The 70,186-nt window shown below is 40.2% G+C and overlaps 1 protein-coding gene and 2 long non-coding RNA genes across 4 annotated transcripts; 2 read left to right on the top strand and 1 right to left on the bottom strand.

Moving 5' to 3' along the window:
* The first annotated feature begins 15,506 nt into the window (after nt 1-15,506).
* Nucleotides 15,507-38,148, top strand: LOC116157446 (uncharacterized). Of its 2 annotated transcripts, none has more exons than XR_010384224.1 (4): nt 15,507-15,703; nt 31,846-32,000; nt 36,299-36,479; nt 38,017-38,148. It is a non-coding gene; the product is annotated as an uncharacterized LOC116157446 (long non-coding RNA). The 2 variants fall into 2 exon arrangements; XR_010384223.1 differs by lacking the exon at nt 15,507-15,703 and adding an exon at nt 27,065-27,151.
* Nucleotides 26,476-51,434, bottom strand: QPCT (glutaminyl-peptide cyclotransferase). The gene is made up of 7 exons (XM_010997249.3): nt 51,222-51,434; nt 44,242-44,388; nt 38,042-38,320; nt 32,818-32,994; nt 30,696-30,795; nt 28,337-28,453; nt 26,476-27,110 (listed from the first exon to the last, which is right to left on the bottom strand). The coding sequence occupies exons 1-7, from the start codon at nt 51,339-51,341 to the stop codon at nt 26,965-26,967; spliced, it is 1,086 nt and encodes a 361-aa protein (XP_010995551.1). The 5' UTR covers nt 51,342-51,434; the 3' UTR covers nt 26,476-26,964.
* Nucleotide 51,435: 1 nt separating this feature from the next.
* Nucleotides 51,436-54,188, top strand: LOC135323077 (uncharacterized). Its single transcript, XR_010384225.1, has 3 exons — nt 51,436-51,838; nt 52,269-52,388; nt 53,215-54,188. It is a non-coding gene; the product is annotated as an uncharacterized LOC135323077 (long non-coding RNA).
* The last annotated feature ends 15,998 nt before the right edge of the window (nt 54,189-70,186 follow it).

Here is a 70,186-nt window from a genome sequence, read left to right on the forward strand (position 1 = left end):
TTAACTCTTCTGAGCCATAAACAGATTTTCTTTCCATTTATTTGTATCTTCATCAATTTCTTTCACCAATCCAAGACACTTCTCTGTTAAATGGACAGATAGTAAGTCTAGCTTCTCTGTAAAGAGACATCAAGGAAATTGTGGGCCAGTGAAATCTCACCTCCAGCCTTCTGAGTACAAGAACCACAAGACACAGTGTTTTGTGTGACCCCCAAACGAATCTGTAAGAAAATGTTGTTGACTAGCGAACAGTCTCTAGTGCCCCTTTGCTGTCTCCTACCCTAACCCATCCCCACATCCCTTCCTAGGCACAATCAGAGCCCCATGAGACATTAACTCTGCAAGGACTGAGGAACTAGCCTTCACACGTGGGCTCCACATCGAAGTTGCTGTATCCCTTAAAGGATATTGCCTCTCAACACAGATGTATATATTGCCATCAAGTTCTCCAACTATTCAGTCTACACTGCACAAGGGTGTCCTTGGCAGTGTCCTCAATTTTGTTAGATGGCAAAAATAGTTGAGTGGTTATATAAGCAACCATGCACTCACATGATGGAATATTATGCAACCACTAGAATGTTTATAAAGAACTTGCTAAAAAATGGGAAGTGTTTATGCTATAACAAAGTTTATAAGGCAGGAAAAAAATTGTGTATGTAGTATAATCACAACTATATTAACAATTCAAAGAAAGGAGTCTGGCATAAATATACCAAGCTATTAACTATTTTTTTATGAATGGTAATACTTGGAGTAATTTCTTTCCATTTTTTAATCTTCAAAAATTTCTCTAATTGCAATGGATTAATTTTATAATAAAAATAATAAGATAGATTCAGAATTTAACAGGAACCAAAATGACAACACAGGAGGCTCCTGAAATTCCCTCCTCCCAGGAAGACACCAAATTTACAGCTATACATGGAGCAATTCCCTCTCAGAGAAGTTGAGAAATTGGCAATGCTATGAAACTAAAAATCAATTCTAAGAAAAACTGGAAAATTCACAAATATGTGGAGATTAAACAGCATGTTCCTGAACAATCAGTGGATCAAAGAAGAAAGCAAAAAGGAAAGCAAAAAAATAACTTGATTCAAATGCAAATGGGAACACAACAACCAAAATTTAGGGGATATAGCAAAAGCAGTTCTAAGAAGGAAGTTTATTACAGTAAATGTCTACATTAAGAAAAAAAGAGAGATCTCAAATAAACATCCTAAGTTAACACCTCAAAGAAAGTGGTGGGGAGGGTATAGCTCAAGTGGTAGCGTTCATGCTTAGCCTGTCTGAGGTCCTGGGTTCATTCCCCAGTACCTCCTCTAAATAAATATGTAAACCTAATTATTTCCCCACCAAAAAAAAAAAAATTTTTTAAATAACTAGAAAAAAAAGAGCAAACTAAGCCCAGAGTTGATAGAAGGAAGAAAGTCTAATTTTAAAATAAATTCTGTTAACTCAGAAGTATAAAGCTCTTACATGAAATTATATTGGTAAAAATATTATTAAAACAAGCCAATTAGTCTTTATTCCCATTGGAAACTAGGTCATCTGGCCACTGAAGGATAGAAAAACAGGAAGGAAAGCAAGAATGGCCCTGGCCTCCCCCAAGTTGCTTGCCTCTGGCGGTGGTATGTGTGAGCGTGCCCAAGTACCATGGTCCCCATGAGGAGAAAACAGCCCCATCCTTGCCTACCAGATGGCCAGGATGGCTTCCAAACTAAGAAAGCATCCATGAATTAGGGCATTCACCCCAGCTAGCCTGACTTAGAGCCTGGAGGACACTCTGAGAAAGGTCAGGCCTGGAGTAAAATAATTTCCCAAATAGGAACACTTAGCTCCCTTCCAGTGTTAACCCAGAACGAATGTGCCTGGTCTCAAACTCTCCTGCCCACTGCAGGGCCTCAAGCCCTCCCATTAGACAATAAATATATTTAAATCACATCATTTAAAAATTAAAATTAAAGATATTAATAAGATTTTAAAATATAATAAAATAAATTAACCTTGCTCTCCCATCAAGCTACTATAACCTTCCTTTTACCACTAATGTCTTAAAAAATTTTTCTGTTCTGACTCCTCTTCCTCACTACTTAGAATGATAATTTATTTAAATAGCTATTCCCAGGGGTGGTTTCTAAAAGATTTAACAACTGAAATGGCAAAATCAGAATGGGACACGCACCAGACTGGACAGCAGCCATGGAGAGGTAGTATGGTTGTGGTGGGGGTGGGGGCACCAGTAAATGGCAGCCCCCACTCATCCACTTGCAGACAAAGCTTCCAGGACTCCACAAAGTTCATTAACAAAAACATCCAATTTAATATAAACGTGATGGCTAGTATTGAGTCTGGGCAAATTCTCCCTAATTCTCCACAGTATTCTCCAGGTCTTCAAGTTCATGTCCTGACTTAGAATGTCTAAGGATAGTCATCCCCACTCCATTCCCATGTTTTGTAGTCCACCTCCCACCCACCCTGGACACGCCAAATCACTTCATGATCCCTCCTTCTCTCTTCCCAAGAAACTACAGGACACTCAACAGCTATTTTGGGTTGGATTTTGTACCCCAGAAAGATGTATTGAAATCCTAACGTTGCCGATGGATGCAACTGGTGTTCCAGGTTCTTGTCCCATCCCAGAAAGAATTCAGGACAAGACCTAGTGGTTAAAAAAGGTAAAGTGAGGATTTATTAAAGGATGGATAGTACACTCGTAAGGGGAGAGCGGGCAGGCTCAGGTGAGCGGCGGCCCTGAGTTTCTTTGGCAAGTTAGCTACATAGGGTGTAAAAATGAACGGGCAGAATATTCACTGGGGAGAGAAGGGTTTGGGGTTGTATTCCCTGGTTATCATCCCAACTCCACCTTCCCAAAGGGAGGAGGGATTTTTGTCCTTGTTTAGTGTGGATCAGAAGTGTCATGGCGTTGGTGCATGATGGGTACTTCTGATCTGCAAGGCTAATTTTATTGAAATGAAGGCAATGAGCAAAAGGTTACATTCTAACACTGGAAATTCCTTCCTTTTCTCACCTTTTTTTGTTCTTCTCCAGGCCACTTGTCACCCCAAAAAGCATGATCCCTGATCAACCCAAAGGTTCCAGCTTTTCTTTCTCTGCCCAGGGACCCCTGCTGCTTACATGATGTGTGGTTTCCTGCATTTGGCTTGTGCCCCTCCTTTCTGCCCAATTCCTGCCATTTGGTCTGTGTCCCCCTTTCTCTGCTCATTTCTGGCTATCTGCCTGCTCTAACACTAACACCCCAAACTTCAGAATGACTTTATTTGGAAATATTGTCATTGCAGACGTAATTAGCTAAAATGAGGTAACACGGGAGTAGCATGGACCCCTAATCCAATATGACTGATATCTTTATTTAAAAAAATGAAATTTGAACAGAGACAGCGAGGAGAAATAGCCAGGAGGGAGAGGTTGGAGCAATGCTGCTATAAGCCAAGAAACACCAGGGGCTACCAGAAGCTTCAAAAGGCAACAAAGGATCTCTCCCTGGACAGCTAAAGGAAGTTTGGCTCCACCAACACCTTGATTTCAGACATCCAGCCTCCAGAACTTCTAGAGAACAGATTTCTATGTCTTTAAGCCACCCAGCTTGTGATACTTGGTCACAGCAACCCTAGGAGACTAAAATAGCATCTATCTTGAATTCTCTCACATACCTCAGACCATCTTGAATGCTCTCTTGTACTGCAGAGTCCCTTAAAATTCCCCAAGAAGGTTTGAACCTTGGTCCTTTTTCTTCCTTCTGTGACTGTCTTCCTCTTAATTCTACTGAGTTATCTTTTCTCTCCACAAGGAATCACCTCCCGTCTTCCTTGGGCCCTCCCGTCCCCACTTAGAAGCTTGAAAGAGAGAATCCCTCTTTTGCATACTGAAAACCAAAATAGACTTTAAAATGGAAGTCTGTTTTTAAGTTAGGATGTGACATTTGAAAGTTCTATGTGAACCTCTTACACACACATTTCATACCACCTCGGGATACGTCATTTTAGGGAATAAGTCTTAATAAGTCGAATGTTGTATTTCCCCTTAGAAATCTAGCTAACTAGTATCTCTGAAGAGATTTAGTCCTATCTCACTTTTACTTATGTTTTATTCCATTTATTTATTCCCACCAAACAATATAGGCATGTTCTAGACATGATTTTACAAAAACCAAAATTTAAAAATTTGAGTAATAGAAGTTCAGCTATTACTGAATACAAATGATGTATAAACTTCAGATAACTTTGTTACTAAAGATGAGTTTTGGCTTTAATATACTAAAGTTAATAATTATTAAATCTGCAAATATAATCTATACCAGTGGTCTCCAAATTGTTTTAATTACTCTCCCATCAGTTAAAAAAAAAAACTATGTAGGTACTCACAGTATATGTATATTATTTTTAAAATATGTACATGTACAATGTACTTTAAAATATACTAAATTTAGAATTTTTAAAGGATGAAATTAAAAGCTAAATATAAATAATAGTTCTTTTGTTTTCACATAGAAAACAAAGGCTCATCTTGAGAGCCTCACTTTGGACACCAGTCGCTTACATAATAGTGCATGTGCCATGAAACAGTAAACTCCAGAGTTACTTCAGCACTAATATAAGGGTGCTTGGAGGTATTTGAAGGTTATCATAGGGCTGGCAATGGGGAATCCTTTTCCCACCCTGTTACTCTTCTGTCACCTATACAAAACCTTTCCTGCCATCATAGCACAAGTTAGCAGGTTAGCAAAGTATAGAAATGTCAGAACAGAAATTTCACCAAAAGATTATATTTGAAGCCAATGATATGTTGAAAAAGAACAAACCTTAAATTCCAGAATTATATGGGTCTGTACAAATAGAAATAATAGTAGCATAGCCATACATTGGGAGGAAATATAATACTTAAGGTTCTGGTATTAGACCAAATTGAAGGGGAGGGGAGGGGGAGTCAAAAATATTGAGAGTCATCTCTTAATTTTAACTTCTTAATATTCAAACAGTGAATTCATATGACTTGGAATATGCCATACAAAACCCTATGCAAATGTCTCTTTGGTCTTTTCTAGGTACTAGTAAGTCCATTGGTAATGCACTTGATGAGAGGTTACATCGTAGAGTAATAAGTCTTTACTGCAGCTCCAGTTTATTGAGTGCTTGATAAGTACCTTACAGATGTTATCCCACCCAGCTTCTCAAGGTCGGTGTTCTCATCTGCAAACAGTAATAACTATCCCAAATAAGTAATTCCAGGGTCGTACAGCAATTAGGCCAGGGAGAATCTCCAGAGAGGATTCTGGGCCAGGGCCGACAAATGCCAATGGGCTTCACTACTCCTATACTAATTGTCAGGAAGAAAGACCACCTCATTCCACTAGTCACAGAAAAGACATCAAATTGCCTTTTCAGCAATCCTAGTTAGTCCATTAAATCTTCTCTCCTACTCAGCAAATCAGATAGAGTAAAAAATCATTAAGCATTGGGCTACTCCATTCTTGACTTTTTCCTTATCAGCCTCAGATAAGGAAATGCTTGCCAGACAAAGCATTTGAGGGGCATCCAGAATCTCTTCTGCTATCAAAAGAGACGTCCTTGAACTCCTCTTGAGTTCATGACTGACCTTGTTGTTGCTGATAACATCCTCTAAACTGATAATACTTTTGATCTTATTTTATTATATTGAAAGGATGCTACTAGACAGTTTCTGGAAGGAATGAGCCATTGACTTGGAGTGCTTAAGATTTTTCTCTCAGTTTAATAATTTAAACCTGGGACTGGAAAATGGGGGATGGAGTGGGGAGGTAGTCATTTTAAATGTCCAGATACTAACCGAATAATAAATAGGGACTTACTCTTAACCAATGTTATTATATTGTTGGGTAATATACTTATGAAAAAATATTGGAGTTTGAGAGGACCCAATAAATCACACTCTCTCCTCTCTCAGAGAGGACAGAGAGACAAAGGAGTAAAGCAGATGGGGAGCATATTAGCACCTCTCTTATTAATAAAGGCTATATTGAACAGTGACAATTTAGCCCCTAGAAGTCTCTAAAATAACTCCTAGGAGTTCATCAGTTAAACTGATCCCAATACTACTTTTCATTCAAGGGAGAACATTCATGCTCTACTCTATTTTCCACTTTAGTCCATTCACAGTGGCCAAAATAGCTTATCAGCAGTTCTGCAAAAAAAAAACAAAAAAATCATAAAAAACACTCCAGTGATTATATGCTAAACACCTTATGTAAATTTAAACCTGCTTACCATGAAGTTCCTAGGGAGAAATTAAAATCCTTAAATTAAATCCATTTACAAATTTAAGTTTTTTAAAAAGGAAAATTCCAAATGAATTCAAGGCTAACATCATATTCACTTTCCTTTATATGTTAAAAATTTAAAGAAATCCTTCAAAACTTTTCTTTCTGGCAATATAGCTGACTAGTATAATGAAAATTTCTCCTAATAAAAGATGTTTAATAATGCTGGAAAAAATATACAAAGCATTTCTTTAAATGCCTAGCAGCTGAGTAGGCAAGAAAGTAATGGAAATCCTTCATGGTCAAAGTTTTCTTAAAAAAAAAAAAAAAAAAAAAAACCAGCACAAATCCAGCATGATAATTAAACATTGAAGCAAACAGCTGCCCCCAAGGATCTGCTGATTTCTGGTAACCTAGAACATAAGTTTTAATGAGCCATAAGCAACAAGGCTATGACCTGAGGAAAATAAGATGACAGATAAAGGATTCCTGATAAAGGCTGGACACCCACAGGATGATATCCTCAGAGAAAAAAGAAGCAATAACTCATAGAGACCAAAAGGACCTTGACTCTTATTAGTGGATCTAGAGGGGAAAGGCATATTCTCTGAGAATTTACATCCATAAATTGGTTCCCAGTTGGGTCTAGGACTGGAATTTATAGGATGCATGTGAACAAACAAACAAACAAACAAAACAAGTTAAAAATTTAAAGTAGTCCCATCATGAGAGTGCCACTAGTCACATAGAAGAATCAAATACCAATCCTCTCTGAAGGAATGAAACATATTTTAGGCCTCAAAGAATTTTCACATATAACAGATTTCAGGAACATAAGCTCATACTTAAAAATCACCAAAAAATAAAATTAAAAATAAAATCAAGAAAACAAGCCAATGCAATTGAGAGTTGATAGAAGAACAAACGGTTGATTCATATCCATAATTAATATAGACATTGTAATTATCAAATATACAATATAAATTATGTTAAATATATTTGATGAAATGAACAATTCTGAAATTATGATAAAGTGAAAAAAAAAGAGGTTAGGCAGGCTTGAAGATAAAATGGCTATTATCTAAAAGACAAGAGATAACTAATGCCAGTAAGTATGCAGAGAAAAGGACACCCTTTTCTTGTTGGTGGGAATGTAAATCGGTGGAGTTACTATGGAAAACAGTATGGAAGTTCCTCAAAAGATTTTTGTTTTTAATTAAAAATAGAACTACCATATGATCCCGCAATGTCATTGCTGGGTATATATCCAAAGGAAATGAAGACAGGATATTGAAAAGATATCTGCACTCCCACATTCACTGTAGTATTATTCATAATAGCCAACACATGGAAACAACCTAAATGTCCATTGTGTCCATCGACTGATGAGTCGATAGAGAAAGTGTGTGTGAGAGAGAGAAAGAAAGAGAGATAATGGAATATAATCCAGCCATCAAAAAGGGAAATTCTACCATTTGTGATAATACAGTGGACTTCCAGGACATTACGCTAAGTGAAGTAAGAAGAGAAAGCCAAATACTGTATCTCACTTACATGTGGAATGTAAAAAAGCTGAACTCATGGAAGCAGAGTAGAATGGTGGTTGCCAAGGCCTGGTGGGTGGGGAAAACAAGGAGATGTTGGTCAAACAATACCAACTTCCACTTATAAGGCAAATAAGTTCTAGGGATCTAATGTACAACACAGTGACTATAATTAACAATATTGCATTCACTGTGTATGTGAACATTGCTATGAGAGTAGATTCTAAATATTTGCCATAACAACAATGACAAAATGGTAATAGTGTGAGGTGAAGGATGTCTTAACTAACCCCTTTTTATTGAGATATAATTGGCAAATAACATGGTACTAGTTTTAGGTATACAACATAATGATTTGATACATGTATATATTGAAAAATGATTACTATAAGTTTAGTTAAAATCCATCACCAAAGATAGTTACAAAATCTTTTTTCTTGTGATGAGAACTTTTAAGGTTTAGTCTTTTAGCAACTTTCAAATACATAATCCAGTAGTGTTAACAATAGTCACCATGCTGTACATTACATCCTAGGACTTATTTATCTTATAACTAAAAATTTGTATAGTTTGACCATACTCACCCATTACACCCCTCCTCACCCTCCACCTTTGGCAAACACCAAACTCTTCTCTGTGTCTATATATTTGTTTTTCTTTAGCTTGCACATATAAATGAGATCATACAGTATTTGTCTTTCTTTGTCTGACTTATTTCATTTAGTATAATGCCCTTAAGGTCCATATGTTGTCACAAATGGCAAAATTTTCTTCTTTTTTATGCAGAATGATATTTCATTGTATCTACATACTGAATTTTCTTTATCCATTGATAGACACTTAGGTTGTTTCCATGTCTTGGCTATTGTAAATAACACTGCAGTGAGCGTGGGGGTATAGATATCTTTCTGAGATAGTAATTTCAAATCCTTCAAATAAATGCTCAAAAGTGGAATTGCTGGATCATATTATAGTTCTATTTTTAAATTTTGGAGGGACCTCCATACTGTTTTCCATAGTGGCTGCACCAATTTGCATTTCCACCGTGTACAAGGATTCCCTTTTCTCCACATCCTTGCCAAAAACTTGTTGTTTCTTATCTTTTTGATAATAGCCATTCTAATGGTGTGAAGTGATACCTCAGTGTGCTATTGATTTGCATTCCCCTGGTGATTAGTGATGTTGAGCACCTTTTCATTATCTGTTGGTCATTTGGGAAAATGTCTATTCAGTTCTTCTGCCCATTTTTTAATCAAATTCAGTTCTTCTGCCCATTTTTTAATCAAATTGGGGGGTTGTTTTTGTTTTTGTTTGCTATTGACTTTATGAGTTCTTTATATATTTTGGATATTAAACCCTTATTAATATATGATATGCAAATAATTTCTCCCTTTCCATAGCTAGCCTTTTCATTTTCTAATGGTTTCCTTTACTGTACAGATTTTTAGTTTGTTATAGTCCTACTTGTTGATTTTTGCTTTTGTTGCTTTTGCTTCTGGTGTCAAATACAAAAAAAAAAAAAAAAAAAATTCATTGCCAAAATCTGATATAAAGGAGCTTATCCACTGTTTCTTCCAGTTTTTGACTAACCTTATTGTAGTAAACATTTTGCAATATATACATTTATCAAATCATCACACTGTATGTTTTAAACTTACTCAATGTTACATATCAATAACATCTCAATAAAGCTAGAAATAAAAAAGATTTAAAAATCAGTTTAGTCATTTTACATAATTTTCCCATGTAAATTACAATTTTGAAATTATAAAATTGGCAAATTTTATTACTGACATGCCTGCAAAATATCTTAATGAATGCCATACCAAATGAATAAAAGTTTATCTTACAAAAAAAAAGTGGAAAGACAACTCAGAATAAGGCGATATACTTCCAAATCACATACCAAGTAAGGAATTTGTATTCAGAATATCTAGGGAACTCTAACTCAATTTAAAAAAGAAGATACATAACCCAATGAAAAAGTTGGCAAAAGAAATGTGTAGACATTTTTCCAAAGATAGATATATACACACACACATATATATATATATATATGGCCAATTAGCACATGAAGATGCTCAACATCATTAGTCGTTAGTAAAATGCCAATCAAAACCACAATGAGATATTGTTTCTCACCTCTTAGGATGGTTGTAATCAAGAAGAGAAATAATAACAAGTGTTGGTAGAATGTGGAAAAAATAGGAATCCTCATATATTTCTGATAGGAATGTGAAATGATCCAGCTGCTTTTGAAAACAGTTTGGCAATTCCTCAAAAAGTTAAATACAGTTTTCTTACTATCCAGCAATTCTACTCCTAAGTCTGCAGCAGAACTGAAAACATGTCCATACAAAGTCTTATCCCCAAATGTTCATAACAGCATTATTAATAATAGACAAAATGTAGAAACAACCCAAATGTCTACCAACTGATGAATGGCTAAACAAAAATTTGAATATTCATACAGTAGAATATTAGTCATAAAAAGGAGTAAAGTACTGATACATGCTACAACATGAACAAGCATTGAAAACATTATAAAGTGAAAGGAGCTAGTCATGAAAATCCACATATTGTATGATTCCCTTTATATGAAATGTCCAGAATAGGCAAGTCCATAAAGTCATAAAATAGATTTGTGGTTGTCAAGGGATAGGGGAGGAGAGAATGGGAAATGGCTGCTGATGGGTATGGGGTTTCCTTTTGTGCTGATGAAATTGTTCTAAATTTGGATAGTGGTGATGGTTTCACAACTCTGTGAATACACTACCACTGATTTGTACACTTTAAAATGATGAATTTGTAGTATGTGCATTATGTCTCAAAAAAACTGTTACTTAGGAAGTTAAAAGAGAACTTAGTCTTAAGTTGTCAGGTGCTAAAAAATTCAAAATAATTTTAATAATAGTTTATTCAATAGCCTATACATGGGGAAGAGTTCAAGAAATTGAGTGACATGGCTATAACTATACTTGATCCATTCCCTTCTATCTACTTACATGAACAAAATTTCCCAGCATTAAAAAATTTTAAACATTTGCTCCTTCAAAAGACTTTATTAATAAAGTCACAAACTAGGAGGCAAAATATTTGTAAATCATATATCTGGTAAAGGATTTGTCTAGGATATATAAAGAACTTGTATAACTCAATAATAAGACAAACAGCCCAATTTTAAAATAGGCAAAAGATTTTAAAATAGGCAAAAGATTTCAACAAACGTTTTGTTGGAAAATATAAGTCATGCATGGATAAGCAAAATCTGGTATATCCATACAATGGAATTTTATCCGACAATAAAAGGTAAAAAACTGACACACACTACAACATGGATGAACCTCAGAAACATTGTGCTGAGAAGCCAGACATTAAAGACTACATATGGTATGATTCCGTTTATATGAAATGTCCAGAAATGGAAAATCTATGGAGACAGAAAACAGAGCAGTAGTTGCCTGAGGCTGGGGGTAAATGATGGGAACAGCAGAGGGAAGGGTCTGAGGTGATGGAAGCAGTCAAACTCTGGGTCATAGCAATGGTTGCATAACTCAACAAATTTATTAAAAATCATGAAATTGTATACTTACAATGGGTAAACTCTACAGTATGTATATAAATATACCTCAATAAAGCTGTTTTTAAATAGCTAGAAAAAGACAGCTACCTATGCTTAAAATAACTTTTTTCTTCTCTCTGTTATTTAATCAAATGGTAATTTTTTCCCATTATTTCCTAATCTACCTATTACAAGACAGTGCTAGATATCTCACTTTTACAGTTAATAACATTTAGTATTCACTTCAACCTTATGAAGTTGGTGTAAATATATCCATTTTTCAGGGGAATACTGAGACTTCAAGCTTAAGTCCCCTGGCCAGGATCAGACAGAGATTGTCAGTAGCAGAGCTAGAATTCAAATCTAAGTCTGTCTGACTTGGAAGCACAGATCCAGTTTGTAAGCCACACTGCTGCTCTGCTAAGGAATGAAAAGAGTTTCAGAGAATCTTTATTTAGGAAAAGAAAGGAGAATGGTTGCCCAGGCTACAAAGCTCTCAGTTTCAAAACATATCATATGCTCTGAGCAGAGCCAGTCCTAGAGTACTTCAAGACATTTGTTTCTGACCTCAGATGGGGACTGGACAAGTGACTCAAAACTCAGACCACCCAAGATCAACCCAGCCTCTCTAGTCATGACTGCTAGTTGGTTCAGTTGGTGACAGAACAGATAAAATGGTGTCTCCCTTTAGTGCACATATCAAGATCCCAAGGAGGTCATTTAAATGCAAATTCTAAGCCCTTGTGCCCGGATATTCTGGTCCAATAGGCCTGGGGCAGGGCTCAGAATCTAAATTTTAACAAGCACAGGAAAATTGTTAAAATCAGAGGCTTCAGAGATAAATGTTCCTGGATTTGAATGCTGCCTTAGGCCATTAACTATTCATGGTACCTTGGCCAGGGTAGCATCTCTGAGCCTCAGTTTCCATATCGAAAAAGGGCTGTTGATAATAATACTTTTTAATTGTTGTGAATTTTTAATTAACCCTATGCTTTAAGAAAGCACCCAATCAGCAGTAGCTTTTTTTTTTTTTTCACTTTCCTGTGTGTGTGTTTTTTTTTTCCTAGAGAGTCTAAAAGGATGGAATTTTGCCAGCAATCTGGATTGAACACGTTTTCTCAGAATCAGGTCAGCAGCAAAGATGCTGCTGGGTTGGATAAAAATCAACCCAACAGAGAAAGCAAAATAACCAGGCCTGCAGCCCTCAAGGCGCTGTTGATTTGTGTCTCTTGTGGGAGACTAGTATTTGGAGTTGAATTCCATTGACTCACAAATGTATTCTATTCCTGGCCTTCAAAAACCATCCTGAGGAAAATAGGTAAGAGCAGAAACCATGAGGCAAAGATGACACCTACTGGCAGAGTCAGGCCCCTGCAAAACCCATTTCTGTTGTTCAGTTGCTTCCAACAAGGATTAATCCTTGCTATTCATTCTGCTGCCCTCTTACATAGGAAACATTGTTGTCAAGGAAATAAACAGAGATGTAGACAAAGTTTACATGCAAAAATCTTCATCAGGCATTATTTATAAAATGAAAGATCGGAAGGAGTCCAACATTTGGGAAATGGATTAAATACCTTTTGGTATATCCATATAATGGACCATTAATCATCCATTCTTAGGTATGTTTTCAAATAATTTTAATAACATGAAGAAATGCTCACAAAAAGATTTTTACATGTAAAAAGAAGATTATAAAACAAACATATCTAGAATGTGTATATTCATAGAAGAAATCTGGATTGAGATGTAAAAATGTTAATAGTGGTCATTTCTGAGATTAGTATTTTCTTCTTTAGGCACTTACGTATTTTTCAACATTTCTGCAGTAAGCATGTATTACCTTACTGAATAGAAAGCAAAGGAATAAAATTTTTAAAATTTTTTCCAGCCTTATAGAGATATGATTGACCTATAACATTGTGTAGGTTTAAGGTGTACAACCTGATGATTTTATATGCATATATATTGCAAAATGATTACTACAATAAGGTTACCACTTCCATCACTTCACATAATCACAATTTGTGTGTGTGTATGTTGTGTGAACATTTAAGATCTACTCTCTTTAAAAAGTATTTTTTCAATGAGTGTGTATATGTCCATGAATGACTGAAAAATTGTGCTGAACACTGGAATTTGACACAACATTGTAAAATGATTATAAATCAATAAAAAATGTTTTAAAAAGTAATTTTTATAAAAGAAAAAGAACCTTAATGCCATATTAAGTGAGAACAGGGGCCCCAGAACAGATGTGGGTGGAAAAGTGGTGAAGATCAGAGGTAAAGAGTTGAGACTCAGAATCCCAGGAACACGATCAGAGAGGCTGATGAGAAACAGAGTCTGAGCCCCATGATGACGTTAGTAACATCCGATGCTGCAACATGGTTGGATAGTGGGACAACAGAAACAAGAGAATGAGCTTTCATTGTCTGAAAAGTAGAAGGTGTTTCCTTCTCCCTGGGCTCGTCATCAGGCTCTTTACAACTGGCTCTCCTTTGGTATTATCTCTGGGGAATTTTCTTACATAAATGACTGATTTAAGGTCTGTCCTGCTGGGTAGGTGAGTGCAGCTCTGTCTCCTCAGTGAATGTCTGACTGATGCACTTCTGCTTCCCCCACTGTGCCTGGCAAGGCCCTGGCACTATCACGCTCCAGCCCTGTGAAATCAGCTCACTTCTCTGTGCTTCACTCTTCTCGATAAAATAAAGATGACAGTAGCCACCCAGTTGTCTTCCCACAGTTATGAGCTTTGAATGAGATCATGTTTTGAAAGCAGTTCCATGTGAATCACTTCAAAGTCCTAGTAACCAACATCCTCATTGAGTGATCATGTGCCAGACACTCCACAAGGTTTTTTCTCACTTACTTCATTTAGTCATCATAAAAAGCCTGAGTGAGCGTGGTCCCCATCTTATCCACAAGAAAACTGAGTTTATATCCTGCGTGAAATTGAGTATCTTTTACATTGCAGAGCCAGGATTCAAATTCAATTCCATCTCCAAAGGCCAGGCTCTTAAACACTATGCTGTCCTACTGCATAGAATCTTAGCACCCGAAGGGACCCAATGGGTCATTAGGTTGAATCTCTGTGGTTTGTAGATGAGGACACCACGGCCCAGAGAAGGGACATGATCTGCCCATACAACCAACACAAATACCACGAACTTCACTTCACAGGACACTAAGATCCTCTGCACAACCTGCCAGCCAGTGTGGTTCCTGGTCACCCAAGCCCAAGGAGTGGGCTGAGGTTTTTGTTCTCAGTTAGCTCTGCTTCTCTATTGTGGTAACCAGAAATTTTTGTATCCACCCTGTTATTCGATGGCCAAATTATATATTCTGAACTGAGTAAAATTCTGAACTTCTGGGAAAAGTGAACTTCTACACAATGAAGGAAAATTCACCACAGCCAAAGCCAATGGGATGGGGCACAGAGGTAGAGGCAGAGAGGCTGCCAGCAGAGGGTTCCAAGGTCACCAGCCAATCTGAGCCCTAGATGTAGGATGTCACCCCAAATTGTCGCCTTAACTAGTACCCTTGAGAGTGGAAGAGGATGCTACTGATAATTACAGTCACCATACCATAGGGTAAAGCCATTGTCAGAAGCATGAAGTTGAGGGAGAAGGTAACAAGGGGCAGAGTACCAGAAATCAGAAAGTCTGAGACTAGAAGCAGAAAGATGAAGCTGAGTTTGGACATCCCAGTGGGTTGTGGTGCTGAGACAGTCGAATGATTTGCTCCTCACCAGTACCCCAGTGTCACTTCTCTGGTGCTGTGCCTTAGCTCGTAGGCTGTGATAGAAGTGGCTGCAGTATATGCAAAGATCACAAACAACTTAGAAGTCAACCTACATACCAACTTACCACCCAAATTTTCCCATTTAGCTCACTTCAGCTCCAGTTCTGTAAATGTAGCATTTCCCTCTGAAACATTCACTTTCCCTTCCATCTTGTATGTATGCATGAAAGAGAAGATATATAACAATTATCCATTTCCAGAACCTAATCAAGAATCAAATTATTTTGCGTCATGAAGTATGATACAGCAATTCAATAACCAGGGTAAGGATTCTGAAGGTACTTTAAAAGTAAACTTGACCTGGCTGCTTCCGACTAATTGGATGTGGACTATGAAAGAAGGTGAGAAATCAAGAGTGACTCCCATGTTTTTGGTTCAGCTACAGGAAGAATGAGGCTCCCATCAACTGAGAGGAAGAAGACTATAGGTGGAGCTGGCATGTGGGGAGAAGATCAGGAGTTCAGTGAAGGCATGTTGAGTGTGACCTCCAAGTGGAGCTATGCAGTGGACAGCTGGATACACGAGACTGGAGGGCAGGTAAGATCTCTGGAAGTAATCAATATGTAGGTGGTATTTAAAGACTTGAAGCTGGATGAGGTCAAGAATGGACTAAGGAAGCTAGAGAAGAAAAGAGGACCAACAACTGAGCCCTGCGCCTTCCAATGTTAGCCGGTCTGGAGATGAAGAGGAATCAGCATAAGAATCTGGGAACGATCCAACTGAGTTGAAGGAGAACCAAGAAAGTGCAGTAAGACAGATTCTAATTTCAGTGGGCACACAAGCCAGGAATACTCTGTCCTCCAATAACTTTTTTCTTTGGTTCCCTGAACCAAAGTGAATAAATTCGACACCTCTGAGTGCTTTTTCCTTTGCACTTGATGCCCAACCATCTCAAACCCTCTTCCCATGAAAACTATTTAGGTCTGATAGCAGCCAGAGCAGTAGCCCTGATGTCAGGAAAATGGCTCAGCCTGTCTGCTGCTTTGATACGCCCCATATCCAGAGGGAGAACTGCCAATCCAAATAGATCCCACAGATAGTGCCCTTCCCAACACTATCAAAGCACAGAATGAGAGAACATTCAAACCAGCCTGTCTGGGGCAAACTGGCAAGGTGTCATGCAGCTTGTGGGAGCTCAGCTGCACGGAGAAGGTGAAGTACTGAATCCAGAGAAGGAGACAGACTCAGGGGACATGTAGCTTGAGACGTGTAGCCTAGTACCTCTGCAAGGCTCCTGCCCTATATCCTTGTGGGCAACATGCTGAAGTTGCCCTAAGGAGGAAACAATGTCTAGGAATTCATTTCTCTGGTTCTGAGAACATGAAAATAGCTATAAAGCTTCAACTCTACAATCTGATTAATACACTGACTCATATATGAAATTCCACCATTATCAAAATTTAATCTCTTGCTTTAAAAATATTTTCAATAAACCCTGCTATCCATCACTCTCAGCTCAAAATGGAAACATTTTGTTTGGTAGAGAGAAATGGGAAGAAGGGAGAGAGCATGAGATCATGAGGATGGAGAAAGCCCCCTCCACTTCCACCCCACCTCCCACGGAGGAACTTTGTCCAAAACAGGGAGGTAGGAAACAACCTCATTGCCTAGAGTTTCCCCTGTAGACAGATGTAGGAGGGAGTCACAGGGATGAGTCAGAAACTCTTCAGTTGATGGTTTAGAACTGCCTATGCAAATTGTCTTGGACCTTCTTTACTATCCCAGAGGCCTTGCTAGTACACAGACGCCTAATGGAGACAGAGTGTGATTATTCCGAGGATCCAAGCGCAGGTTTCTCACTTAAATCCTGAAGGAACCTCAGCTGTCCCTGCCTCTCTTCCCTCCTCTATCAACTTCTTCTGGCCTTTTGCTCCCCGGGTATCATCCGAAAACTTGATCCAATGTGGAAAAATACTCAATACTATGATTCTTCATTCCACTGTATTTATATCCCATATCTCTCATCTCTTTTCCTTGCACTTTCTTAAAATACTTTTCCTTTTGAAGGAGAGAGGGTAGAAGAGACAGACCCAGGGAGTTCTTTTCTTTCCCCTTGAGAATTCTCTGGACCCACTGAACCTTGCTGCTGTTCTGTTCCTAAGTCAGCCTCATCTCTAAGGGCAGCACTCAGAACCTGCTGGAAACTGATGGCCCAACCTCACCCTTGAGCCCAGAGCCTCATTGGTTGGACCTGGGAAGTGAGGCCAGGTGCAGACAGCTCACAACCCAGCTTCAGGCTTCTGATTCATGAGACTTCGTTCATTGCTACATCTGCTCCCCCAGGTGATTCAGGAATATGCTCAGCTTATTTGGGAGAAGCCAGGAGGTCAGCATGACCAGGGTGAAGTGAGTAAGGAAGAGAGTTGTAGGAGATAAGATAAAAAAGATAAAAGAGGTCTGGTCATATGGGGCCTGGACAGCCGTTGTGAAGACACTGGATTCTATTTCGAGAAATGTGAGAAGCCATTGGAGGGTTTTGAGCAGAGCAGTAGCATGACATGAATGTAATTTCAAAGGATGGCTCTAGGTCTTGTGTGGAGAAGAGTCTAAGGAAGCAAGGATGGAGCAGGGAGGCCAGGTGACAGAAGGATGGTGGCTTGACCCAGAGTGGGAGTAGTATTCAAAAATGGGGAGATTTGGGGACATAGTAGAAGGAGAGTCTACAGGATTTGCTAGTGTCCTGAACTGAGAGAGAAAGGAGTCGGCAACTGGGTAAAAAAAAAAATCCATTTACTGAGATAGGAAGGAGAAGATTTGAGGGAATACATGGAACCATGAGTTCTGTTTTGCATATCTTCCTTCGAGGTGCCTTTGGGACATCCCGATGGAGATGTCTAGAATTCAAGGAGAGATTGAGACTGGAGATACAAATTTGAAAGTAGTCTGCACATAATTTTAGAGCTGTGGGGCTGGATGAGATCACTTGGAGAGTGGATATCCCTAAAGAAGAGGTCCATGAACTAAGCTCCAGAATATTCCAATTTTTAAGAGTCAGGAAGACAAGGGGGACAGCAAAGGAGACAGAGAAAGAGACAAGTGAGGTGGGAAAACCAAGAGAAAGTGGTGACCTAGAAGCCAATGAGTGAGTGTGACATTGTGATTTATAAGAAATATATATTTGGCCATTCAGATGACCAAAATATATATCTCATATATATTTGATCTTCATTGACAGTTTCTGGCTCATAGCTCCCAAAACATTTGGAATTTCCTGAACATATTTTGACAAGAGCAATGTGAGCATATTTTGTCATAATATTTGGTCTCTTGTCGTCAGTGCCTAAAAGCTCTTTAAAGCCATGAAGGTGAAATAGGTGTCTTGTTATTCATAACACATCCCTTTCCACCATAACTGGGTTTATATTAATGTGGTGACTTTTGGAAAGCCCTAGGTAACCAAAGGATGGGGAATAGTTGCCAGGAGACCCAACCAGATGATTAAAGACTTGGAACTTTCCATCCCACTCCCTGACTTCCTCTGGGGAGGGTAAAGGGCCTGGAGGATGAAGCAATCACCAATAGCCAATGATTTAATCAGTCGTGCCTATGTAATGAAACCTCCATAAAACCCCTAAAGGGCAGGGTTTGGAGAGATTCCTGATTGGTGAACACATGGAGATTTGGGGAGAGTGGTGTGCTCAGAGAGGACATGGAGGCTCACACCCTTCCCACATACCTTGCTCTATGCATCACTCCCATCAGCTGCCCACAGCTATACCCTTTTAATAATATACTTGTAATCTAGTAAGTGAAATGTTTCCTGAGTTTTGTGAGCCATTCTAGCAAATTATTCAAACCCAAGGAGAGGGGTCACTGGATCCTTTGATATATAAGCCAGCCGGTCAGAAGTACAGGTAACAACCTGGACTTGCAATTGGCATTCTGAGTTAGAGGGTGTCAATGGAACCTCCAGTCTACTGCCAGTGGGTCAGAAGCACAGGTGATAATATGGGCTTGAGACTGGTACCTGAAGTGGGGGAAGAGCGGGGGCAGTTTGTGAGACTGAACCCTTGATCTGAAGCTATCTCCAGATAGATCACGTCAGAATTGAGTTGAATTGCAGAACTCAGCTTGCATGCAAAACATTACTTGGATGTGTGGGGAGCTCCCCCTTTCACCCCCACACATTGGAATTGGGTCAAGAACCCCAAGTAGTGGGTGATCAACCGAGTCATTATCTCTGAGAACTGAGTCAAAGAAGACTGAGAATTAAATCAGAGTTCCAAGCTATGTTCTTGCAAAACCCTAGGTTTCATGGAGTCCCTTTGGGGGTGAGTAGGGATCTGGGGAGAGGCAAGGTTACTGAATAAGGCTTAGCCAACCAAGGTTCCAAGTCTCTCTCCCTGCTTCAACCAAGTCTGCTCTCTTACCTTTGGGGTTCCATGTGAGATTTCCTCTGAAGAAAGTATTCTACTACTTAAGACAAAACTCTGAAATCTGCTGAAGCACTTTCTACCACCAAGACAAGGGCAAGAACATGGTGAGGAACTCTTTCTGCAGCACCGCCTCCCATCTAAAGCTGAGGGTCAAAACTAGAGTTGATGATTTCTAAGGCGTTTTTTCAACTCCAAAACATTTGAATTCTACTCTCTTGTTCCCAGCCCCTGAACAACAACCCCAGCTCAGACACCACCCATGTTCTGGTCTGATAATGACCTTTATGGAGATATATGACCTGGCTGGCACTCATACATGGGCCTGATAACATTTATGGCCCTTTGAGGAGTGATATAAGAAACATCTATCTGATCACAGTGCCTTGAACTTTTTGATTTTGAGACTACTGGACTGAAACGTGCACTTTGAGTTAGCAAACCCTTCCTCCTGCCACCCCTGATCTTTATCAGCTCTACAATCTTTCTGGCCTCAGGCAGTGTCTGGACAACATCTCATCCATGACTGCCAGCCTCCTATAGCAGAGAAGTTTATCTTTCTTGGTCAATGTCTGAGTATTCTCAATTTTTCTTGGTTTCTCGGGTGCTGTCATCTCTCTGTTTTCTGCCCAGGTGAAGATTAACCAGTTTTAGGTATCCAAAGATGCTCTTCCCTTGAATGTAACTTTCTAAGCTGTATCAACCTGCAGTAAAGGTCTGGGGAAGAAACACAATGATCCTGAAGAAAATCTGATTTTAGGGGAAGCAACTTTGTTTTCTTATGACAAAATCTCATTTCCAAGTCTAGGATCCAATTGCAAGCAAATGAAGCATGAGCAGCTGGATTTAAGAATCTTCTAAATTCAGATTTTTAAAGCCTGAAGTGAAACCATGCCCTACAGAGTTAGCAGAAGCTAGTAACTAATAGAAATTCTTGAGCTTGTCTTACAAAACAACAGATAAGGGAATAGCTTGTTAAAACCTCTTTGCTTGTAAACTGCCTTCATTGATTAAGCTCGCTTTAGTTATTTTTCTTTCTTTCTTTTTCTCTTTAATTACATACCTTCCCAGCTTCACACAACTCAGTTGTTTTACAGCAACTTGGGTCAACTCTTGCCCAATGTGAGCCGGCTGGAGTTGATTGGGGCCACAGACCCTAAAACTATGCCTTCGAAGGTATCTTGTCTCTTGATGTCAGGAGGCTGGAAAAGTCCACCCTCTTATCGAGCTAAGCGCCTGTATTTTGAATATGCAGAAGCTTGTAACCCAGATGCACCTGCGCAGAACACCAGTTACCTCACTTTTTCCCTACCTGCAATCACCTTTCCCCAAGCCTGACTCCCTGCTAAGGTGGGGGAAGGGTATAGCTCAAGTGGTAGAGCGCATGCTTAGCATACATGAGATCCTGGGCTCAAGCAAAAATCAATCAATCAATCAAGCTTTAAAAAAAGAGAGAGATACCCTGCTTATCCCATCAGTATCCCAACCCCCTCACCTTCAGAGAGGTGGACCTGAGACTTACTCTGCAGTCTCTTTGATTGTAAACTCTCCTTGTAAGTAAACTTTCTCAGCTGTAAACATTGGCATCTCAGCGTTTGGCTTGCTGCATGTCAGACAAGTTGACCTGGCCCAGTAACAGAGGCATAATATGCTTTTATAATACCTACGCTCTTCTTCCAAGATTTTGACCCTGTATTTTAAGAACTTTCATGGAGGGTCAAGTACATCTTCATTGTAAGGGAACATTATACTACCACATCCTGTGTAAGGTAAGAAAAAGGCAGCATGGTACCATGCCTTACAATTGTGCATAAGTTACCCAACTCATTTGCTCACCATGGTGGACATTTGTTGCTCTTGTATGCACAGCATCCTCTCTCTAAATCTTCCTTTGCAGAACAACCTCGACCCCACCTTCAACCTTATAATTTGTTAGGGTAACCCTCCCCCAGCTTTGTGGGTGGGCATGAGCCACAGGACAAAGTCAATCACTGCATTCCAGTCCCCAGCCCGGAGACTGAGTCATTGGACCTAGAACACCACTTGAGCCAACAGCAATTAGGCCTAGAAATTTATAGAAATGTTGGACAGCAGATGGACACTCTCCCTAGAGTTGGAGTTATAGGGATATGAACCTGGGGCTACTAGCACCCATCTTGCCCCCAAGACAAAAAGCTTACCTAAGTTTGGAGCCTACTCAAAGAAGGGCAGAGCAGAGGGATAGGGAGACAGGGTTCTGGATTCAGCTATGCCTGAAACCAGAGACAAAATAAATGTCCTTTTTTGCTCAGCTAAGTTTGAAATGGGTCTTCTATCACTTGTAGCCAGAAGAATCTTAAGAGATCCATTCTCTTTGGATCTTGCTATCTGAACCTTTAGAATGAACATGTTGAAAACTAGTCAGTGTTTCTCAGTGGAGGCACTAATGGCATTTGGTGGGACAATTCTTTATGGTATAAACTATTCTGGACATTCATTTTGGCCTCTGCCCACAAAATGCCAGAAGCACCCCTCAGTTATTATGACAACCAAAAATCCACCTCCTATCCCACTAGACACACACACATGCCTCCTAGGAGCATGTACTACCCCCTGTTGAGAACAAATGAACTACAAAAATCTCTCATTCTCCTCCTAACCAAGCTAAAATTAGCCATGCCATGTACCACAACTCAGATTCCCTGGGGTCCAGCATCAACTGAGAATAATTTAGTCTCTGTGTTCATTTATTTTTCAAATGAAGACACTAAGATACAGCTCTATGGTTAAACCTATCAAAGGATTATTGCAATTAATTACTCATATGAAATAACTCTAGCATAACCTCAAATGGATCTTTAACATTCCCAAGGAAAATATCTGAAACACTTTTGAAAACCATGTAGCTTGTAATTTGTCCCGTAAAAAGATAATTTTTACAAAACCCTGAAGTTTTTTAGTGGTCTTTTCATATGCTTAATTTGTCTATCGATAAAGGATTAAAATAATTTATAAAGCTACTCTGTGTCACCACCAATTTTCTGGACGTTTTTAATTACATCTTTAGCAAGAGCAATTGGCCAAAGAGATGGAGGTGGCGGGGGGCAGGGGTGTTCATTTTTTACAAACAAATGGGTCTTATTACTTCCCAAGCGTTACTGCAAGGATGACTACAGGATAACAATGAAATTGATGGCTGGCAGTCAGCTAGGATCATTCACTTCTCCACTCCAATCTCTTAGCTCAAATAATTTACTACATGTCATTCTTTGTTAGCCAAAACCACAAATGTTAAATCCTTGACTGCCAAGGACCCCTTGTATCCCATAGTTCTGTGTAAATGTAATAGAATAAAGTTTTCCATACTATTTATAAGTTATCAGTTTTAAAATCTATTTTTAATGACACCCTCTGTAATCTTTGTAGGGTTTTATTTGTTTGTTTCATTGAGGACTTTGCTTGTCTGGTTTTTGCGTTAAGCCATGGTTTTTTTTGTTCTGTTGTTTTGTTTTGTTTTGTTTTGTTTTGTTTTGTTTTTCTCTTCTTGACAATTCTGTGCTCTTAATATTAATTCTCGAACAAATGGTCTAAATTCTCCTTGGCATATTTGGATATGTTGGAGAGTGGGCTACGTTCCATGTGTTGCCTTTGAAATATGAGCACAATGAGATGACTTCACATCGCGTGAGCACGCCAACCACATTCAGGCTGAGGGCTACAGCCATGACACAGACAATCCTTTCATCTCAGCTCTCTTCAAAACTGCCGTAAATTATTGCTGCTGGATGTAGTGCCAGGATTGCAGGGCCAATTTTCATGTTTAGGAGGATTTGAGGGGTGCCCCGTACCACCCTACTGGCTCCGTTAGCTAATGACCTCCCCTCTCCACCTCAGCCCTTCTGTGAAACATGGTGGTGATTTTACACAACGGGATCTGCTCCTTGCAACAAAGCAGTAAGTTAGCTATTTGAAGGCTGAGAAAGAAGTACAATAGAAGTCACAGAAGTGAGACAGAAGGGAAAAAAGGGGGGAGGCCGTTAAACCACTTCAAAACTACTTTTAGAATTTCAGACTGTGTAGAAAGTGGCCCTGAAGCTCAGAGCAAAACCTCAATCTTTCATACGTTCATCTTTGAAGCCAGAAGTTGTTGAAAAGGCTGGCTATGAAAGCACAAACCCACACCTTCATGAACAATAAAATGGAGGAATTTCCTATGTTAGCTTTGCTTTAAATTACTGTGGCTGTCGTAAGTTGTCTCCCTCATCTTCTCTTTACCCCTTTGTCCTTTACCCCTACACCTTCATTCTTCAGATTTGGGGCATGCAAAGAAACTGAGATTTCATTTTCAGTAGACTACACCACGACCAAGCCCCATGTGGGGCTGTCTGTACATCAGAGAAATAGAAAGGTCTTGCATCTTGTCCTTCCCTCCTTTGTTGGAAGTAGTCACCTCCAGCTGAGCCAAGTTGATTGCGTGATTGTTCAGTTTTCACATGATTTGGGGGCAGCCTCATCATGAATGTACATCTTTGATGGAAGAAAGAAGCTCCAGGAAATAAACAGTTTAAGGATTTGGAGTTGGAGCTGAAAACATGGATGGCTTCGTTCTTATGCCAACTGCTTCACCATCTAAAACATTTCTCCAGTTTGAAGGATCTGTCTTTTCTCTTCCAGCCACAACCCTCAAGCTACAATAACAGACTCAACGATTTTTTTTCAGATGCCAAATTTATGAATACTCTTTTATGAATATTTTCCTTTGAACTCATTTCTCTTGAAGAAGATAAATAGCCCTATGTATTGCAGGGTTGACAGTAATAGACAAAGAATACAAATTGTTCTCTTAGGGGCAGTAAAATTCACCAAAATGCATATAGAAAAATTCCAAATACAATATAATGTTTATGGAGCCCTGCTTTTGCAGCTATAATTTTTTAAAAAGCAGTATTTCTGACTGGCATGTATTATACAGAACTATTTCAAAGATTAATATCAAGATTAATACCTTAAAATGTCTCCTTTTATGGGGTATCATGATTGCTTTTCCCATATAAGTACAAACTCTTAGTGAGTAGAATTTTAGGATGTGCCATTTAGAAGGAAGGAAATTTCATTGAATTAATCTGCTTATGTTTTTATTTTTCCTTTTATCTCATTTCAACATATCCTCCAACTTCCTCCTCTAAAAATAATTCAACTAATGTCAACTCAACAGATCTTCTTATTTCAAGCCGCCTCAAAAAGAACTTACTGTTTAGGCTTATAAATTATATATAGTACTGTCAACTAATTTTTAGGTTCCTTATTAAAATTTCTTTTCATTCTGTTTTAATACCATTAGTTAAATCATTTCTTTTCTGGTATTTTTAAAAAATGTGTTTTCCCTGAACCCCTCTCAAATGTTTTTTCTCATCCGAAAGCTAATCCAGAAAACTCAGCCCTTTTTAATCCTGCTTTGTGGCTTAGATTCTTTTCGCCCTAGAACCACTCATGTTGATGTCTGTTATACCCATGCTGATGTAAAAACAGCCTTTGATTTGGCAGAGAAATAATTCTGCATGTAAATGATGTGCCTCTGAAGCCTAATAGTGTCAGGTGAATCATGGCAGCAGTGATTTAAGAATGTTCTCCCAGGCTGAGTGAATGCCCTATAAAAATTTCAAGATAACGATTGTCGCTTCACGCCTGTCATTAATAATTTTCTGCAAAGTTCTTTTCATGTAAAGAGGCAGTACTCTACAGTGGTCAGAGCATGAGCTTTAAAGCCAGACTACTTGAGTTATAACCCTATCGTTGCCACTGAATAGCTGCGTGACCTTGAAGAAGACACTTAACCACTCCAAGCATCACAAAATGGGGTAATATCACCTACCCCTTAGGATTGTTACAAGGATTAAGTTGGTAAAAACACATAAAGCACTTATGACACTCTCAGACACTGAATTATTACTCAAGTGTTAGCTCTTAATAGTATTTATCTCACAAAGGCACAATATCCCTTAACATAATTTTAGAAGCAGGTTTGTAAAATAAAAAGAAATTTTAGAAAAATCTAGTTCTGTAAAATATATCAACATGAAATTATGAACAGATATTGTTGCATAAAATTATATATAATCCTGGCTATTCATTTATATAATTATATAAAGGCATATAGATAAAATTATATTTATCCTTTTCTTTAACCTGAAGATATGTTTTAGTACGTAAATTCCTTTTCCAGTGACTTCCTTTGTTATTGAACTTGAAATTGCCATTGCTTCCCCTCTCAGCTTGTCTGTCTCACACCCTATCTGGCCCCAGAACATGAATCCAGTGAGGATTTATTAAATGTCTGCTCAGAATGGAGAGAACACAAAAAACGGCAGCCCCAACTAACTTCATCTGTATGGCAGGATGAATTTCCTAATTGTTTAATTGATCTAGTTTGTGTTTCTAGATAATTGTTTCCTACAGCTACAGACAAATCCATGAATTCCTGTTTCCAGCTCAAACAAATGTGCATCCATGAATCTCCTGAGAGAAACATGCTTAATTAACCAAACTTGAATACTACATAATTTACCTACGCAAAAATGATCATAATTGTTCTGCTCCTGTGGTGTTACCTTAATATTGACTCTGGAGGACTCACTGAACTCAACCCAAGATCAAAACAGCAAATAAGTGTCTAGTAATTATATAATTCAACAGAAAAAAGGCAAAAAAACTATAGCTACAGTTTGATTCTAATTACATTAAAAACTGCATTGAAATTATGTGAGAAAAACTAGAGTAAATGGTGATTCTGTTAATATAATGAAATTACAGTTTTTTCTTTTCTCCATTTTCTATATTTTTGGTGCTGACTGTACTATTTTATAATTAAAGTGTTAAATGTGTAACACTATAAAAATTTAGCTATATTTTAAATTATATAATTTTAAATTTATATACATGAGAAAGAAATTCACAGCATGGCATTTAATTCTGGTTTAATTTCCATGAGATAAACCATACAAAGATTTCTCAAAGAAATGGGAATCTTCAAACCACATTTCTATTTTGGATTATATGCAACAGATTCCCAAGTATAAAAAAATCATAAAACTAAGGCTACACATTGCACATGACCATCATATTTAAGTATTGTTTAGAAGACCATGATACTGACTTATATGAACCTGATTTAGCTTCATAGTTTCTTATCTAAAGGAGTTTTTAGAACATAGTTATCTTCAGATTTCTTACATTCTCCTTACTTTATTGCTAAATAAAAATTAACAAGCAATTTAGGACAATGACATAAATCTAGGATATTTAAAAGTACGTACAGAATGAACCTATAGGATAGAAGTTTTCACACAGCATTTGTCTGGAGTCAAATTATTTTAAATAAAATTGAATTATTTTAAATTGAATTTGAATGTGATACCAGATGCAATTACCATAAACTAAATCAGGTTATTACAAATGAAGATACTCTAACACAAAGACTTGTAGGATTTTGTTTAGATTGTCAATGGTTGCTTTATCCAAATTTTCTTCATTGTCATCCATGGTGTGCCAGACTTCAGGGAAAGGAATTGGTATCAGATGCAAAACTGGAACTCCTAACAAGAAGAAACAACTTGAAATTAAGTGCATAGTTCCAGTAAGTAAACTGAAAAGTATCATTCATCAAAGAAGTCTGAGTGGGAGCTCTGTACTATATAAACATAGCTGATAATTCATCATCTTCTGTGTACTTCCGTGTATCTTACCCATATGCTCCAAAGTCATTCATTCATTAAACAAATGTTAATTAATTCAGTTAACAATTATAAAGCACCTCCTATGTACCAGTCCCTATTTTAGGAGTTGAGGTTTCATTTGTAAAAAGGCAGAGCCCTGTCCATATGGAGATACATTCCAGTAGACAAAGATGCAAATAAACAAATACAAAAAACAATTTTAGAAAGTGATCAAGCTTATAAAGAATAGTAAAACAAGGTAAGGAACTAGAGAATGAGGAGCACAGAGCAGGGCCAAAAAAGAGATATTTAAAGTCAAGGAAGACCTCTTTGAGAAACTAACATTTAAATAGATGCAGCAAGGGAGAAAGCAAGCTGTGTGAAGATCTGAGGATGAGCATTCCAGGCAGCATTAGCAAGTGCAAAGGTCCTGAGGCAGGAGTGTGCTTAGCCTGCTTGAGAAACAGCAAGGGGGCTGGGTCAGAGCAATAATTGGAGAGAGAAGCAGGAGGTCATGTTGGAGAGGGAGAAAAGGGTCAGAAAATGGACGCCCTTGTAGGCCACAATAAAGGCTCTGGGTCTTATTCTACATGATGGAAAGTCACCAGAGCTTTAAAGCAGGGAAATAACATAATTTGATTTACATTTTTAAAAGATAACTCCTTTTCCTATGTAAAGAATAGGTAAGCAAGAGCAAAAGCAGGAGATCAATTGGGAGGCTACTGCAAGAATTCTTGGGTTAATTTAGACTTCCAACACTGATGGAAAGGATATTGCTTCCCTAGTAACGGAAACACCAGAGTTACACTAAGTATAAGAATACGACCTAGCTCTATGAAAAAGAAGGCAGAATGTCAGAGGTATATGAGTTTGATAAATATTCCATGTGTAGGAAAAAACATAAGAGTGTCCTCAGGGATTTAGAATGACTTTCACGAAAAAATAGAAGCCATGAGATAACTGGTGAATAATTTAGTTAATCAATTATTAATTTAATGGTTCCTCACACTTCTAGATTGTTGCAAATGCACATAAAACACAATAAATATAATAGGTAAAACACACACATGTGCACACATGCATACATATACATACACACACATTACCTTTTCTTAAAAATGGAATATGATCATCCTGAATCACACCTCCATAACCATAATTCTGGAAATACCGCCCCTCCCAAGAGTGATCCTTGAGCAAACCTAATTCATGGAGTTCTTGTTCTGTGGATGACAGAAGCAGATAAACGTCTACTTTTATCTGATCAGTAGTCAGAATGCATAAAGAGTTTGGAATCCTGACCCATGTGGCCATTGTTTTTAAAACAGTATGCAGTAGAACACCCACGACAATAAATATCTGAGCTGAACTTGGGTGTAGACATTTTGCAGTAGTTCTGAGAGAAGAATCATACATGACTCCAGCTTTATAGGTGAGAACCCCCTTAAAGTCAGAAACTTAACAGAACAAGAGAGAGAAAGATAGAGAATGAGAAAACTAGAGGGAAATGGGAGACAACACAGGTGTAGATACTTAACAGATCCTCAATCCTGCACGAAGAATGCCTTAAGAGGAGATGTGGGGCCTGAAAGGGGACTACTCTAACAAAATAGGTATGAAGTAGTATGCTGAGTGACCCCTCGACGGGAAAGGGATACCTATTATGACTTGCACCATGGTTCTCAAAGTGTGGTCTATGATCAGCTGCATCAGCATCACTGGGGAACTTGCTAGAAATGCAGATTATCTGGCCCACCTCAGACCTACTGAGTCAGAAATTCTGGGGGTAGGGCCCAGCGACTTGGAGTGTAACAAGCCCTCCAGGTGATTCTAATGCACACTAAAATTTGAGACCCATTGGCCCACATTCCATCACTCCTGTCATCTTGTAACATAGAACCCATGTGTTACATGGTTACATATACCATGCGTCTATGTTACAAGACGATAAGAGATCACAAGAAGAGTTTAAGACAACTGAATGAAACTTCCCAGGATAGGGTTCTTTGAGTTGCTCAATTTAAAAGGTAAAACTAGACCAGGTGGTAGGCATTCATATGTAATATGATTTTAAGAACATAGAGAAAGCCTTTACTACCACCAAAACAATATTCCCATCTGTTTATTGATAATTATAACTCTTATATCTTAGGATACAACTTTTCCTTATACAATTAGAGATACGATTTGAAGTGTAAATACCACTCGATGAGGCAGCACAATGAGTTAAAATTACATTAGGATGTGAGTTACTGATATAAATTCATTCTGGTGGAGAAAATGAGAGAAGTGTGCAAAATCCTTGAAAGAAGGCAAAACCCAATTTCTTGAGGCTGCCATCAAAGTGAGGAAAATATGCTGTAAGGAAGTGGCCCAAGAAGCTTATATTAATACTATTATAGCAATTCTTTCAAACTAGGAATTGAAATTTGCCAAAGAGAAGCATTTGAGGTTCAGGTAAAAGTTTCTTTGAAAATAGTCTAGATCTAGAAATCGGCAAATTCTGAACTCACGGCAGAAGCATGAGTCGAGATGGCAGTGCTTTTCCCACTGCTTAGAAGAAATACAATTCTATTCTGTTCCAGGAGGCTTCTGTGGCTGGGGAGGAATTCCTAGCCTGGTGTTCTTGCCTCAGTCCTGGCTTGGATGCTACAGTAAAAGTTTATCTCATGTTCATCTCTCCCTGATGCCAGTTTTTGTTTCGTTTTGTTTTGTTTTGTGGTTGTTGTGTGTGTGTGTGTTTGGGGAAGTAAGGAGGGGCGTATGGAGTGGAAGTACAAAGGAAAGAAGTTATCCTTTTTTCCCTTCTCCAAGTCCCAAGCCTCTCTCTTGGGCTGTGGATATCTTGGTTGCCTGGCCTGGCCTGGCCTAACCTAGTCTGGCCTAGTCTACTCTCATTTATTTGACACTAAACCTTCTCTTAAATGACTCTTAAAGGATTTTGGCTTTCTCTTGCATCCCCATCTCCTACTCCTTTGGGAAATAGGCAGAGATTGTACTAGACTTAAAGGAAAATCATGTCTGCACAAGACAGAAAATAGAAGATGACAAAGGCAGAGATGGAAAAGAAAGGAACATTAAAGAATATCTTTAGGTATCATTATAAGGACATAACACTCATCATCGTCCAACATGCTTTATTGAATTTTCCCTAAAAATGCATTCCATATGCTTTAAAAAGGACTGTGGAAAAATATTTTCAAACTATTTCTAAGGATATGCAAATATGAAATGTAGTATTTTATGTTTCCATTTCAAAATGCAATTTCATGCAGGAAAATGAAGTGGGCCTTCTGAAAGAGATGAATGGGAATAATAAACTAATCAATAAAGCAAGGAAAAAAGCCAGTAAAGTATATTACGTATTCAAATCACACACCTAAATCATAAATTCTGAATTTTAAAATGCAGTGTTTGTCAGTGGGAAGAAAACAGGTTTTATTTTTTACTAACAGTGGTGCTTACCAATTGCTTTAAGTCTATCAAACCATCTGGCAGTGTTTGGGAAAAAACTGGGAAATGTTGGGTTTGGAGCTCCAATTAAATCCAATAAAATCAGTAAATCCTAAGGGAGAAAAAATACTGTATAATCACTGTCACCAAAACACATTTCATAATCATCAATGGAAAAATAATCAGTCAAAACTAATTGCATTTTAATAACTGAGAATAAAATAGGGAGCTGTATAAATGAACAAAAGGTTTAATAGCATTGTAAGTGAATCATTAGAGGGAACTTTTTAAATCTTGCTACACAATGTGGACAAATAGCAAATTATAGATTCTTCATGTAACCTTCTGTAACCCCAGAAGGATATCACTAAGGATAAACTAGAAAGAGGACATTAGGTTGAATATTTCATAGAAAAAAAAAAAAAAGAATGCATGTGCTTTATTTTCAGATGGGAGTCCAAGTCTATCTGATCTTCTATTCCATTCCAATTAGCCATTTTATCCTTAGTCTGTAATGACATAATTGCCAAGGAGAGCACTTGGATAGTAACCATTTAGTCCTTTTAAAGCAGCATATAAGAAAAATTCCTCACATTGTAAAATGATTATAAATCAATAAAAAATGTTAAAAAAAAAAAAATTCCTTGACTGGGGCTCTGTGAGCTTAGTCTCTGGATCTCCATTTCCTTTTCTATCAAACAAGAAGCTCAAACTTGCTGATCGCTAAAGGTTCCTTCTGGTTATAAGCCTCTGTAATATACCAGAATGTATATATAACTTGTTTGAGCCATAAAACATCAGCAAGCTTGAGGACTCCCCAAAGACTCCCCCCATATTAAGAACTCCTAATTTATATAATCGAGATAAGGTGTGGGTAAATTTCTAGCATTGATCCTGACACATCAATAAGTATTTTCAGAGTCTATGACTCTAAAGATAATAGGAACTATTCACTCATAAATGATGATTAAGTTATTCATTGGCAGAAAAATGGTCTTTGAAATAGGAGTATATTCACAAGATTGGGTAAGTGCCTAAGAGTTTGTTTCTGGGGAAAAATGGTCTTAACTATCACTATGGATTCATGTATTCAGATTGATAAATAACTGTGTTCCTCCTGCTGATCAACCAGATCTCTCCTCCTCTTCTGAATCCTTTTTAGTCATTTGGACAAAAGTGACTGGATCACATGCCAACTATGTTCCCCTGACCCATTATGAGCTGCCAACAGACAATGGGACGGAGAGAAAGCCAACATGTGATGTGTCGGAGTCATGGAGAACACTGAATATGGCCATTTGGACTCATTTGGTGAAGGTCAGTGATAAGGCAAAGGACAGGGATGAGTGGAGAGAGTTAGGAATAGGCTATCACTTCACAGGTAAGGTAAGGGTCAGGGATGGATGGAGCCACAGGGAAGATGAAGTCTCAAGGGTTCCAGGCAAGAGTTAGTGAGGACTCAAGTACTGAGTGAAGGTCAAATATGGGAAGAGAGTCAGAATAGGGAGAAAATTCAAAGGTGGGATAAGGGATTAGGTATGGGGTATGGACCCAGCAATGGGGATAAAAAGAAAAGGGCATGAAATGCACCCATTACTTGGTAATAGGAGCAGAGTTTTAAGGAGCATTGAAATATCTCCACCCCCATGTTGAAAACACCATATCAAAACAGACCCATCAAAATGTCCTATACACACTGGAGTCACTATAATGCTTTGAAGCTACCAGGAAACTTCTTCACTCCCATCTCCTTACTATGTTCCACTCTTACTCCATTTCCCGGGACCCAGCCTCCTCAGGCTTGATAGAGGCCTCAGAGAAGGGACTTGCTCTCTCCACCTCTATACTTACTGGGGGAGTGTGCTCCCGTGGGACCGAACTGAACCTGATGTTTCCTTATTTTGATTTTTTACATCATTCTAATTAAGCTCAGTTGAACACAACTTCTAACCCAGAATCATTCTTTTTAGCTCTGGGATTCCTCAAAAACCCAAAGCCTGCCAAAAAATGTTCTATTATAAACACTCTGCTCCAAGCATGCCATGGCAATTTTAGGTCTTTAATTGGCTTTCACTTTGGTTCCCTTTGAAGCAGAAGCTGCAACTGCAGCACCATGAAAATTACCCAGACTCACCATGCCGTGCAGTTGGTTGGTGTCCCTCGCTCCAGGTGGGTGCGGGGTCGATGCCATCTTTGGAGCTAAGTGCCGAGACCCATACAGAGAGTCACGAGGAGACCAGTGAAGAAAAGCCTCTTCCCCATCAAAGAAAATTAGCTGGAGTGAGAGATCTGGCTTTGAGTCTGAAATGTTCTAGTTAAAAAAAAAAAATAGAAAGGTAGCAAAAATGTTGAGGATTGAAAAACAGCATGCTTTCTTCTTAACTGGACAAAGAGATAGATACGCCACGAAGAAAAGGAAGAAGCCAAAGCAGGTGAAAATATGCCAAAGTTTATTCTGTACCATTACCTCTCCGAAAATCACACCTCCCAAAGTCTTCTTCACCCATATAAATCTCACCTTCTCCACTCCCTCTGAAAACAGAAGTCTCACATCTTTTTCTTACTCCTTAGAGAACTTTGAAACTATGGAACTGCTATAGTGGACACTGTGAAACAAGACCCAGTTCCCTTTCAGAAGGTGTGTTGTCCCTGCCGCCAGCAGAGGCGTCAGCAGAAGGCCTTCAGCTGTTAGTCCCTTTAAGGAATGGCTCGGCCATGGGGGCATCCTATATTCATTGACTGGCCTAAGCAGGTGCTGGGGGCTCTCTAAAGGGCCCTTCTACCTCCAGAGCTACCTGGGGTTGGCTGAAGCTGTTGTTAAACCTGCATAGCAGACCAACTACTTCCTCTGCCTGATCCCATTTCCTTTCCCTCCCTGCCACAGGGGTTGAGCCAAGGCCACTCCCTACTAAGTGACTGAAATGCTAACTTCCAACTCAGAGTGTACCGCCCAGGGAATCCAACTTGAAACAACTGCAGATCTTTCTTGCTTCTCACCTTATTTAAGTCTGCAGAGTTGTATTGAGTCTAAGTTCAAGAATCTGTCCATGGGATGCAACAGAGACACAAAGAATAGTAATTATAGCCTCTCCCTCAGAAGACCCTACACTTTAATTAGGTTAGAGAAAGATAAAACAAATACACGGGCATGGTAAAATGTATCAAGGATCTCAAATGTAACATAAAACTTCTCTAGCAGTTGGATAGAATGAGAGGTCAAATCCTTGGAGTGTCAAGGAAGACTTTACGAAAGAGACAGTATCTGAGCATAACTTAGAAGGGTGAGAAGGATTCTGATCAACTGTATACTTTCCACTGTCTGACAACTCTCACCTTTCAGGGTCCTTCTGGTACCCTAACCCCACAATCCTTCAACCCCATTGGAATCCCTAATCTACTGAATTGTTCACCTTTTCACAGTCCTTCGTTTGCCCAATGATGTCCTCATTTCACTCCATATTCAGCTTAAATTCCAGAGTCAATCAATCTAATTGCTCCCTGCATACATGCTCAACTCTCGTGCCTCTCTCTGCATTGGTCAAACTCATATGGCAGAAACATAACATTAAGTCCAACTCTCTGCCTGCTTTGTGCCTGCACTCATGCTGCTGAACCTGGATGAAGGAAAATGCACAACCATTTGCTCTCTCCACCTCTCTACAATACTGGGGAATGTGTTCCCATTGGACAAACAGAATCTGATATTTCCTTAGTCTTTTGTGGACAAAACTCCTCTTATCTCTCCAAGGATATTAAAATAGTGTTCTTTAAGTTATCTTCTGCTCCTGTACCTTATTTCCTCTGCGTTCATTTTTCAGCTTGTATTATATATTTTACTTTCTTTCTTTCATGCTGGAGACAGTCCTCAAATATCTGATCATGCTTTGTGTTCATTTATTAAACAATAAAATACAAAAACACTGATTAGAGACACAGATTGGTTGGCTTCACTGCAGGGCAACATGATGCCCAGTCAGTGTCTTCACTGAGGCTTCCCAAATGTCCCTGTCTATGGGTCTTTTCTATGAGGTGGTTCACATTCTCCAGAGAAGGATCCTCCAGGTTCCTATCTGATGGGTATGAGCTGGCTGCTGGCCTTCTCACGCTGGAAGCTGGGGGAGAGGATGGGGAATCTCACTGCTCAGAGTGGAGTCTTTCATCTAATACCACCTCAGTACTGCCCTCCGCTATATCTGGTGTCCCCACATCCAGAAGCTCCCTGGTTCAGTTTCTCCAGAAAAATATTCCGTCATCTCCAGCAAGGGTACAGGTGGGACACTCACTTTTCTGCCAAGTGTGGGGTGGAAATCTTACATCTCTAAGTGTTCCTTACATAGACTTTAAGAACTCTCCTACTCCACCCTCTGACTCCTTCTGCCTTCCTTACCATCCCCTCCCATTCCTGAGCCATTCAGGATTTTGTCAGGGGACCACTGGCTTCTTCCACTTCCTTCCCTCTCTGGGGAATGTGACTTCCCTCCACTCTGATATGTCATTTGCCTTTTCTCCATTGACCTTCCATCTTCATATTGTGGTTCCCATTAACAGATGTTCCCTGGTTTCTTCAAAGATGGAATTTTCCTGATTGTTTTAGGGTGATTTCATAAGAAGGTGAAAAAATGTCTTTCTCATCTTAAAACTAAGTTATCGTTGTATGGTAATCATGTCAATTGTCTTAATACTGCTCCTTAACTAGGCCACAGGAAAAGGACAGTTTATTATATTTTGAATCTCTCGTAACTCCTGATAGTATTAAGCATAGGCTGTGTCTATCTGTATAATATGTATGTACTCAGGGCTTAAGAAGAACTACATAATTAAACAGATTTTCTCACTGGCAAAAAGTGTAAGGTACACACTTTAGTGGAGACATTCTAAGTTTCCAGTTGTTTAAAGGGCCTTGACTGGTTCCAAAGTTCTAACTCCCAATCAAACAGCATAAGCATGGAATAGCAGGGCAGAGCAAGACTGCTTGGGACCAGAGACATTCTGTTAATGCCCAGGGAAGAAGCAAAAGGAGATAGTTTTCATATTCTGAGAGCTTGTAAGTTAAGGTGTCTCAGAAATGGCAATAGCTTGGTGACTCCAGTGTTCAAGGCAGTGATTAACTATCATTCTGGTCTCTTTGCACCATTTCATGTAGACAGGAGTTCACTGTTGTCGGCAGTGATCTTGAGTCCTGCAAGATCTTTTCACCATTTCACCATTTTTTAGGATTGACAGGAAAAAAAAGTGACCTTCAATTTCCAGTGACTCAGCCTACTACCTTGGAGCTAGAGAACTGTGTGGTTGGATTTGTAAAGGTCTTCTAGTCTTTCTTTGTGGCAGTATGACAAATGTGTTGTTCCCAGTGTTAACAGAGTTAGTAAATTGTCTACAGTTTTTCTCCATCCAAGGCTGTATCAGCTAATGGCTGATATCAGCTAATGCCATAATAAAAAGGTGTGAAAAACCACCCCAAACTCAATGGCTTAAAACAACAATCATAAGTTCTTCAGCGTCTACAAGTCAACTGGGGACAACTGGTCTAGGCTGGGTTTGGCTGAAGAAGCTCTGCTTCACCCTGCAGTCATCAAGGTAGGCTCTGCTCCATATGCCTCTTCTCCTCCTCCTAGGACTGGCAGGCCAGCCAGGACATGCTCTTCTCATGGTGATGGCAAAGGCATGAGAGAGGAAACCCTATTGCACAAGCACATTTCCAGCCTCTGTTTGTGTCATCTACTAGCATCCCATTGGACAAGGAGAGTCAAATAACCAAGTCCAGAGTCAAGGAATGAGGAGATACCATCTGCTAAGGTAGGAGGGCACAGCAAAGTTACAAGACAAAAGAAGTGAATGTATAATTATAAGCGTGTTCCTGGAGGAGGGAAGACTACAAAGAATGGGAATGATCATCCAGTCTCCTATCCAGTCTTCTCCCAGGTCACATTCTACCACCACTTACCTAATCCATGACAGCTGAAGAACTAAAATAACTCCTTAATACAAATCTAGGTAAAGTACGACTGGAAGAATAAATCTGATACTCTCAAAGTCTGCATTCAAAATCAGTCTTTATTTTCAACTGTCCCCATCACTGTTTACTGCTATTGGAAAGGACAGTCAAAAGAATATATGTGTATCTTGTTATTGGCAATCCCCACCCAACAATTCGTTCAGCCCTTTCTATTTCTGGTCACCCAAAGCAGGTGTGAGTTGCATGGAAAAAGGTAAAGGAGCTCACCAAGAGAAAACCCACCCACCAAACAGACTGTGTCTTTAAGTCATACTTCACTTCATTTCATGTCCTTCCACTAGAAATGCAAATATGAAATGTTAATCTTTTACATCAGCTTCTGAATTCTCTCACCCAACTGCTGGGAAAGGATGTCAGTTCAAGCAGGGCAGAGCATGGGACAAAGACATTATAGAAGGTTCAGAAAACAAAACAAAATGAAAAACCAGTGAAAAGGATACCAAGAGGTTATAAACAATTCTTGCTCTCTTCAAGTTCAGCATGTCCAGCAAAAATAGAACCAAATATCTCTATTACTTGCATTACAAGATAAACCTTTTATTTCTTTACCGCCATTGTATCAAAGGCTAGCGCCTTCGTAAAACTTTGAGGGGAAAAAAAGGTATCCGTTGCAAGTGAACAAAGTTTTTTGTCTTTGCTTTGTTGTGTTTACTTAGTTATGAGAGATAGCTGAACAAAATGTCTTCGTCTAGCTTAGCACTTTTTTCCAATATACCCTTAAGAACAGAGACTGAAATAACATCTGAGAGTCCCAGAAGTATTTTGAGCTGAGAACGTAACAAAAGCTTTGCTATGCTACATAAAATTAAGCCGAGATTCACAGATAATAACAATAATGCATTTCTGCTTCATGCTTTTCATCTTGATATGTCTGAATTACCTACTCTCTTCTTCCAAACCACTTGGCAGAAACTCCCTCCCCCAAATCAAGGCCACCATCTCTCAGATTAGAAGGTGGTGATGTTTCATGACTATATAAACAAGAAGAAATAAACGTAGTTCTCATACATATTCCTGTATCAACCTTCCATATTCTTCATTTTCCACAAAAAAAAAAAATGTTGCTTTTAATTTGATGTGTATTCCTAACTAAGAAATCAGGAACCAATTAATAAATACAGTCATGGATCTTAGGTTATTGCCCATGGTTGACATTTTAAATAATGTAATCTCCTAATTAATATTATTTCAACCTCATTTCATGTTGCAACAAATTAGTAAAAAATGTATAGGAAGTCTACATTTCTAAATGGCTTTCTCACTCCCCCAAGGATTCTAGAATTCACTCTGAGTTTCTGCTAATGTGTTTTATCCCAGGAATCTACAAGAGGGAAATAGATACCTTCAAGGAAAGAAGTTGCTTGTCTAAGGCCCGGGCAAGTTCCAGCATCATCGCACATGGCACGGCTGAATCAGTGGCTCCCACAAACACTCTGTTGTCCCAATGGGGAAAATACTTGGAGTCATAGTGACAGGCGAGGACCAAGTGTCTTTTAGCCATAGGATTGAGGGTGCTGATGATGTTTGAAAAAGACCGGTATCCGTAGGGTGTCTGACTCAAGAAGGTGTCTACTTCTAAGACCCAGCCAGCTTGAAGTCTCTGAATTCTCTGCATGATGTGCTGATCAAAACAAAAACAAAAATTTCAGATCTAGACAGTTTTCATTTGTTTACTATGTTTCAGAGATTTTTATGTAATGCCTTTCAAGTTAAAAATGCAATACATGCTTATTGTATTAATAGCAAGGATGTTTCAAGGAAAAAGTTAATCCTCTCCCTCTTTCCTAACCTCCTGCCAGTGCAACCTAACCAGTTGTTAATAATACCAATGTTAATAATCTGATATGTCTCTTTCCACACCCTTCTTCTTGTTTATACAAACATGTACTAGCACACAAACTCATATATTTGGCAGAGGAGTGTGTATTTTTATGGGAATAGAATTCTACTTTACATATTACTCTGTCTCTTGCACTTCTCATTTAATAATGTATCGTGGACATTTATATATGTCAGGAGCTAGAGATCCAGCTCAGTGTATATTAAAGCCCACCTTTAATATTTCTAGGAAGATAACAAGGCAGGTTTGAGAAACTAGATATACCAGGGTGGGCCCTACAGGTCATAACTTCCACTCTAAGCTCTTTGAGGGTGAGACTTGCACACTGTTAGCTCTTTTTGTCCCAAGCACTTAGCGTGTACCCCAAGTTCAGCAAATATTTCATAATGTAACGAAACTGACAAGAGACACTAATGCTCAGCTGTTAAAGATAATGTACAGGGAGTCCCATGACAAGGGGACGGCTGGGGGACATTTGAGGTTCTGCTATGCTAAGAATCAGTAAGCAACTCTGAACCATAATCACATATCAAGCAGTTTTCTCTTTGTGTTCAAGGCAGGTCCAGAGCCACTGCAAACGCTGGTGAAAATAAGAAAGAATCTCTTTTCCCAACTTTACTGGTCATTTTGGACTTTGTGAGCAATATAGTGGCTGATAGGAAGAAGCAGCAGATGGAAAAGAAACACTGTTTCGGGGACCAGAGGTGTCATCCTAAACAATCTAGAATTTGTGGTGTGAGAAGTTACAGGTGAGTTCATTGCTGTTCCATTTGCCCTTTCCTATCTTTATTTTCCCTTTGCTTCATTTCCCTCCTTTCCTCACTACATTCCATTTCTTTTCTTGACATATTATGCAGATTTTTGTAAACTGCCTTAAAAATTTTTTTTAAGTCACACAACAAACTAACCATCAACATATCCGGCAATTTGTTCCACAATGAACATCCAGTGGGGATGGACCTTGAGGTGATAAACAAATAACTTATAATGACTGGAAAAGAATGGGAGGTTTTTTTCCCCAAGGAAATACAGGATTTTCTAGCCTAGCCAAGTCTTGTGTGACCTGCCCTAACTAATGTGACATGACACGTAGGCAAGGGCCTTGGAACAACTGTGGCAGGAAGCTTCCAGGAAGAGGAAAACTAAGCCAGAAGGAGGACAGTGATTCTACAGTCAGTCCTGCAAAAGCCAAATAAACAAACAGTTTCCCAGATATTCACTCCTCGCTTTCTGTCCGGAGGTGGACTTTGGCCTAAAGAGCATGTACACACAGTACCTTACCTTTTCTATTCTACATTACACGTTGTCTTTTCATGTGATAATTTTTTCAAAAGTCTTTATAACCTTTTTGAAATCATCACTTGTATCTTATTTGTTTTGTTACTCTCCACAATTCTTAGTACCGGGCTTTGTTCACAGTAGGTGATCACTAAATACGGGTTGGTTATAACTGAGTTATTTTCCATGAGAATATACAAAACTGTATGATATAGAATATGAGTAGTCTGACTAGAGAGAAATCACTGCTCATTTAAGACAAGTTTTCCACTGAATTTGAAAATAAGTTATCCCCAGACTTTGGGGAAAAGAAATTTTTCCATAAAAGGGTCATCTGAAAAAAAAGAAAAACATATCCTCCAGAACATCTGGTATCCAGATGATGAACTGCTTCACAAAATGTCTTTAATACCAATAGCAGCCTGCACACTTACCAAATGAATTGGGATTTTTAAATATATATATATATATATATCTGTTAGCTTTGCTCAGTTGAAGTCTCACACACAACTCATTCCTCAACCTCACTGAACAGATCTTGGCCATAATTTCTGGTATCTGTGTTGACATTAAAATCCACAAAAGCATCATCAAATGCCCCCCAAAAGAGTTCTCCCTGAAATAACCTTTTTTATTCAGTATAAATATTTTTATTTATCTTAGCAACTGATTCCTTCATAAACAATCAAATTGGCTGCATAATCTAATTATGTCACCAATAGGCCTTATTGTTGTGCTTTTGGCTTTCAGATTTAGTCTGCAAGTTCCCACTATAATTCTCTAGAGTAGGCTCCAAAAACTACTGCTCTTCTCACTAGACTGCTCCTAAACAGGGAGTGCTTGGCTGTGAGAGAGAGTCTAAAGCAGCGGGGCTTCCCTCACTGCGGGTAGCAAAAGCCTGGGCCCACCAGGCACACTAAAATGCAATTTAGAATATAGATCATATTTTGGATTACTATGCATCTATCTTTTTAAGTGGGGAAGGGAGAAAAGAGACAAATAAGGAGAGATAGACTGAGACAAAGAGAGATGCAGGTTGAGTAGAGAGAGAAAGAAGAGGATATAAAGAGTGGTGGAGACAGGGAGAGAGAGATGGAGGGGGAGGGTGGAGAAAAAGAGAGGAAGAGAGAGGAAGATAAAAGTAAACATGACATTCTACTTCCTGGGGAGGAAGGCCCCAGGGGATTTTAGGTTAACATTGGTGAATGATCCTGGGTTGAATTAATTAAACTTAAATTCTCATCTCCAAGTTCTGAAAAACAATGCCACTAGTAGACTAGATTTGCTTGGAGGAAGCAAATCCTGCAGTATTTGCAATAAGTCTGCAAATAGACCATGATCAGGATGCTGAATCCTGCCACTGGGGACAGGTATCTCTCTCCTTTTGCGTGGATATATTAGTCTCTCTGGCTCCAAGCTGAAAGCCCGCCATTCAGGGTCCTCCGTTCAGGGACACACATCCTTCACTGAAGAAGCCAGCTTCAGCCACTCAGATGCACTGGACATCTATGGAGGGTTTTAACCACCAAGTTTCTAGCTTGCCTCTTTTAGACAGTTTCTGGCTTGCTCCTTAGTGAGACTCTATCATCCTGATTTTTTAAATTTACTTTTTATTCCTCTCTCAACTATAAATCACTGAAATCCTCCAAAATTTAATATCTTCAAAGTATTAAATTTACAAATAATCTTCTCAAGCAAAAATACTCTAAAAATCCAACAGGCGGCCTTAGACCCATTGATGAGAGACAATAAAAATCCAGACTATGGGATATTGTTCCCATATTATCCTCTGAAAGGGAATTCATAGCAATGCACATCTTCATGGATAACTGCAGATGTTAATCCACTAATCAATTTTATATCAAGTCCACATTTTTCAGATTTTACAGTTTTTTCTAGTCATAAACACTGAAACTGTAAATTATAAAATATCTGATCTATTGCTCAGAAATGCCTTGGGAGAAAAAAATAACTTTCCACTGTTCTTGTTTAAAATTATTTCTGAGTGAAAGGTACTAATCCTAGTCAAATTAAAGCCATTAGTGTAGTTTCTGCATAATAACTCAGTGTCATCTACCTCCTCTTCAAAGGGGAACCCTGTATCTTCCACAGCCGAGGAGACAGCTTTCTTAAAACTCATGGTAATTTTCCCCCTAAAATTATAAAACTGAATCTCTTAAGTGAGATTTCTAACACAACCATCCTGTTAGGATTACTGCTGTGTCTACCAGACCATGTATAGGCAGCCAGCAGCAGTGCCCAGCACATTCCCAAATACTGTCAATAAACTTCTCACTTGCCTCCTCCCCACATGACACGGAAGCTGCCATTATGGATTCCGTAACACTTTTAAATGCATATGTATTTTAAAAATCACAATGGAATCTATGTAGATTATTTGTGCAATTGATTCTGTTGAAGCTAAATAAAAATACTGCCATCAAAATAGCAATATTCTAGGGGGGTAGGGTATAGCTCAAGTGATAGACTGCATGCTTGGTATGTATGAGGTCCTGGGTTCAATCCCCAGTAACTCCTCTAAAAATAAATAAATAAACCTAATTACTTCACCCCACCAAAAAAAAAAAAAAAAAATAGCAATATTCATTGTGCTTATGGGTTTTTAGAAGCCACAGGCATGGAACCTCGGGTCTGAGGTATGCATATATATTTCTGGGTACATATTTGGGCTTCTGAGCAAATGGTATGGGGAAATGAAAAAGGTGGGGCTGAGTGAGCACTATAGACCTAGTATTTTTCTAATCAGGAACTGAGGGTTTTGGAAAGATCCAGTAAGTTCCCTGAGCTTCTTTTAAGAAAATGCTTGGGAGATGAGACCCAGGGGATATCACTGAAATGAGTGGTATGCGCCTCACTCTCCAACTTGGGCTGAGAAGACACAGAGCTGGAGACATTTGTGAGTACACACTGCAGAGCTGGTCTCTCCCAGCCACCACTCTCCAGTGACTGGGAGATAGAGGGTCAAGCAGATCGGGGTCCAGATTCTGGCCTCATCACTACCGTGTGTATAATCTCGAGCAAGTTAATTCCTATGCCTAAACCTTAGGTCTTTTAAAATGTGTAGCACTGGAAAAATAATTGTCTCCACATGGTGGCATTATCGTGAGAACTGAAAAAGATGGCCTGTGAAAAGAGCCCCATAAAGTGCCTGACCTGAAAAAAGTGCTTGATGAAAGTCAGTTATCATCACAATTCCTCACTTGGCCTAAAGCTTAAAAAGAACTAAAGTGCCTTTGGGTTTCCACCACTGAATTCCTTAGGAGACGTAGAAGCTGTTTGGATGAAAGACAGGAGGCTAATGGGGCAACAGACAATGGTGTCTGGGCTAAACTTGAGAAGCAGAAACCTTATACTGGGTAGAAGGGAAGAGCCCAACATCTGTGCTGCTGGGCCTCTCAGGTGTCACTCTGTCCCAGCAGTGGAGGGCCAAGGTGTTTGCCTGAAGAATTAGGCAAGTGGAGTTGTCTCAGAGAAGGATTTGAGAGGCCAGTCTCCCAGTCCCTTCCCAAGCTGCTCTTTGAAATGGAGCTACTTTGGGAAAAAACGTCATTCAGAGATGGGGTTTGAGATTGCTTAAGAAGACTGTCACTGAGGAGGCAGAGACATTCAAGGTCTAGCCTACTTTATGGCTTAATATACCCTGTATAGCAGTCTTTTCCAAACTGGTAAAATCAGTGGGTCTTGAAATCAGCTTAGTGGGTCAAGACCAGTTTAAAAAAAAAAAACAAACTAGTAAAATAGAGTTAACAATATCAGAGTAGATTGCAGGTAATAGAAGTATTTTTCATGAAACTTCTGGATCAGTTAAATCTATCTTTAGGTTTCTGTGTATAAAATATAAAATATATGTGCGTGCATATATATGTGTGTGTGTATATATATATATATATAATTTTTTTTAACCATACATCAGAGTCAGAAGTATAAGAAGCACTGCACTGGAGAAAGTAACTTATCACTGTTCTTGACTCTCCTTTTAGGAAGAAAACAATTTTCCAAAGGGGACTGAATGCCTGTAAATACAGTAACTCACTCTTGACCCAGAACTGTTAAGCAAGGACTGTCCAATTCTGTTGATAACTGGGTGTTGAGGGTCCAGGAAAACATGGTTGGGTGCCTGGGGGTGTGTTAGAGAAATGATGAAGAGTTGAGTACTTAGTACCCTGTCTGAAGACCAGACAGAGACTTGACACATAAATTGGTTTAGGTTAACGTGCACCTCTTAATTCAGAACAGATATTTACTCTCAGTTGTTTGGTTTTTTTAGGTTGCTTATTCTGGTGAAGAATGAGATGAGATGACAGATCTGAATTTTAGACAACTCAGACCTTCGGGGACAGCATTCTCTCTGGCATGAAAGCAAAGTATTCAACAACCTTTGGGTTTGCGCACTGCGTTCTCACCTGGCGAGCAGCGTAGCTTCCAGGGGATCCGGGATACCGCTCTATCAGCAGTGGCCGTAAGTCATTTTGCCACATTTTAGAAATGCTGGTGCCTTCTGCAGCTTGCCGAAGAGATGACACATTCAGAAGGGCTGGTTGGTGATAATTCTGAGGATTAAATAAAATTATTTAACTGGCTATCATTTCATAATATGTTGAAGACTTACTTACCCTGAGACATTTGCGATTGTGAAATAATCGCTTTGAACCACAAAATAAAGGGATAGCTCTTAGATGATGCAAAATAAATGAAACCGCTCAACTTTAAAATTTAGCCCCTTAGATCTAGAAGTTAAACTAATTGTTTTGGCAGCTTGTTTTTAAAACAGAATTAAGGTCATGCTTTGAACCTGAGAATTAATAGTTAACACTTATATCCTGTGTAATAATTTTGGAACAATTGCTTTGTAAGACTAAAGTTTAAAAATACCAGTTGTTGATATCCTAGTCTTAAGAAAACTCAGTATTTCAAAAACTACAGCCAAGAAAACAATATACTTTGTTAGCATAATTGCTTTATAAAAGCCAGGGTGCTTTTACAGAAGAAGCATACTCTTGGGGTGAAAAAAGCTGGATTCAAAGTTTTCAGCTGCTATTTATAGGCTCTATGACCTTGGATAGGTCCCTTAACTTCTCATTACCCTCAAAATACTAATAAAGTAATTTCAGTTAGATCTGCAATGCCCAATCTGGTAGCCACTAGCCACAGGTGACTATTAAGCTCTCAGAAAGTAGCTCCTCAAAAGGAGGTGTGCTTTAAGTGTAATACACATACTGAATTTCCAAGACTTAGTATAAAAAAAAAAAGTAAAAGTAAAATATCTCAATAATTTTTTATAGTGATTACATGTTCAAATGATAATTTTTGATATATTGAGTTAAATATAGTATTAAAATTAATTCCACCGATTGCCTTTGACTTTTTTAATGGAGTTACTAAAAAATTTTAAATCACCTATGTGCTTCTCATTATATATTTCTATTGAACAGCTCTAACTTAGATGATTTGCAGTTCCTTTCAGCCGGAGCTTGATGATTCTGTACCCTAGTAAATATCACACTTTTTATCTCCAGTTAAAATTATTTTAATATTCTACTAATGCTCATACTCTTTGGTATACTTATATATTAACTAAGTGAACCTTAATTTAAGTAGCTAAATAAACATAACATTCAAATTTGTATTTTGGATATTACTTTACACATGCTGTATTTTTTTATGATACTAGTAATGTTGAATCAGCCATTCATTACATGTTTCTCAGGCACTTGATGATGGAATGTGTTACTCCTGCCCACTGGGAAGTGAGTTGTTGATCAGATGATTTCTTCCCTAAGGGGGATGATGATGTAACAGAAATTCTTTAGAATGCAAAACAGAACAGACAGAGTAAGCCCTGTCTACTTTATAGCTCTTTCCAAAACCACTGTAAGTTGAATATGTCTAAGTTATCATTTGAGAAACTGTGGAATTAGAATGCTTACTGCTAATTACTTACACTCATCTGTACTTGGATACGCCTCAGCATTACTCTCCAGTATTATCATGCAAAGAGCATGAGCTGTGGGTTCAGACAGACCCCTTTTAACTCAGCTGCGCAACTCAACTTCCACCATTTACTAGCTGTAACTCTGGCCAGGTTACTTAACCTTGTTAAGGCTTAATTTCCTCATCTGTAAAAAGGAAGTAATAACACTTGCTTCCTAGGGTAATTATAATTAAGTGAGCTAATATATGTAAATTGCCTCAGTAAATATTCAGTAAGTTTTATTGGTTCTGTTACTGTCCGTCGAACTCTAAAGAGCTATAGAATTTCGAGCTGGAAAGGCCACTTAGAGATGGTTATAATCGAACCTCCTTGATTTATGTCAGTGGAAGCTGAGGGTCATAGAAACCAGCTGAGTTTCCCAGTGTCGTAGGAGACTTACAGGTAAGTCTGAGAAAAGATCTTGGTTCTGTAGTTCCCAAACCCGTGCTGGCTCTACTCTGCCTCCCTGCGTAATCCATGAACTTCCAGGGCACTCCCAAATATTGATGCTGTGCCTAAACAGCATACAGTTTGTGTTTATTTACTGATTATACATTTTAAATATATTTCCTTAATAAATGTGTTGCTGCAGCCTTTAAATTCCTTGGTACCTCCAGGATCTAAGTCCTCGTGTTAACTCTCAAACAGCACTTTGAGAAGAAAGAGGGAGCTAAAAGACAAAACAGTAAAGATGTGAGAAGTGAAAAAAAAGAAAATGGAGGCAAGAAGTCAGAAGACTTAGATGGTTAATTATTGCTTAACCCAGCCAACAAGAGCCGCTGGTCTCTCCTGCTGCCTCACCAGCCCCATGCAAGGCCACTCGCCCCAGCTCACTGTGCTTCAGTCACCCTGGCATCCTTCCAGGCCCCAAAGCAGTGTGGGGCTCAGCCCTCCTGGGGCCTTTGCAGTGTGGTGCCTTCTACCTTGAAGGCTTTCCTCTTCCTCCTCAGCTGGCTAACTCCTGCTCACTTCAAGATGTAGCTTAGAGGCCTTGTGTGTTTACTTGTTTAAAGTCTGATTTCATGCAAGATGTCAACTCCAGGAGGACGAGAACTCTCTTATTTTCCACTCTCTCCCAGAGCCACACAGTGCCCGGCTCATTTGGCACACTCAACAAATATTGGATGAATTCATCAAATATAGAATTGACAGATGAATGATCTTTCTACAACAAACTTCACTAAGATGATGTTTACATAATAATAAGTAAAACGGGCATGTGTGACATCAGAAATATGAAATCAGTTGAATGCACAGAAATTATAAAAGCAGGAAAGACAAGCGTCTGCCTGCTGCAAAGGGCCAGGAAGTGCCGTGGTTCAATGCTGGTGGGCTTTATTCTTTTTAAATTTTTGAGAGTTGATGCTTGTGATGACTGAAGAGTTGGGTTGGCCCAGGGCAGTCACTGTGACAGTCAAGAACTATCGTGTCAAAGATTGTTTGACCAAGGGCTCCTTTCCTATTTACTGTCCATTACTCTATCCCAGAACCTACTTCGTCTCTGTTGTCCTTCACTCACAGTGAAAGGAAATCAAGCTGATGTTTGAATGGCCAATTTATGGAGGCTTGAAAGAGTTCCTAAAAGATTTAAGAAAAAACGGGAACAAAATAAATAACCCTCCAGCATTTCTACCTGTAACAGTCATCGTGGATGAAACATAGTCGACAAATAGCACCAAAAAACACTTAACTGATGAATAAAGGGTAAGCTCATCAGACGGGCCCATTAGTGCTCCTGAATACAGACTTAGCTGTGTGGATCCTCAATCTCCTGGGCTCGCCTATTTAATTAATATACTTCAGTAAAGAGCCCTCCTCTCCCTGCCCCTCTGGGAATGAAGATGCCCCTATGAAGTCACAGAGATTAAAAGCTTCCCAATCAGTGAAGGACACAGAGAGGGAAAAAGCCACACTCCGTTAATTACTTAAGCCTTTCTCCTCATTAAAGCCCTGTATGGAGAAGCATTTGATTTTCCCAACCTAAATGGCAACCATTCAATTTTTATGGAGGCTGACTCTCAGAACTCAAAACATACAACTATCTATGTGGAGATGAGAAGAAGGAGTAAGAGCAGAAACCTGGAAAGATATGCGGGCTGGGCATGAGGACAGAAAATGAGGCAAAAACTGTGTAGCCCAATGTTAAATGCCAACCCCAAATTATTCTAGGTTTATTTCAGTTAAAAAGCATGTAGACAATTTTCTACTGGTACAGGCATTCTCAGAGGAATGAGTCTCTATTACAGCCCCTGCTTTGTCTTTTCATCCAGGCAGAAAGGACAATAAGTCTGCTTCAGGTGACAAGAATCTCTCCACTAAAAAAAGTATGAACCAGATATCCTACAGCATCTCCTCTGGACTAATCACATGGTGCCAGACCCAAGGGGGGTTTAATTACATAATTTGTAGAGCTGACCCAGCTTGCAGAGGGATTTGAAGTCCCAAATCATTGAATTCAAGGGCAATCATTACAAAAGCACAGCCAATTCAATTTCAGCTTCTATTCCATATGAGCATCTCCCAGACAGTACTCAGATTAATACCTGTGTCTACTGCAAATTCAACCCAGCCAGCATTTACTGAACTCCTTCTGTGTTCGATGCCACTGACATTACAAATGCAGTTGTGGAACAGTTGGGAACTGAATAAGATAAAGTTCTGACTTTAAATGCTAGCAGCCTTCTATCTAAAAGCAAAATAGTGCAGGCTTTGAAAACAATTTATGGCCAAATCCTAGCTACCTCACTTACTAGCTGTGACCCAGAAAAGTGTCCTTATCTGTATAATGGATGTCATAGTACTTAACCTGTTGGAAGAAGCTCAAAATGGCACATTTTCTTTATCCCTCTACCAACACCCGGCCTACCACTGGCTCCCTGTTCTTGCCTTGGAGTCTCCGTCGCTGCTTCGTGATTCATAAGAATCACGATGGGTAGAGAGGTGGATAGCCAAGGACTTTTAGAACCATGGAGGAGGGGAACCCTAAGGACTTTTAGAACATATGTGGCTCCAGAAAGCAGAAGAATGTGAAATGCTAGAGAGAACAGTAACTGTCTTCCAGAACTACCCTGGAGGAGGACTCCTAGATTTGGCCAACTCTCCTGTGCGAGGATCCTCTTTTCAAAAAATCTGCCCCTCTACCCTCAATGTGACTTGAATTTTTCTACTTTGCCTTAGTTATAATAAAGGAAAATTCTACCAATTAAAATACATTGGGTCCTGGTTTTACGATAGACAAAGTTGGGAAACAACCTAAATATCCAACAATAAAGGGAGTTTAAGGAAAGATGATTTTCTACTGTAATCATGGTCAAGTTTCCTCATCTGTAAGTTGGATATGAATGTACCCTCCTCACAAGGGCACTGTGAGGTTCAAGTGAGATGCTTTTATAGAGAATACCTGGTACCCCGATGCCAATGCTCCTAAATATACACCTGTGGGCCCACCTATGAATCTAACAACTGAAAATATTGCTTTTATGGAAAAACTATTTACAGGTTTCAAATAAGCAAATCACAGTCTTCTGAACACAACCATAAGCTAGAGTTGAGCTGTTTTTACATATTAGATCCCACTGGAAGAGGCATACCTTTATTTCAAAGCAAAGAAAATGGATTTCAAAATTCATCTTTTACCACCCCTGACCTTTCCAGCAGACCAGTGTACCAAGGGCACACCTTACACGATTAAAATAGCTAAATGCCAGGTAGTACAGGAAGGCATGTATTTTAACGTGGATTAATTAACCTCCAAGGCTGCAAACTGTACTGGCCACCTGGAAGACTTTATGAAAACTTGGAGAGTAAGGCTCCCTCTAACTAATCTGGCTAATTTTGTCACCTGCCTCATTTGCTTGCACCATATGAAAGGATACAGTTTCCCAACAGAATAGTGATTAGAATATTAAATCACTGTTCTTAAATATAAAAGGGATTCCTGCTTTAAAAGACAAGTCTCAAAAGTTAGAGTCTCATTAATTTAAAACATTGTGAGAATCCAGCACCTTCTCCCACCCACAAATTTATCCTGCCTGTAAACAATCCCTCCAGAGTTACTCCTTCAAACAGTCCCTACTTTACTTATTCCCATCCATTTCCATGTATCATAAAGACATTTGGCACAGCTCCACATTCTGGTAGTTGATGCCCCATTCCCCATTTCTGGCTAGGAAGTTACTCATGATGGAGTAAAGGAGAAGATTAAGTTTATAACTCTGTTTCTTAATGGACATCACTCCTGCTGAACCCCAATGGGAAATTTTTCTTATAATGACGTTATTCTTGAGTTGACTTCCTCATTCTCATCAGGTTCCCTACAGCTGGTGGTGTCCATGTGTAAGTGGGGTATGTTGTGGTCCTTGAATGGTGAAGCTGTAAGTATAGCTCAGAGAACTGAAATGGGCCATTCATATACATATGTCTGTGGCTGGGGAGGATGAGCATGTGGGTCAACAGAGGGCCTGTGCATTCACAGAGTGTCCTGTATTTTAAACCTGTGAGTCAATACTGTGGCAGGCTGTAAGCGTTTAAAAGATCTGTTCAACAACATTGTCAAATTTACAACCCTTTACTTTGCTGCTTTTCTTAGTATCTTTAAAAGTATATTACCATTTTACTCCCCTTTACTTTGCTGCTTTTCTTAGTATCTTGAAAAGTATATTACCATTTTAGTCCAATACTATTAACTTTTGCTTAAGTCCCTAGCAATTTCAGGATTTCAAAACTATCACACAAAAAAAGGAAATTCTTGTAAATACTTCACAAAGACGGAACTTGCAAACCACTTTCACCGTTAAGTTCCTTACATGAAATCTTCACCTACAACTCGATACATTTATCTGACAATTGCATTTTACTCTTTTAAGGAAAAAAAATATTTTAAAGTAAATCGGGTCTCCAGTTAAGCTCCTTCATTCGGAGATGATCCACTTAAAAATCTAAAAGAGACCAATAGTAATACACGTCCGTGCCGAGACAGCATGGAAACTTCAACGTCGCGAGGACTTCCGTGGATGCCGGGGCGAAGGAGCCGTGGGCACTCCCCCCAAGCGCGCCCCGCACCCTGGCGACCCGGAGCGCAGAGACCGCCGGCCTCGCGTGTGCCGAAAGGGCGGTGGCGCTGCGATGCGCCTTCACCTCCCCGCGCGGCCACCGCCAGCGAGTCACACTTCCTGTGCCTATCGGTACCCACATCAGACCGCAGCCTAGGGGAGGCTGGTGACATCACCCTGCTCCCGTGGCGTTCCCAAAGCAGCCCCGAGGCCAGCGAGGCCCCCAGGCGAGGACGCAGAGCTCCGACTTCTCCGGACGCCGGGGCCCCGGGCTCTGCCCCGCCTCCCATCCTGCCTCGGTGGGGCTTGCGGGACCCCGCAAGAGCCGCCCGCGTACAATCACGCAGCAGCAGCTACTCACCTTCTCCTGTGTCCAGGCTGCCGCGCCCCGACTGATCCCCCAAGCCACCAGGGGCAGGGCGGTTACCAGCAGCAGCAGGTGGAGAGTGCCCAGGACGCGCCGGTCCCCGCCGCCTGCCATCTCTCCTGAGCTGTCTGGGCGCGGGTTCCCAGAGCTGCCGGCGGTCACGAGCTCGGGAACGCGCGTCCTTCGCCTTCCCCCGTCTCCACCCTTGGGTCTGCGCCCGCCTCCCCATCGTCTCCTGGTCGCCTCCCCACTGCGCTGCGCAGGCCGTAGCCCTGGCTCTCCCCCCCCCCCCCCACCCCCTACCTTAGCTGTCCTGGGAGGCACAAGCCTCCGAATCCATGGGAACAGAGACGACCACTTTCTTGTCTAGATGAGGAAGAAAGGAAGGAGGGAAAAGACATGGAAGAAGCATTTTTATGATGTCCAATGCCATGACTGGGCATAGAAAGGGGAGGGAGGGCTCATGAGACCCTGTGGTGTTTTTAAATGTTTTCCCGTAGCTCATTAAAAGCGAATGGACAGGGACAAACATTTACCGAATACTTCCGTACCAGCCACTGTCCTAGGTGCTTTCCTGATGTTCCTGTATTTAATCTTCATAACCATTTGAAGTAAGTATTAATCCCATTTTACAGATGAAGAAACTGGTATCCCCTGTACAAAGCCTGAATTGGAACCCTTAAAGTATTTCCTTTATAAGAGCTCATCATATCTTCTCTCTCTCTCTCTCCCACCCCCACTCTTTTTTTCCTTACAAATAGTTACCTTGCTTTGTAGGGGACAGACTGAGAAGTGTGGTTGAAGTAATTTTCTGAAATAAGTAAGATCTAGAATGTTCACAGTGGCTGTTTAGGCAGCCATGTCCTCCAATCCATACCCAATAGGAAAAGCTAAATACAATTGTATTTACTTCGTAACATCAAAGATCACTGTTACGGAGATAATCTTAGAAAAAAATAAAACAGTATCTCAGTTTTATCTGTAGGTTTCTAGTGTAAATTGTCAGGACAATTATTTCACCATCCTCTTTTTCTTCCACAGTGAGGATCAGGGTGTGGGCTGCCCTGAGTCATCCATCTCCTGGTAACATATAGATCCCAGAAAAAAATCAAAACAAGAACACTGAAACAGACGTGTTTCACAGAGAGCAAAGGTCTGAAGGTAATGGAGCCTGCCAGAAGGCTCACCCACTCTATCTTCTTGAGCTTGGCTGTCAGAGTGAGTTTAAAACAGGAGAGGGCTGACCTGGGAAATATACTATCTGCCCTCCTCTGGAGCTACAGGGGAAGACAGGGTGGAAGTACCTACTTCCCTGATCTTCAAAATTACTAATCTTATTCATGTGTGAGAGTTTTGTGACAATTTAAATCTTCAGGCTCAAAGAAAGTTAAATAGCTTCTTTAGTACATCCATGGACAGTTCTTCTGATAATCGGAGCACCTCAGAACTTTCTGTTGGTGTATATTGAGGACAAAACTGCTATCACAGCTCCCAATATATTTTCTCTTTTGCTGCTTAGACCAAACTTGAAATAGTGGGTTTCCTGAGTGGCTGGGTAAGAAACAGCACGATTGTTTTTCTTACCCTATTACCTTTTTATCTTTCCACAGCATGATTTCTGTAAGAAAGGGAAGGTAGAAATAGCAAGCCTATATGAAACAAAATGTTAAAGATGATATGCTAAGTATAAGCAATTCAAAATAAGAAAGAAAGAAACGCATGAGTTAAAATGTTAACACATAATTTTGATGATTATCTTCCATTGCTTAGAGATCTCCAATTTTCTCCAGTTTTGGTTATATTTAAGTCAATAAAATGCTGTTGCAGTTTGGGATCTACAGGAAGTGGACTCTGAGACAGAGTTTAGCATTCAGGATGTGTATTAGGGAGTGCCCTTGGGACAAACCCCTGTGGGAGGGGAGGGAGGAACAGGACCAGGCAGAGGGAAGAGTCGGCAGGGAAGTAACCCTCCACCCTCACCCCACAGCCTCACCCAACCCTGTGGAGAGCCCTGGAGCTGAAATGACTGTCAGAGTTGTCCCAAAGTGAGCCAAAATGGCTGGAACTTTATACCCTCACCTCAATGGGGTGACTTCCTACAAGCAGCAATCTGCAGCCAAAAGACCTGACAGCTAGAGGCTGTCAGCCAACAGCACTCCAACAGCTGGAACAGAGTCCTTCACTGAAGGGGATCTGAATAGTACATCTCTGTATCTGCTACTAATGCACCTGTATGATGTAAGGCATACAAATCTAAAACACTTTGCATAGTAGGTGAAGCTGATTTTAGAAAATTGTTTTTTACACCAGTGGGCTTTTCTGACAACTTTCCATAAATCTACAGATCCAATACAACTCTATTTATGTGTCCCTCCCTTCTTTATTTGTATCTTTTCTTGTGCTTTATACCCTAAATATCCATCTTCCCCTTTTCTTCATTCATTCTTCTTTTCTGTCCTCCTTCATTCTGGAAACTTTCAGAAATTCCTCCTGTCTGATATTTTTTTCCCTACTGCAATTTTCCCATCTTCAACTCCTTCTACTGAAGGTAACTCATAACTATTACATTTAATTTAACAATTCCAGGCCCTGTTTTTCATCACGTAAAAAAATCACTTGTGTATGCAGTGACAGCATTAATTACAAGTGGAGTGGTTATCATCTTTAATATGGTATTGAGAAGGAAAAGCTTGGGCTGGGCCAACACTGGGCTGGGCTAACTCATAAATTTTAAGTTAACTCATGAATTTTAAGTTTCACCTTGCTAGACTGGTTTCGGGTTATTGCAAGCGACCCTTTGCTTCCGCTTTTATGATACTGCCTAGCTGTACTCACCCTATTGGCTGATGGACCCCGAGCTTGTAAGCGACCCTATAAAACCTCACTCACACTTCCCAGAGGCACTCAGAGCTCTGGAGCAATAGCCCCTCTGAGCTCGCCGGCATAATAAACCTGAGTACTCCAACCCTCCCTCCGAGTGGTGTTTGTTTCTTGGCTGGCCTGCCATTTCTGTAACATTTCTGGAGGCCCCAGTGAGATTCAACAATATGCCAGCCCCTTGAGCTGCTGGACTGGTGGTTCTGGCCAATCGGGGGACAAGACTCTGGCGACAAACAAGGTGGCACCACCCGACGGTATTCCAGGTTCTCTTTCGCCACGGTGGCTCAGCCCCCCCGTGAGGCCAGACCTCAGCCAGACTCGGTGGAGGGACAGACAGACTCACCAGGCAACCGTCCAGACAAGGTAGGACCCCAGGATTAAAATCAGGTCCTGTCCCAGTGGACAGAAGAGGAGGCTGATCCCTTCCTGCACCCGAATGGTGCACCAGGTTTCAGGATAATGTGGGAGGACTGTTAACCTCTATATATGTGTGTGTATGTGTGAATGTGCAGCCTGAAAAGTGTGTGATCAGGCTCAAGTTTGTAGCTCCACAGCTTCTGGCTACAGTCTGAGTGAGTCCCAACCTGCAGTTCTGTGGTGACCTCATACACCTCAGGGCGGTATCATCCCCTCAGGGATCGGAGTCAGAAGTTTATACTGACCCGCCAAAGCTAAGAGGCACCTTAGTCCTCACGAGGGGAGCAGCCAGGCGGATGCAGCGAAATCCCTCCCTTGTCTTGTCTGCGACACCGGCACAGGGTGGCCACACCGGAGGGAAAGGGACATAAAACGGCCAATGAGTCAGTACCCCCTGTGCCCCCGGAGGCTAGGATGCCATTTCTTTGAGAAAGTCTCTTACCTATCTCTGTCACAGAACACCTGAGACTTGCTGTCCCAGCTCCTGAACTGACATAATGGGTGTCCCTTTTGCCTAACCTCAGACTCTCAGGACTTGAGTTTAGAACAGAGATTTCTTCAAGACTGGGCTCACCTGGCCTTAGAAGTCCCCTTTCTAGTCCATTTGTTTAGCCATCAACCGTCAGTCCCAGTCCCTTTGGTATGTTAGTTCAGGATAAAGGGAGGATTTGGTGAGGAAGCCCCTGGAGCTAGCTCTTGCCTTAGGCTTTAGTGACGTCAGCCATGGCTGGAGCCCTGACTCTTTGACCAAGTTAGCCTTCAAATGACTCACAGAGCCAGCAAGAGAGCGGTCCTTCTGAGAACTCCAGTGCTTTGAAGAGTGGAGAAGGAGGAGATATAAAGGCTACCTTCCCAAGCACCCAAAGCAACAGACTTACCATCCTTAAAACACCTAGACGAAATGGGAGGCTCAAAGTTAAAACCCACCACCCTAGACTGCATGATTAAGAATTTCAAAAAGGGGTTCTCAGGAGACTATGGAGTTCGAATGGCCCCTGGCAAGCTCTGTACTTTGTATGAGCTTGAATGGCCGGCCTTTGGAGTCAGATGGCCCTCAGGAGGAACTTTGGACCTAGCAACAGTGCGAGCAGTCTATCACATAATTACTTGAACCCCAGGCCACCCAGATCAATTCCCTTACATTGACTCCTGGCAGAATATTGCCCAGACTCTACCCCCATGGATTCAGTTCTACTCAAATGGACCTGGACAGTGCAAGATACTAGCAGCTCAGCCGGTGCAGGCCAAAAAGACAGATAGAGAAAAGCCTATTCTCCAGGGAGACACAGAAGATGAGACAGGCCTGCCCCCTCCATATGTCCCCGGGGCACTGACACCTCCAGTCCCACTGGAGACACCGCCACCACCTGTATCACCAGCTCCCCAGTCTGAGGACCCAGAGGCAGAGCCTGACCCCTAGCCTGAGCCGGTAGGAAGGAGACTGCTCAGCACAAGCTGGGAGACCAGCACCATGGGCCCTCCAAATGCCACTGCGGGAGACACATGGGCCACAGAAAGTTGGGGAAGACGGGGCTGTTCAACCCGGGCGCCCCATATTCTACTACCAACCCTTTAGCACTACAGACCTTCTCAATTGGCGCCATCATACTCCTTCCTACACTGAAAAACCACAGGCTATGATTGGCCTTGTAGAGTCTATCTTTTATTCTCACTGGACCATCTGGGAAGATGTTTGCCAGCTGCTTCTGACCCTTTTCAATACGGAGGAGAAGACGCATTCTCACTAAAGCACAAAAATGGCTACAGGGCCAAGCCCCCGGGGACACACTGGATGTTGAGGGGTGGACCATGACGCGGCCCCTGACACCAGACCAAATTGGGACTTTAACACCCAAGAAGGAAGAGAAGCACTGCATGAGTACCGGGAAGCCATCCTACAAGGACTAAGAGCAGGAGCCAAGAAGCCGACTAATAGTCTGATACAACCACGGTGATCCAGAGGCCAGACGAAACACTCACTGACTTCTATGAGAGACCCTGTGAAGCATTCCGAGTCTATACCCCATTTGACCCTGAGGCCCAAGAAAACCAGCGGATGGTCACTGCTGCCCAATCGTGCCCAGATATACGCCGGAAACTCCAGAAACTGGTTGGATTCGCAGGGATGAATGCTACACAGCTGCTGGAAGTAGCAAACAAGGTTTTTGTAAACCGAGAACGGGAAGTCAAACGAGAAGCAAACCAGCAAATGAAGCAGAAAGCAGCACTCCTTGCAGCAGCCCTGGGGAAAATAGGCTTCGACCAGAATCCTGCACCACCTCGGATAAGGGGACCCCGACCCTGGATGCCCTTGAGCCGAGACCAGTGTGCATACTGCCAGGAGACAGGACCCTGGAAGAACAAGTGCCCAAACAGAAAGGATGGGAAGAGAGCACCCCTCAAGAAGCCTACCTACCTACCTACCTCATCAGACTGGCTGGAATCGACTCAGAATAGGAAGGACCGGGCTCCCTGCCCCTGGGCCCCCAGGAGCCCAGGGTGAAGATGTTGATAGGGAGCCAGCCAATGACTTTTATGGTGGACACAGGAGCAGAATATTCTGTGATGACCCAGCCTATAGCCCCCCTGACCAAGAGAAAGGTGACCATTATAGGGACTACTGGGGACTCAACTGCCCGCCATTTCTGCCAACCACGATCCTGTCAAGTAGGGGGCCATCTAGTGACACGTAAATTTTTATACTTGCCTGAATGCCTGATACCATTGCTCAGAAGAGACCTTCTATCTAAATTGGGGGCTCAAATTACCTTCATCCCCGGGAAACAAGCATACCTGACCCTCCAGGGAGGGTCCATGATCCTGGCTATCTCCGTTCCCTGAGAGGAGGAATGGCATTTGTATGAAAATAGTGAATCCCCCCCCCCCCAAGAAAAACCCTGATGGGCTCATGGAAGAGTTCCCATCGGTCTGGGCTGAAAATGGGCCACCAGGCCTAGCACATAATCAAGCACCACTAGTAATTGACCTCAAGCCTGGAGCTAGCCCAGTTAGGCAGAGACAATACCCTATGCCTCAAGAGGCACACCTAAGAATCCAGAAGCACATACAGCACCTACGGCAAGAGGGAATCTTAACTGAATGCAGATCTCCTTGGAACACACCGTTGCTCCCAGTAAAGAAAGCGGAGGGAACAGACTATAGACCAGTTCAGGACCTACAGAAGGTCAACGAAGTAACCATCACCATACACCCAGTGGTGCCAAACCCATATACTCTCCTAGGCCTCATTCCCACAAGTGCCAGATGGTTCACATGTCTGGACCTTAAAGACACTTTCTTCTGCCTTTGACTCTCACTGGTGAGCCACCCCATATTCGCATTGGAAAGCGAGGATCCTCATGCAGGGAGGAAAACCCAACTGACTTGGACGCGCCTTCCCCAAAGGTTTAAAAACTCACCCACCCTGTTTGGAGAGGCACTAGCCACAGACCTTGTAAAATTCCCTGGGGAAATGCTGAACTGCACCCTGCTCCAATATGTGGATGATTTGTTACTAGCCAGTCCAGGAGAAGAATACTGTTGGAGAGGAACTCGAGCCTTTCTGGAGTTACTCCAGACGACGGGATACAAGGTCTCGTGGAAAAGGGCCCAAATCTGCAAGAAGACGGTCAAATACCTGGGATTCATTATCTCAAAAGGACACCAAGCCTTGCAGCCAGAACGAAAACAAGTTATTTGCGCCACACCAAGACCACAGACAGAAAGGAAACTACAGGAATTCCTAGGTGCAGCTGGTTCCTGCTGGATCTGGATTCCTGGATTTTCAAGGATAGCCAAGCCCCTATAAGAGGCTACTGCTGGGTCAAGGAAGGAAGCCCTCCAGTGGGAAACTAAACAAGAAAATGCCTTCAGGCAACTAAAAGAATTATTGATCCAGGCTTCGGCATTGGGTCTGCCAGATGTGACACGGGATTTCAACCTGTTTGTACATGGAAGAGATCAGGTCGCTCTCGGAGTCCTGACTCAGAATGTGAGACCATGGCAGCGCCCCGTGGCCTATTTGTCCAAAAGACTGGACCCAGTGGCATCAGGATGGCCACCCTATCTGTGGGCCCTCGCTGCCACAGCCCTCCTGGTCAATGAGGCAGACAAACTCACGCTGGGACAGACTTTAAACATAAGAGTGCCCTGCTCCATGGTGACACTGATGAACAGCCCAGGTTACAAGTGGATAACGAATGCAAGGATGACCCACTACCAGGAGATATTATGTGAGAATCCAAGGGTGCGCCTGGAGACTGTACGAACCTTAAACCCAGCCATTTACCTACCTTAAGAGAAAGGACAGCCTGACCATGACTGTGAGGAAGTCATTGAAAAAGTATACGCAAGCAGGCCTGTTCTGACTGACATGCCCGTCCAAAACCCAGACCTGGAGCTCTTTATGGACAGCAGCAGTTACGTGCAAGATGGACAACGGCGGGCAGGATATGCCGTCACAACAACCTGCGATGTGATCAAGGCAGAACCCCTTCCCCCGGGATGGTCTGCCCAGCAAGCAGAGATTTGGGCTCTGGTCCAGGCACTAAGAGAAGGAAAAGGAAAGCGAGTCAACATATATACAGACTCCAAATATGCTTTTGCAACCCTTCATGTACATGGAGCCATCTATAAGGAGAGAGGACTTTTGACTGCTGGGGGAAAGGAAATCAAGAACAAAGAAAAAAATCCTATAGTTACTGGAGGCAGTATGGGATCTGAAGGAAGTGGCCGTTATCCATTGTAAGGGACACCAAAAAGGAAATGACCCTGTGAGCCAAGGTAACAGGCTGGCTGATCAAAAGGCAAAAGAGGTAGCTGCCTGGGAATAGCCGGTGACCACAATTATGGCAGTGCCAGAGTTACCCACTTCCCCAGAATATAGCCAGGATGAAAACAAGTGGGCACAAACAGAACAAGGTAAAAAAGGAAAGGATGGATGGTGGGTCATGGCAGGTGGGAGAATATTCATCCCAGAGCATCTGGCCTACTGCATAGTCAAACAACATGAAGCCACCCACATGGGAAAAATGGCTCTGGAGACCCTCCTAAAGCGATATTTTCTGATTTCTTGCCTCCCCACTTTATGCGCATCAGTTTCTCAATGCTGTTTGCTCTGTGCTCAAAACAACCCAAAACAAGGACCTACTGGGCCAATGGGAATACAACAATGCGGACTGGCTCCCTTCGAAGACTTAGAAGTAGGTTTTACTGAACTTGGGCCCAGTAGGGGATATAAATACCTACTGGTTTTCATCTGTACCTTCACAGGATGGGTAGAAACCTACCCCATCAGGACTGAAAAAGCAAGAGAGGTCACAAAGGTTCTCCTCAGGAATGTTATCCCTTGATTTGGAATGCCTACCTCCATCAGGTCCAACAGTGGACCCGCCTTCATGGCAGAGGTTGTACGAGTGGCAAAAGCACTGAACATCCATTGGAATTTACACACAACATACCGACCCCAAAGCTCCAGGAAAGTGGAATGAATGAGCAGGACTCTGAAACAAATTATAACCAAAATCAGCCAAGAAACTCAGCTCCCTTGGGTGGACATTTTGCCCTTGGCTCTGTTGTGAATTTGATGCACCCCAAGATTTAACATCAGGTACTCCCCATTTGAGATTCTCTATGGGTGGCCCCCGCCCATAGTCAAAGTAGGAAACACCACCCCAGAGGCAGGAAATTTAGAGCTCCATTGCCAGTTACACGGGTGAGGACAAGTCTTACAGGAGATCTGGAGTTGGGTAATAGAAAGAACCCCCATCTCACTAGGAATCCAGGTGCATCCCCACAAACTGGGAGACCAAGTATGAGTGAAGGACTGGAAAAAGGAACCCCTGAAACCAACGTGGAAGGGACCATATTTAGTTGTACTAACTACCCCAACAGCTGTTAAGGTTGCAGGAATCGTCCCGTGGATCCACCACTCCAGGGTTAAGAGAGTGACTTCACCTCAGACAGAGTGTCCCTGGAAAATTGAGAGCGTCCCAGGGGACCCGCTCAAGATCAAGATCAAGAGAGATCAGAAAAGGATCAATAAGCCCTGCTCTAGACACACCCAGAAGCTGGCTAGTCAATGCATGGCTGAAGCCTGAGGAAAACTCAGCGAAACTGCTGAATGTATTCTTCTTGTGCTCCTTTGCCTTTTTCCTTGTTTGCTGTACTAGCCTGCTTATCGGCAATGGAGCTGGCCAGCACCGCCTCACCTGACTGGAATATAGGCCATAAGATCCTGATAGCTATTTTATACCTTGTTATAACTAGTTTCATCACTGCAGCATTATGTCTAAGATAATCATAGGGTTAATGCTACTGATGTTACTGGTGTCTTTGACCAGTGGGCACTGGGATGAGGAGATAGAAGACATGAGAAATGAATTACGCAGCACGCCCCAGAGAACACAACAGGGTAGACAATATCCCGATCCCGAACTAGACAAGGAAGATTTTGATTTTGTGGGCCCCCCTTCTCCACCACAGAGGGGCCCACTAAAATTACCATCTCTGACAGAGCCCCAAAGCCTAGACCCACATATAGATGGGCTGTTGGCTGCGGCCCATGGGATTCTCAATCACTCCAATTGAACCTGGCAAAAGATTGCTGGCTTTGCTTGCATCCTGTCCCATCCAGCACCTAGCTCTGCCTGTGGCAAACCTCACTAAGGTTTTCACCACGACTAATGGTGATACCACTTCTACCGCTAGGAGTCCTAGGCTAAGCTGGGTACAGCTCGCCTACAAGGCACCAGAATGTTATTTCAGCAATGGAACCAGTCTATTAGAAGGCAATCTGACCGTAAATCAATGTAATAAGACCTCTCACTGTATGGAACAGGGCTGCCAACCCACCCAAGGTTGGTGTTCAACCCCCCAATGTTGGGACTTATCTCGTGTGTGGCAAGCTTGCCTACCGATGCCTTCCCGCAAATTGGACAGAGCTATGTGCGTTAGCCTATCTCACCCTCTGGATAGATATTCTGCCCAGCAACCAGAGCCTTCCCATCCCAGTTGTTGCTCACCAACAGCCAAGAAGAGTGAAGCGGGCCATACAACTGATCCTCTTGCTCATAGGACTTGGAATAGCAACAGGGGTAGGCACTGGAATTGGTGGCATAGCCTCATCCTCCCATTACCATTATTAGCATTACAGGAGAATTTACTCAAGACTTCCAACATGTGGCAGAAACTCTGGGGGCTCTGCAAAATCGGGTTGACTCCTTGGGCAAGGTAGTACAGAACAGAATGGGTCTAGACCTACTCACTGCTGAAAAGGGGGGACTATGCCTCTTCCTTAACGAAGAGTGCTGTTTTTATGCCAACCAATCAGGGATCGAAAGAGGGATGGTCCAGGAGTTGCAGGACTGGGTGGAACAGAGAAAATATATTTCGGACAAGGACCCATGGACAGGCCCCTGGAGCTGGACTTCCTGGCTGGCACCATTCATAAGTCCCTTGCTCCTAATTTGTGCAGCTCTACTATTTGGGCCCTGTATCTTAAACTTTTTTGATCTGTTTCGTCAGCGAACGGATAGAGGCTATAAAGCTCCAGATGTTAGCTTCCAATTATGAGCCTCTACAACAGATGGAGGATGATGCTTACCCCAACCTGGGTTGTAAAAGCATCAAGAGAGGGGAATGAGAAGGAAAAGGTTGGGCTGGGCCAAGACTGGGCTGGGCCAAGACTGGGCTGGGCTAACTCATGAATTTTAAGTTAACTCATGAATTTTAAGTTTCACCTCGCTAGACCGGTTTCGGGTTACTGCAAGCAACCCTTTGCTTCTGCTTTTATGATACTGCCTAGCTGTACTCACCCAATGGTTGATGGATCCCAAAACCCTCAAAACCCTAAAACCCTCACTCACACTTCCCGGAGGCGCTCAGAGCTCTGGAGCGATAGCCCCTCTGAGCTCGCCGGCATAATAAACCTGAATACTCCAACCCTCCCTCCAAGTGGTGTTTGTTTCTTGGCTGGCCTGCCATTTCTGTAACAGTATAGATTCTATACTGTGATTTGAAGCACATTAAGGACCCAACTGCTAAAAAAGCTCTTCACCATCTAGTTCAGTGTTAGGATTTTCACACACCTAGTCTTACCTTTAAAGTGACACTATTGGACTAGAGCAGTAATGACCAGAAAGTTGTATTAAAAAAGCATTTCTCAAAATATGATCCGTGGACCTCTGGGGATTCCCTAAGACCCTTTTGGAAGTCTGCAAGGTCAAATCAATTTTTATAATAATACAAAAGCAAGGTTTGGTTTTTTACTATATTAACTTGCACTGATGTTGCAAAAGCAATAAAGCAATGGTGGGTAAAATTGCTAGCATCTTAGCACTTGTCAAGATAGAACACAAAATTGTACTGTTAAAAAAAAAACTGTGCTTGTAATCCTTGCATTCTTTACTGCCCTACACATTAAAAAAAGAAAAGAAAAAAGACAGACTGAAAGACAAAAGAAAAGAAAAACAGCCAGTCTCACTTAAGAATATCAAATGGCATTATTTTATTGTTTTTTATGGCTCTTTGTTCATTTTTACCACTTTTTCTCATTTATCTTGGATTAATTGATTATTGTGTTTCTGCTGTGTACTGAAGGACAAGTCTCAAGGAAAAGCACTTGAACAATTGTTTTGAGTTGCGTGGTGAGCTCTCTGCTTTTTTCCATAAAATTCTACTTTTACTTGAAGGAATAATCGACTGATACTCGGCGATTATTCAGGCTTGGCTATTTGGCAGACATTTGTTCAAAATGAATAAAGTGTGCCTATGCCTTCAAGGACAATAACTGATAGACAGTATGTGTTGCCAAGAATAAAACTGGATCTTTCAAGCGAAAATTGGAATTTTATAAAATTTGTATCTGCTATCATAAGCTTAACAGTTCCCTGATATGTAACAGCTTTTCTGACAAAGTCAGTTATTTTAACAAATGTGATTTTTAAAAATTATATATAATGAAATGGCCAACATTTGGAATACCTGCATAATTCAGTGAACCAATATTTTCCAAATGCTCCATCACAGAGAAAAGATCCATTACCGCCAACTTTTATGACATTACCATTCATCATGTTTTGTTTCAATAGCAAAGAAGATTATTCATAATTATCTGAAGAGGCTATTAAAATACTCTTTCCTTTTCCTACTATATATCTGTGTGAGGCTACAATTTCTTCATATACGTCAACCAAAACAACATATCACAGCAGATTTAATGCATAAACAAATCAAGTTGTTTTCTAATAAGTCAGATATTAAAGAAAAAAATTTAAATGTTCAAATATACCAATCTTTTCATGAAATTCTTTTTGTTTTAGAAAACACAGCAATTTTTTCCATAACAATGCATTATTTAACTTGTAATACTTCTATGGTCTTAAAACAAATCCATAATTAAAAATTTATAAAATGCCTGTTTTAATTTTCAATACAATAAGTATTAATAGAAATAATCCACATAAACAAAAGCTATTAGTGGCCCTCGATAATTGTTACTACTGTAAAGGAATCCTGAGACCAAAGCATTTAACCTAGGAGAGATAAAACATTAAGCCAATGGTTTCAACTGTAACTACATATTAGAATCATCTGAAATACTTTTTTTGTTTAAACGAAGTTGCCTAGGTGCCACGCTAGAGCTTCTGATATGATTAGTCTCATGTGTGCCCTAGATATCAGGTTTTTTTTAAACTCCCCAGGTGATTCCAGCAGGGCTGAGAACCACTGCGTTGATCACACACTCTGAGAAGTACATTAACAAAAACCACAGAGAACATCAAGAGGCCCACATTACATCCCTGCCCAAATCTGTCCACCACTGCTTTGAATAATGGAATAAAAAATTAAGATGTTTGCTTCCGCAGTACAGAGTCAGACTTTTGCTGTTCCCTAGAAATCTCAGGAATCCAGATTTCCTGTAAATCTTCCCAACTCCTTTCACCAGATCAGAGGTCAAGTCACGGTGGCAATAAAAGTTAGGGAAAAAAATCTCCTTTCCTCTGGTTTTTGGCCCTCTCCCTTCCCAGCCCTTTAGAATAACAGTTCAATCTCCTCTCAAAGAAGGGAAGAACATTCTCCGTAAACCCTGATTCCTTTCACCAACACTAATCTTGGCCCCAAATAAAATTCCTTTCACTCCTTTACTAATTTTGTCCTGCTCTGGTTTTTTTGTTTTTTGGTTTTTGGTTTTTGTTTTAAATACCAGTTTTTCCCTGTGGGCTCAGAAAACCAAAAGTCTTCAAAATCCAAAAGAAAGATGAATCTCTAGTAAGGAATTTTAATCCACTTAAGGAGATAGTGTCAGAGAGAATCAAAACACAAAGAACCAAAGAGAAACTTCATCTCTTTCCAGCTCACAGAATAGACAACTCTGATCTATACAATGATAAAATTGACTGTAATGTGGAGTTACAACAACTCATTGTTATGGAAGATATATATACATACTGTGTATACATTTTTACTTTTTATTCAAAAAATTGTGTCTATATATTTTTTTCGCACCTTAGGGTACCATAGGTGAAAAGGCACCAATTTCTGTAATATGTTAATCAATAATACATGAAAGACAAAAAGTTGTTAGCTCAAGAACTTGCTTCCAAAGATACTAGCTAAATGTTTATGATATAAGTTAAAACTGTGATCCAAGATGTTCGGTGTGTCAATAGCACATTTTAAAAAATCCTCTAATTCTATAAATGAGTACAATGAGAGATACGATCCTCATTGCTACTGTTAGGAAAATTAAAGCACAAGGAGGTTAAGTAACCTGCCCAGCAACACGTAAAGCTAACTTAATGCAGGCAGCATACTTCTACGCTAACCTAAAGGCTTTTCCAGTTTCAAAGGAGAAAATTTAAGCAGCTAGTAAAATTTAATTTTGAATATCCTGAGATAAGCTCTTACTGAGTGTAAAACCAGACACCTTTGAAATTATTTTATTTCCAAATTTTAAGCAGAATACTTGTTTTGTATTGCTTTCTCTCTTTTAATCAGATTATTGAATACCATATGTGTTAGAAGGGGAAAATGTGGATTTTTCTCAAAAAAATTAAATACTAAAATGTAAATTAACATAATCTAAAGTCAAGACTGAGGCACTTAGTTATCTTTTGCTTTGGGGTCATTTATGGATTTTCCAAGGTGTCACATTCTATGTATCTATGTTTTAATGATATGGAATTGTGAGGTTCTTCTACTGATGAGGCTACACAGACCACAGATAGATTTAACTGTAAAAGCATTCTTTCTTTCAAATTTGTAATCTTGAAGCAGTATTATAATTGTGATTGTTAATTAGGCCCTTTCTGACTTTTCACGAAAGAACAATCACTTGAAGAGTAATTTTCAAGTCATACCAAAAAAAAAATCTTGTCTTTAAGATTCAGTGAGGCCCAACAGTCTTAAATGAAAGAGGAAGAAAGACTCTAAAATTTCTTTCCACGGATTCAAAAACAGAATGTTAAGAAAGCAAATAAAATGACACAAATTCATGGAAAACAGCAGCAGTCATTAAAAAAAAAATGCTGACTATGCCACACATAGTTGTTAATAATAATAATAGAAAGTTGCAACAGAACCCAAATTCTGCCTTAAACCACATATATTCCTATATATATATTTATTTTTGCCTAAATTTAGGATAGGATGAATGTTTAAAAAAGCATTTCAACAGAGCTCAGCAGCAGCACCAGGCCAAGAATATGCCTAAATTTTCCTTTAAAAAAAGCTTAAATTATTCAGCACATAATTTTAGTAAAGCTAATCCCCTTCTGTCACTGGCCAAACCTTGATCTTTTGCAGTCCTCGCTCAGTCAGGCACATATATCTACTATGGAGAACACTTAAGTTTGAATCTAGAGATCTATAAGAGAGCAAAAGAGATTGAATAGATTTCATAATATATTTGTTTAGTCCTTGAAGAAAATCCTTCTAATAGCTGCAAGTTAAATATGTATTACAAACTAAGAAGAAGTAAAGATGTAATTTGAGAAAGTGTGCTGTGAGAAACTCAAAAGCAAAGGAAGCGGCCATAAAACTGGGCATCTTCATTCTACTCTAAGTCAAAATGGTGACTTTCAATTCTACTCTTAGAATAGAGAAGATTCTTCAATTGGAAAAAAAAAATGTTAAAAAAAATAATAGAGAAAATGAACACCAACCAGAAAACAAGCTAATGGTTCAGATAGGAATGACATTCAGGCCCATGCCGTATGTATAGGATACAGTAAAAATTATCATTCAGGATTTTTAGAGACAGAAAATATAAGGGAAACATGGTATAGTAGCTAGATAATAGCCTGATTACATATATCTCTGTGTGCTACTATTTCGTATGTTTACTAAGTTATGCAGCAAGTTACATAACACTATCATTTTATAGTACACACACATGCAGGCACACATCTTTAGCATATGCTTTATATGTGTGAAAGACTTCGATGATATAACCCTTAGAAGAGCAGGGACCTGGCAGCATCCTAAGTTCTCAGTAATATATTGAATGTCTGAAAACAAATACCTCATGATTATTCAAAGTCGTGCCTGCCAGAAATATGAAAAAATATGTGACTCATCCTAGTGTGTAACAGTACAGCCTGACCAATAACAGCAGGCAGGCAATGGTCTTCCCTTGACCCTGCCCCCTTCTTTAATTGTTGCCCTCTTTCCCTTTGCTTTTATTTTTAATGTTATTAGCACCATCAGTTCTCAAGTGCCAGTTCCGTATTAATGCCTGCCCATGACTATGCCTATTCAGTCTGTCACAAAATGAGAAAATTAAGAAAAATGTTTTATTAATAAAATAATTGTATTTAATCAAAAAGCTTTAGTATTTTTATAGTCATCCTTCATATTTGATGTTACATATTTTAATTAACATAATAATTGGTGTAGTTTCCTGAGTTTTTTTTTTAACTGTCATACTCTGTTGTTTAATTGTGGCAAAACACACATAACATAAAATTTACCATCTTGATCATTTTAAGATTGTAGTTCAGTGGCATTAAGCATATTCACATTGTTGTGCAACTATCACCTCATCCATCTCCAGAACTCTTTTCATCTGGCAAAACTGAAACTCTGCACTCATGAAACAATTCCCCATTCCCTCCTCCCTCCAGCCCTTGGCAACCACCATTCTACTTTCTGTCTCCATCAATTTGACTATTCTAGGTACTTCATGTAAGAATCATACAATATCTTTTGTGACTGGCTTATTTCACTTAACATAATGTCCTCAAGGTTCATGTTGCCACATGTATCAGAATTTCCTTCCTTTTTAAGATTAAGTATTATTCCATTGTATATCTACACCACATTTTACTTATCCCATTCATTCACTTGGGTGGCTGCTATCAACATGAGTGTACAAATATCTCTTTGAGACCCTGCTTTTTTTTAATTCAAATATAGTTGATATACAATATTATATTAGTTTCAAATGTAAAACACAGTAATTTGATATTTTTATAGGTTTTATAGGTTCTTTTTAAAGCTATTATAAAATCTTGGCTATGTTCCCTGTGCTGTGCAATATATACTTGTAGCTTATTTATTTTATAAATGGTAGTTTGTACTTCCTAATTCCCTACCTCTATTTTCCTCTCCCCTCTTTTCTCTCCCCACTGGTAACCACTAGTTTGTCTCTATATCTGTGAATCTATTTGTTTTGTTATATTCCTTCACTTGTTTTATTTCTTTTGGTTCCACATATAAGCGATAATATACAGTGTTCATCTTTCTCTGTCTGACTTATTTCACTAAGCATAATACTCTCCAGGTCCATCCATGTTGCTGCAAATGGCAAAATTTCATTCTTTTTATAGCTGAGTAATATTCCACTGTATATAGATACCACATCTTCTTTATCCATTCATCTGTTAATTGACACATAAGTTGCTTCCATATCTTGGCTATTGTAAATAATGCTATGAACATTGGGGTGCATTTTTTTTTTTGAATTAGTATTTTCATTTCAGATATGTGCTCAGAAGTAGAATTTCTGGATCAAGTGGTAGTTATATTTTTAGTTTTTTTGAGAAGCCTCCATACTGTTTTCCATAGTGGTTGCTCCAATTTACCTTCCTACCAACAATGTATAAGGTTTCCCTTTGCTCCACATCCTTGCCAGCATTTATTTTTATAGACTGTTTGAGAATAGCCATTCTGACAGGTGTGAGATGTTATTTCATTGTGAGTTTGATCTGCATTTCTCTAATGATTAGCAATGTTGAGCATCTTTTCATGTGCCTATTGGCCATCTGTTTATCTTTTTTGGAAAAATATCTATTCAAGTTTTCTGCCCATTTTTGAATCAGGTTATTTTTTTTTTTTGATATTGAGTTTTATGCACTGTTTATATGGTTTGGATACTAACCTGTTACCAGTCATATAATTTACAAGTATTTTCTCCAATTCAGTAGGCTGTCTTTTCATTTTGTTGATGGTTTCCTTGAGACCCTGCTTTCAATTCTTTTGGCTATATACCCAGAAGTGGAATTGCTGGATCATATGGTAATTCTAATTTTTAATCCTTTGAGGAACTGCTATACTGTTTTCCATAGCTGCTGCACTGCTTTACATTCCCATCAATGGTGCTCAAGAGTTCCAGTTTCTCCACGTGCTCACCAACACGTTATTTTCTGTTTTTTGACAGTAGCCATCCTGTTGGGTATGAGGTGGTGTCTCACTTAGTTTTGATTTGCATTCCCCTAACGATTGGTGATTTTGAGGTCTTGCTTTACTTTTATGTTCTCAGTTGGTAAAACGAGAAGTTGGCACCTCAGTTAGTCTCTGGCTTTTTATGAATTGACTTGTCCTTGAAATCTGAAAATTTGAGAACTACCAGTGGACTCTCTATGTCTTTTTTTCATCATCTGTTTACCTCCTCAATTTACTGCAGTTTGGCTTTAGCCCTGAATCTTCTCTTGACACCTCTCTCACCAGAGTCAACAAATTATTAACTTATTATTGCCAAATAGGTTGGACCTCCTTCAGTCCTTATATGATTAGTGAAAGGTGCAGAGGCTCTGAAATCAAACCTAGAATTCTGCCTCCTTCTGTATAGTAGGACCTCAGTAAATGTTATTCCTGCCCCCAGGCCTCCCATGGGGTAATTTCATCCCTTCACGTATTTTCATTCTCCACCCTATGCAATAACTCCCAGATCTCTAGTATTCAACCCTGTCTGTGCAACTAAGACTGTGCAAGGCACTCTGCAAGGGATATAGGGAATTAGGTATGGCCCCTGCTCTCAAGGAGCTTACAGTTTAGTAAGAGAGACTGTGGTGTCATAAGGCATCACGGGTGCTATGGAAGGATTATGTTTGGAGCACAAAGAAAAGAATGGTTATTCCCATCTGACCTGAAGTGGATAGGAAAGGCATCTTAGAGGACAGCTTGAACTGAATAAGTCTTGGAATTGCTTACCAGGTAGAAAATGAGAGACAGGTATCACCTCAGCAAAAATATGCTGGGAACAGCCAGCAGTCTGCCACTGCTTAAGGTGCTAGGTATGTGAGGAATGAGGAATAGCAGTAAGAGAAAGCAGGAGGAGGTCCATTATATGCCATGCTAGAGAGTCTGCACAATAAAGACATTGGTTAGCTATTGAATAATGTTAGGCTCAGAAAATCATATGATCAATTCTGCATTTTAGA

Source organism: Camelus dromedarius, chromosome 15 (assembly GCF_036321535.1).
Source record: "Camelus dromedarius isolate mCamDro1 chromosome 15, mCamDro1.pat, whole genome shotgun sequence".
In the NCBI taxonomy this organism is placed as follows: Eukaryota; Metazoa; Chordata; class Mammalia; order Artiodactyla; family Camelidae; genus Camelus; species Camelus dromedarius.

Coding starts and splice junctions, on each gene's coding strand:
- QPCT (XM_010997249.3), bottom strand. CDS start 51,341: ATGGCAGGCGGCGGGGACCGGCGCGTCCTGGGCACTCTCCACCTGCTG. Junction 38,321..44,241: donor GAAGCTACGCTGCTCGCCAG/GTGAGAACGCAG, acceptor TGTTTTGATCAG/CACATCATGCAGAGAATTCA. Junction 27,111..28,336: donor TATTCCATTTTTAAGAAAAG/GTAATGTGTGTG, acceptor TCTTCTTGTTAG/GAGTTCCAGTTTTGCATCTG.